Genomic DNA, 68,713 nt, shown 5'->3' on the forward strand with positions numbered 1-68,713 from the left:
ACCAATAACAAAATTTTAACAATGAGATCCTTTAAAATATTTAGCATAGATAATTCGATTTTATCGAAAAATATTAATATATTAAGTTATTAACATACAATGACTACATTAGACAATTATAGTGATAAAAAGAATAAATCAAGTAAACTTTTTGTAACCAATTTAATTTGAAAAAAAAAAAAACAACTATGCTCTTTCTCGGAGATAAAGTACCTAAACTATCTTGAAGATTAGGGGTAAAGTTGAAAAGTTAAAAGTGAGATGTCTTATATTGCAGTTTGTCTTTTCTTGAAGTGAATCTCAAAAGTACCTTTCATTAAGTGACTTTCACTTTAAGTTTAAGGGTTTGAAAGTTTATTAGTTGTTATATAAGTGAAAGTTTAAGTTCTCAGAAACAAATCTGATAAGTTGGTGTGGCATGTGTACTATTTTCGTTTGTGATGTCAAAACTGATTATACAATTATTATCTTGTAGTAGGAAACACGGAAATGGATAAGAGTTGGATACAATTGCCAAATAGGTTTTGGCCAGCGTATAAAAAAGGAATTCGGGATTTTATTGATATTGCTCGTGGTCATGTAGACAGTGCGGGCAGGACTAGGTGTCCATGCAAAGAGTGCAAAAATAGGAATTACAAGCACATCAATGAGGTAAATGATGATCTAGAGAGGTTAGGCATGGACAAAGAAGTACACTCGTTGGGTGTTTCATGGAGAAGAATATGAGGAATTAAGTGATGATGATGATGGCGATGATGATGGCAATGGTGTTCAAATGGTAAATTTTGATGGGTTAGATGACATGATTGAAGATTTACAAGCTTCAACACATGTTGATAATTTGGAGCCTCACGTGGAACATGGGGAATCGAGGAGATGATGATGCATTGAATGCAAATGTAAGGTGAAGGTGGCTTTAACAACAATGGAGGAAATGTAGATCCATATGATGACCTTTTGAGGGAAGCACGCCAACCTTTGTATCCAGGTTGTAAGATTTCTAAGTTAGATTATCTTGTGAAATTGCTTCACTTAAAGATAATCAATCGCTGGAGTAACAAATCGTTTACTATGATTCTCCAGTTGATTAAAATTGGATTGCCTGAAGGTGAGACACTGCCAAAGTCTCATTACGAGGCGAAGACATTAATGCGTAACTTGGGACTTGGTTATATCTCAATTCATGCATGCAAGAATGATTGCATGTTGTTTTGGAAAAAAAAATGACAGTCTTCAAAATTGTCTCGAATGTGGGGAGCCAAGGTATAAAGTTTGTGAAGGCAAGACTAAAAAAATACCACAAAAAGTGTTGCGTTACTTTCCACTTAAACCAAGGCTCAAGAGGTTGTTTATGTCGAGGGTTACTGCTGCAGATATGAGATGGCACAAAGAAAAATGATGATCGGAGGAGAATGTACTTTGCACCCACCAGAAATTCTCAAGCTTGGGGGCTTATTTTGATAAGGAACATGAGTGGTTTTGCCAATGATCCTCGCAATGTTAAACTTGGTCTTGCAATTGATGGATTTAACCCATTTGGCAATATGAGTAGCCAATACAAGATGTGGCCCTGTAATGGTGATACCATATAATTTACCACCGTGGAAGTGTATGAAAGAACCGTTCACCTTCATGGCGTTACTTATTCCGGGACCTTCATCACCCCTGAAATGATATCGATGTTTATTTGCGACCTTTGATTGATGAACTTAAAGAGTTGTGGAAAGATGGGGTAGAGACTTATGATGCAAAGCTGGCAAAGAAAACATTTCGGTTGCATCTTTTTGTTGTTATGGACTATAAATGATTTTCCCAAGATAACGGTAATTTATCCGGTTTGAGTACCAAGGGCAAACTAGCTTGCCCTAATTGTAACAAGGATACAGTTTCCATGTATTTGAAGAATGGACGAAAGTTATGTTATATGGCAAATCGTTAAACTTCTACCGTTAAGGCATGCTTGGAGAACTCGTGGCAAACAATTATTTGATGGAAATAGGGAGAGCAGGTTGCCACCTAAAGAGTTGTCTAGGGATGAATTGTTATCACAAGTGAACTATGTAGAACCCCTTCAGAAATTTGGAAAGCCTAAAAAAAAAAAAGCGTACCGAGATGGAGTTGAACTGGACAAAGAAGAGCATATTTTTTGAGTTACCGTATTGGGACACTCTTAAGCTGCGACACAACCTTGATGTTATGCATGTTGAGAAGAACATTTGTGACAATGTTGTGGGGACATTGCTTGACCTAGATAGCAAAACAAAAGATTCAGTAAAAGCTCGATTAGATTTGGCCGCATTGGGTATAAGAAAAGAGTTGCATTTAATCCCAAGAGGTGATAAGTTTGTAATGCCCCCGGCATGTTACACATTGTCATCTTCAGAGAAAAAATCTTTTTGCGAGTGGCTGAAGTTGGTGAAGTTTCCTGATGGCTATGCGTCTAACATTTCTCGATGTGCAAATGCTAAAGATGGTAAGATAACAGGAATGAAAAGTCATGACTGTCATGTGCTCTTGCAACAACTTCTCCCAATTGCAATACGTGGTTTCTTGTCGAAGGATGTAGCCATTGCATTGGTTGAGTTGGGCCTGTTCTTCAAAGAGTTATGTTGCAAGACGCTAAAATTGGAAGTGCTTGAGAAGATGGAAAAAGACATTGCAGTTATACTTTGTAAGCTCGAGCAAATATTTCCTCCTGCATTTTTCGATGTAATGGTTCATTTGGCTGTCCACTTGCCGCGTGAGGCGATACTTGGAGGACCGGTCGCGATATAGGTGGATGTATCCTATTGAAAGGTAAGGCATATGACTTGCAATTCATTTAATGTGAAATTAGCATTTTAAAGTTAAAAGTTTTATTATACATTAATCATACATGTGTGATTTGTAAACAGGTATCTACACACGCTAAAACAATACGCTCAAATAAGGCTCACCCGAAGGTTCAATTCTTTGAAGCATATGTTGACAATGAATGTCTCACGTTTTGCTCCATGTATCTTCAAGGAATTGAAACTTCGGTTCAATCGTGAAGAAAGAAATTATGATGGTGGTAATGAGAATCAAAAGACAGATTTGATGTTTTCACACAAAATGTTCGACCATTTGGAGCTTATACAAATATCATTCTCGAACCAAAGGATCGAGACAAGGCTCATTACTATGTGTTGAATAATACAGAGGAGTTATCAACTTATTTAGAGTAAGTTCTACTGCATTTAACTTATCAATTATGTTTTATACATTTTAAGCCACTTTAAGTTGTTAAGTTTATGTGTTTGATAATGCATGTAGTCAACACATACGACAGAGCTTCAAATGGAAAGCTCCATAACTTGCCCGAGAGACAAGAAATGTTGTTTCCTAGTTGGTTTGAAAACGTGTAAGTGTTTGTATTGTTTATTTTAATGTTATTGTTATGAACCGAATAATATGCTAATTATGCTTTACTCGATTTGGTGTACATTTTTATGAATAGATGCAAATATTACGCGAATGAGAACTCTCCCCGAAGCTACCGATGAATTGTATTCATTGGCATGTGGACTGATACACGTGTGAAACGTTATAGTGGTTGCATTGTTAATGGGATTAGGTTTCACACCAAAGATCGAGAGAAAAATCTTGAACCCAAAATAGTGGTGTTTCTTGTAAAAGGAGAACACCAAGGAAAAGAGGATCCGACTTTTACGGTATTTTGACCGATGTTTTGAAGTCGTTATCTATTCGGAAGAGTTTATCTTTTCAGATGTGATTGGTATGATGTTGGTAATAGAAGGACAGGGGATACAAACGGATGGTTTTTCACTAGTATTAATACCTCTAAGACGTGGTATAAAGATGACCGGTTTGTCTTAGCCACACAAGCATGTCAAGTTTTTCGTCGATGATGCCAAATTGGGTAGTAGTTGGCAAGTTGTGCAAAAGACAAAGCCTAGAAATGTGTTTGATGTTCCGTAGAGGGAAGAAGAGATTGAAGCAGAGGCAATCGATGAGGCATATCAACGGGAGGAGCATCTGAGGGATGGATTTGGATAATGTCCAATATGATGAAACACATGAAGCTAGTAGCAAATGAATCCAAAATGAACCTATAACACCCATACAACTAAATAGAGACGATATGGACCCAAATGAAGTTGATGCCAATGAGGTCGCGGATCGCTATGGAAAGTTGCCTTCATGACAATACCATTGTTGATGAGGAAACCGATGAAGAGGATGATGATACATTAATGGATTATTGTTCAGAGGAAGAAGTCATCATATCGAAAGTGATGATGACACGGACGTAGATTGAATATTTTTTAGTAACTTCATTATCCATTTTGTTATTGAATGGAGAGCTTTATCTTAGATTTTATCTTGTTTTTCCATTGAGTAGAATTACTATATCAAACCTGATTTTTCTAGCATGTGTTTCATTTTTGATATGTTGCATACTATATTAAACCTGATTTTTATCATTCATGAATTCTTTTCTTTCATATTCATGCTATATCTGTTTTCTATAGTTATGGTACTGGTCTAAATCTACCCTCGAGGGCACAATCTATTTCACAACCTCACCGTGGTTAACGAGGTGAATGGTTCGAGTGTCGGTAAGATTATAATTAATGGTTTTGTGTAATTCGTTGGTTAGTTCAAATAAAATGTCGTGGAAGCTCATACTTTTTTTATTTAATGTACTCCATTTAAGAAGAAAAGAGGCAAGGCTGTGAATCGAGAAAGTCATAGACTACAAAGACGCGTTCGGGTCGAAAACCGAGGATAGAAATTCAACCCAGGGTAATACTAGACCTGTGGGGAAGTGGAGTGCTCAATTTGTCGGGGAGATTGGCCTAGTTACACGTCGACCGCGGTCCTCTTAATCGGCCATGATTGGAGTAAAGTGGGAGAGGAAGTGAGAAAACCATTACGTGACCGTATTCTGGTAATGGAGTTTTATGTTTTAGCTATATGATATACCATAATTATTTTATGTAACTTTAAACTACATTTCTTGTTAGGAAAAATTGGATGTGGATATGCACCTTCCACATGTGAAGTAATACCAGGGCCTTAATATTAGGGGCACGCTTTAAGAGGATTTAGGTGTAATCTTCACAAGCATTATAGGAGTTTCAGAAATGATGGAGTCGCATACGATCACACCCTTATAGTGGCTTGGCACAAGAAAAATGGAATGCATGTTGTGATTGGTTTAGAAGAGAAGATTTCAAGGTAATATACTTTATTGTGCTAATTATAGGAAACTGCTATGTATTGAATTATACTTAAGGGTTGTGTTGACTTCTTAAAGAAAAACTACATACTCGTTGTAATTTTATGTTTTAGCTTGGTCTATTTTTCTATTTGGATGATGTAGAGAGTACTTAATTTATTGGATTTTGAATGAGTTCAATTTAATGTTTTTGTTGGCATTGTTTTTTATATTGTATTCATTTTATTGCAGAAAATTAGCGAGCAAAATTCAAATAATCGGCAAAAGCTCAAACAAACCATTGTGGTGGTTCAAAGTCATTCCTAGGATACTTGGAGGAATCAGAACTTTCTTTATTTACATACATTGGGTTGCTTTTTCGCAGTTTGATATTATTTGAAGTAAATTATAAAGGGATATGTTTTCAAATCTTTACAGCGTGACTCTGAGACTCAGGAACCTATTGGAAAGATCGAATTCTATCGTCGAACCCACTTTAGCAGTAGTAAGGGATGGACTAGTCTCATTGCTTGAAACAAAACTACGTAAAGTAAATTTATTTGTACCTAGCTTTACCATGGTGTAGTTATAGTTCGATATATTTATGGCCAATTTAAACTTATAGGACCGAATCGACAACTTAAAGCCGAAGTCCGTAGAAGGCGCCGAGCCAAAGACCGAGGATGAAATTTTTATTATAGTATTGGGTGTAAGGTCCGGATACTCCCATGGCCTTGGGCATGGGGGTCCCCCCAAAGTCATCTAGAAGGCTGGCATCCCTTCATTTAGAGGAGGAAGTGCAAAGGAGGAGGGGCGAGGAGGAAGTGCAAAGGAGGAGGACTGAGGAAGCTGAAAAGCTTAACGAGGAGCTCACTGCTGAAATGATATCTCAAAGAAGTAAAATAGAGGAGATGGCGGTTCGTCAAGCTAGGTTTGAGGCTTGGATGTTGCAAGTCAATGCTGGTTCTTCATGGTACGTATGAACTGTTTGTATTAAATTGATTGGTTGCATGCCTGATAGAGTAACTCCTTTTGAGATGTTTTGTGTTAGTTGTCACAACTTTGGTAAGTTATTACAGTTTCAAGTGCCTGGGTTATATTGTTGGATTTGCTGGTTACATGATTGCTTTGTTTCTATGAGTATTTCCAGACCCAAATAATGTCCTTTATAGATTTATGGGGAAGAGGGGAAGTTGGACATATCTTGAGTGTGATTTATACTTGTTTGCGAGAACTGTATGTGTATCCTTTTTCCTCGAACTTTTTCTATATTACCTCATAATCTGTCTTCTATTCACCAGAAATAACTTGACACCACCTACTTACTAACAAGCCTTGGTTAGTGGGAGAGATAGGGACTACCAGGCAGTGAAGAGAGGGTGAGGAGGATACTGACGAGAAAATGAAAAATAAACAAGAAAATGAGATAAGGGGGGATGTCTTGGTATTGTAAGTTCATTCTAGACAATGTCAGTCCATCAATCTAGCTCTTAGTACTTGGTAAGTTGTTTTAATAATGTACTTATCCCGGTAGGATAAGGGGCAAATTACATGCTCATTTGTTTTAGTTGATCTGCTTTTACTAGTTAAATTTATCTCACTCGTGCCAATCAAACTTAAGTAGCAACTCTATTGTCAATGCTATTAAGAGTGTCTGCTGTCATTGGTTCCCTTGCATAAAAGAATACTTCTTCATACATGATACATGTGAGCATCCTCCGCATAGGCGTGTCGAGAGATGGTGACTCTTTATGAAAGTGCTTATAGGTCTAGCTCTCAAAAGAGAGTAAAGCCTAGTTTCGCACGGTGATGATGGTTATGAGACTCTTTACTCCCTACAAAATATCTTGAGTCCACTAAAAGTCGAGAGGCATGGCTCGAGTAGAGTTCTCAAACTAATAACAAATATTAGCTAGTTTTCAGAATTCATAGGCCTACCCAATGAAAAGGCCCATAAGGTAGTTCACAATGCCTAATTTTGATGAAACTTTTAGGCTGACTTGAGGTACGTAACTTCGCTTCCAAAGAGGCTTTACTTTATGATTAGATTAGGATTCGATCCCACCGCCGCTTCTCCCGTACATCTCCTTTGGCAAAGACTTGATTATATGAATCATACTATTCGACTCTCAGTAGTTAAAGGGGTGGACAAAGGAGGAATGTACATATGTATGCGTTAGGGAATAGTAAGAGTGAGATACCTCTTCTTGTTCTAGTTTGGGTACATATGTACAATGTGTTTTACGTGTTCACTAAGTTTGAGGAATGGGAGGTTGAAGGATTAGAGAAAATAGATTTCTTTGTAGCTAGTAAGGACAGGGCATATCGCCTATTGGTTGGAAGTGGGATAAGCGATGCAAGAGATTTTTATCTTGAGGATAAGAAGTTTGCTACCGTAGGGTTCTATCCCTAAATATGGAATTAGAACCTATTACTTCTATATATCACTTCCTTCTTTGAGTATGTTATCTTCACTTGCTTAATTACCTGTTATTTCTCTAAGGGCAGTGTCCTCTCTGCCCTATAGTTGATGTGTTGTCGGTTAGCTACGGATCTTTGGCTCACTCCCACGGGTCAAGACTCACTCTACTCATCGGTGAGTCATCACTCTACGCTAATTCCTATTTTCCTCTATAGGAGCAGTAGAAGACATGATCTAGTATAGTATATGGTTTGTATGTCTAAGATTGTCTTTGTTTTAGTATTCTAATTAGTTCAGATAGGTCCCTTGTGTTGCTATGTCTTAATGAAGAAAATATTGCTATCTCAATATCTACGATTGTCTGCGTCAAAAGAAGGAGATTTATTTAAACCTCTTCTTTTTTAACAAGCTAGAGCCAATTAGACTGCCTTAGAAGTCGCCCTCTTTCTATTGCCGAGGGGACTTGCCCGTGTTAAGCATTTCAAGGAAGTCCTATACTATCTCTATTGTATTCTTATAACAAGATAGATTTCATTATATCTTGTTTGTTGGTCCCCGTAAGGTAAGAATAGATTATACCGGTATGAATGTATTAGATTGGGTACCTAGGGGCAGAGCTTAGTAGAGAAAGAGAGGCTTATTGTTAGAGTACTTACTTAACTATCCTCTTAGTCCTATTAAGGATGCTTTATGCACCCTATAGATGGGCATAACTACCGATTGAAGAAGTTCCTCCCGAAAAGGGAGGAGCGTAACATCTAAGATGCATAACTATTGCAATTCACCACATTATCTTCAGTTGAATCCATAAGTAATAGTTGATGTTCATCTTGTACTAGTGATACCACACCAAGGCTGGTTGACCATCTCCATTTCAAAGAATTGTATCAACCGGGTTCTAATGTATTATTAACATCACCATCGGCTTGATCTAGTGTTTTTTCATGTAAGTTATCTTCCTCATTCCGTGCTTCATTGGCCCGATATCTCGGTTATTCTCCTCTTGTATTTCCTTATTGTTGCATTTTCAGCTTGTTCATCATGTGTTTGTCTCCTTATCCTTATCGATTACCGCTTCGATTCCTGTTTGTTCTTTGTCAACTCGGTGCAACCACATCAATGTGTATTACACCATTTGCAACCAGGGCTAGTGCTAGCTTCTAGTGTATCTAGTTGGTTCTCATTGTGTTGCTTTCTCTTCCATTTCCTTCTTTGATTTTTTGTCATTTCGTTACGTCTTCTCCACCGGACTTGTTCTTCTCAAGGTGAGTTTCCTCGATTGTGGCTTTTGCTTTGGCCTTAGCCATCTCTGCCTTCAAGTGCCTACATTCCACAACATCATGACCAATTCCTTTGCAGTGTGTACAATACTTTGGTGTCTTTCCCAGGTCTATGTTCTGCCAGAATTTCACTTCAGTATTTTCCACTTCAACCCAAACTTTATCCGCAATCTTCTCTGATAAATCAATATCCACTAATACAGATGCATAGTATCCCATATCTCGGTTTGCAGTGTTGTTATCCAAGTATAATGGTCTACCAACAGATCTAGCTAGTGACAGAAGAGTTTTGACCTCCCAATACTCAAGATTTAAGCCTGGAAATCTAACCCATACAAGTGCATGAGATTGAGTTTGTTTGTCGATATTGAAGTTTGGAAACCACAAGCTTAATCTCAATGGTTGGCCATTAAGAATCCACGTACCTTGTCTCCACAACATTTTATAGTCTTCCTCGCAGTCCAATCGAATGAGTATGAAGCCTCTACCCAGCGGGGTGATTTTCCAGTCTCCTTTCAGGTTCCATGATTGTTTCGCAAGTGTTCTGACCAGTTCTATCTTTGTTTTCTGCAAGTCGAGTTGACCTACAAGCGACCACTTCATATAGTCCAAACCTTTGTCCACTTCTGATTTTAACAGAGTGATCTTGGGGTAAGCACCTTGCATACCTGGACTAGGAAGAGATGATAAATCTACATCTCTACCAACTTTGGTGAGAGTTGAAGTTACCTCTGCAAATGTTTTACCTTTATTGTTGTGTCCTGCTGCTAAGATTGTAGCTTTCTTAGCTCTGTCATCATCTGCTTTTCCAGCCTACTTGTACATTTTGTACTCGATATTGGATAAAAGTTTGGTTCCTTCCACCACCAATGCCAAAAGGGATATTTGACCTTGTGGATAGCGGTAGTGATCTTGAGTTACAAATCACTACAGGGAGCATCAATAGATGTGTCATGAACATTATCAATTCTTTGGCTCTAGCATCTTCTTCCTCTTCTTTGGACTAGTAAATCGTTATGGATTTTCATCATTCTTCTTTGTAATAGTTTCTCAAGAGATCCCTTTCCATAAAGCTTTTCAAACTCATTCTCTAATCTTGCAAGTATATCATTCTCGTGTTCAACCCAAGAAGAGGTTCTAGGGTTTGAACTCCCAATTTCCCTCGTTTTTTCGATTTCCATGAGTTTTAAACTAACCGATCATGTAAAGATCCCAATCGTACTAGCGAGGAGAACAACACTTTGTACCCGAACTCACACCTAAGAAGATGTGAAATTGTGCACAAATGTGGGATTCTCTCTGCTAGGGAAAAGGTATTACTTCACAAAGATGGCAGGGATTCTCACTCCCACGTTGTTAGCTTTCACTAACAGTTGGTAGAAGGTAGAATCGAAGCTGTCTTTAATGGAGTAACGGGAAAAAAATGCTTTAAAAGGCAAAGAAATAGATGCGGTGAAATAGATCTGTAATTCCTAGAAAAAAACTTGCCATAAAAGGGAGGGAAATTTAAGTGATAGAATCGCCCTCTAAATCGCCCTTTTTATCGCCCATGACGTCACCTTGCAAGCTATGGCTAATTCATTTAAGAAAAAAAACAAGAAATCTCCCGCCAAGCTCAGATTCAATCCCTATGGAATTCCATAATGCAATGCCTTGCCATCTGTTTCCATTGCAGTAGGTGTATTGGATATTTTTACTAGATTCTGTGGGACTTATTCTTTTTAGGTTATGAGGATGTTGGGTTAACTTTTTTTAAGTGTAATGCACTGTTTTGTGGACCATATTATATTCAACTTGGGTTTCGCGCCAGAGAGATATTACAAAGTGGGTAGCTCCATTATGTAATCTTTGGTTTTTTGTTTCTCTCTAGCGTATATATATATCTAAAAGTAGTACTTGCAGCTGCTTTGGAAGGAAGCAACAACAAAGTACAACTGATAATGTATGTCTCACAAGCATGTCCTATATCCAATGGGACCCCAGTTTGACCACATAAAAATATTTTCCATGCATTGATTACTTGCATTTTTGCTTCAATCTTCTTTTAATTTGGATAATTATATATACTTACTAATGTCTCTTTTCTTTTCCAATTTGTTGTTTTTATCAGATTGGCAGATTGGTTGGCGGTATATTGATAAAGAAAACTTGGGTGGATGTTGTTCGAATCGGCAGATTATGGGAATTTGGCCAAAATCTTATTTTTTGAAGAACTAATATTATTTAGTTGATGGCTTTGAAGATTTTGTAATTCAGTATATTGGAAGAGACTAATTGTATGGATGCTCAAATAATGATTTTGGATGATCTTAATTAATAAAATATATTTTGCTATAATTTATTGTGAATGAATACATCTGATCGGTGTTTTTAGTTTAATCATAAATTGTATTGGGCAGGTTTATATAAATTGAAATGATTCAAAATAATACGTAATACCTATTATATATATGAGTAAACCCATTTGCAACGCCGAGCTCGTTGTAAAAGAATTAGGGTGTTGCAAATGTGTTTAAACAATTACCAACACATACATTTGGTGCGGCTAAAACCACTAGCAGGGTAGCTAAAAACACACTTTTGGCAACGCCTTTGGCGCAGCTAATGGTTTAAACCTTTTGCGACAAAGACCTAGGGGCAGCTAAAAACACACTTTTGGCAACGCCCTTGGCGCAGCTAATGGTTTAAACCTTTTGTGACAAAAACACGTAGCTAATGCTTTGCTTCTTTTGTGGCCTTGGTGCAACTAAAAGTAACCCTTTTGCAACGCTAGCGGTGCGACTAAAAGAACATTTTGCAACGCCAATCGCTGCAAATAGTTTAAATATTTTAAAAATCATTTTAGTTTGGCAAAATACTTTAGCAACGCTAATAAAGTAATAGCAATGGGACAAGGCGTTGCAATAACCTTCAAGCTTTTCGCGGCGCCAATTGTTCGCGCGTCTTCATTTAGCTTTTGTGACCCAATTTTTTGCGGCGCTTTGTGGCCCCACATTGGCGTTGCCATTGATCATTGGCAGCGCTTTTTTGTACTTGTAGCGACACCAGATGGCGTTGCAATTGAGCCTTTCTGTTGTAGTGGTACATGTAAATTCATATTTACATAACCTGTGTCACCTGTCAAATGTCAGAAAAAACGTCTATGAAATTTCATATTTGCATATGTAAATTTGTATTCACATATGTAACTTCATATTTGCATATGTAAATTCATATTTCCATAACCCGTGTCACCTGGTTAGAACTCAAATGTCAAAAAAACGTCTATAAAAATTCAGTGACTGTAAATATAGTTTTACAAAATGTGTCTATATAACATCAAAATGAGCAATTAAATATATTATGCATTGCTTCTTGAACGAGCCCAGCAACCAAGGCTAGCCGGACAACGAGAAAGAGGGCATCTTCAGAAAGGATTTGTCCACCAGCATAACCTCCAATCATAATACTCCAAGAAACAACATTCCTCTTAGACATCTCATCAAAAATAGTTCTAGCCACATTCATATCCCCCCATTTCGCATACAAATCCAATCGCGCATTATTAATAAACATATTGCTCCTAAACTCCCCTTCCACAATAAATTTATCGATTTCATTTCCAATTTGTAAACACCCTAACCGAAACTGAAGCCGATAAAGCACTAACAAGAGTCATACAATCAGGCTTAACTCCATTTACTTCCATTTGCCTAAACACTTTTATCGCCTTATCAGCATACCCATATTGAGCATAAGTAGACATTAAAGCACTCCAACAAACCAAATCTCTGTTAACTATACTCTCAAACAAATACTCAGCAGAAGCCACTTCACCAAACTTTGCATAAAAGCAAGGGTTTAGAGTAGGCTTTACCAAGAACACTCGACACCGTACCAACAGAAGCAGATTGCTTTTTAGGTTTCAATGATTTGGAATTCCTATCTGCATTAATCGAATTCTCCGATGGAATAATCTCATCACCCTTCGATGGAACGCCTCCGTCGACCCCTCATTGGATGTTTGACTAGTAGAAGCGTAAGAAGTACATCCATTTGATTCACCAAAATTCTGCGGCGATTTCAGCATTACGACCCGCTTTGCAAAATGCGAAGCAATCTCCTTAGAGAAAATGCAGAAAAAATATATCAAGTAACCCCGCCAAGGCCCTTGTTTCATCATCATGCTCTAAACTGCCCAGTTTATGTACTTCCATTTCCACTATTCTTCAAAATTCAGAATAAGACAAAGCATCAGACACACTTCATTATTAACTATATTCAACAGTCAAAGCAAGGGAGAAATCTATCTAATTCACCAATAATACAATTATAAAAAGATGATACCTAACAAGTAAACCGATTTCAGTTTCATCAATATCTTCTGTCATTTTGGTCCTTGACACCAATCATAATGAGAGATAACACTCCAAAAAACAAGAAATTTGCCAAGCTCCTCTATCAAAAATTCAAATCATTCAATCAACAGTTAGGTATCTTCTTCAATTTTTTTATACTGGTCATTGAATCATAAGTTTAGAATATATTATTTATAAAAGATTATCTCAAACAAAGACACGCACATGAAAGGAGGAGTGAAGTCAATTTCAATCGGATCTTTCTCGTATCCATTTGCATGGTACTTGATTTTATATCCCTTTCCCTTTGTTATCCAGATGAATCAGTGTTCTTCTTGGATGAATATGGAAAAAGGGTAAAACGGGTAATAAAATAAAATAGGAAATAGAAATCGGACTGGAATTTCGCTGATATTGGAAAGCAGGGAGTTTATGTGATATGGGTCGATAAATAGGGAGGTTATGTGATATGGACCGATAGGAAGGGGTTTACACTCATCCGGATTAAAACCAAGGGGCTGACCCCCATTTCTTGGATAAAGATAATAATAATATTAATATTAAGAAAATTAAAAAAAAATAAAAACATAAAAAACAAAACAAACAAACAAAAAATGAATATATGTACAAATATGCAAAATGAAAATGCATGACACATAATGATTCATAATAAGGGAGTGGACTACGCTTAGAAAGTTCTTGAGGAAATTTGTACGTAGCACAAATCAAATATTTGCAGTTAATGGTGCTGAATGACTATAAATATTTTATGAATACCATTTCGCACAATTTAGCAATTTAACCAAACACCTTTTAATCAGCAACCAATACCACTACATGTACGTTCCTAACTTTTCCACTGATATATTTATCTGACCCACAACAACCCTCACTATCAGTGGTAGTAGAAACCAGTGTTTGAAAACTCATCGAGTTGATCCGGAACTCGGCTGAGTCAACTCGACTCAATTGGATTTCGATAAAACTCGTCTATACAAATCGTTTTACATGACTTGCCGGTTGACTTACTGAGTTGGTCAAATAACCCAGCGGACTAACTCGCAAGTCTAACGAGTCAACACATAATAAAATTTATTTTTTTGCAAAATTATATGTACAGATTCTAATACTTGACCCAAAATGTCTATAACTCTCAACAAGGCCAACTAACCACTCAAACCACGTTTCTATTCTTTGAATTTGTTTTCTATTTACTTGACACACATAGTTTGAATACAAAAAAGGGTGTAACTAGTATTACACCCCCCACTAGATGAGCCAATTAGGATTTCCCCCCCACTAGATGGGGAAATTAGGGTTTTTCCCTTCTACCCAAATACAAAAAAAAACACGGTCAATCCAAGTTGACTTTTGTTTTGTGTGTATGGGGGAGGAGAAAGATCTTAATTTCCCATACAAAAAAAAAACGGTCAACCCAAGTTGACTTTTGTTTTGTGTATAGGGGGGGGGGGAGAGAGATCTTAATTTCCCATACAAAAAAAAACACGGTCAACCCAAGTTGACTTTTGTTTTGTGTATATTTGGGGGGGAGAGAAAGACCCTAATTTCCCATCTAGGGGGGGGGGTGGTGGTAATATTCGTTAACCCTACGAAAAATTAAATATGATATTATTAGGTACATGTAAATTGGTATAAAATAGGAATATGTAACTCGCCAATAAGTCGACTCCTGATCAGTTTCCTATCCAACTCAATTCAATTTTGACTTTTGTAATAGATATCGAGAGGGTTCCCTATGCTGGCACAAGTTGACTCAATACAAGAGTTGCTGAAACTATGGCCGAGAAGAAATATGAGTAACTTTGGTAAGCAGAGTGTGGCACATACTCCCTTATGCAGTGATATGGAATGAGAAACAACCATGCATTATGTCTTCAAGAACAAGGGGCTTTCTATGCAGGGAACTATCTTGGAAGTGAAAGTAATCTTATGGTATTGGATGTCTACTCCGCGGTAGAGAAGGAATTATGTCTTCAAGGATATGGTGCTGGGCTAGTCTAGTATAGTATTGGGGTGCTAACTTGTTATGTATTAAGGTTCAGTAGGGGTACTTATGTTTAGCTCACTTCTTACGGTGTGAGGTTCTCACTCACCCTTTTGTATATTTGTTTTGCACTGGACCCATCAATAAAATTAAACTTCAAAAAAAAAAAAAAAAAAAAAAAAAAAAAGCAATTTCGACTTTGGCCGAGTTTCAGGCTTTTGAACAATGAGTAGAACCTACATACATTATGTGTAATGCCCCCAAACCCACTATATCCTAGCTTAACCAGCCGATGATATAATGAGTTGGAGAGCCTAGCTACTTGATCGTCTCGACAAATGCTAGAGTAGTCAAGTAACCGGTTTACAAAATGAAACAATTACAATAAGTCAAATACGGGTGATAACTAACAAATTAAATAAATAAAAACAAGAGTTCAAGCTCTAACCAAATAATGTCTCAACTTGTCTCTCCGCATGATCAAAGTATCAAACATCTGCAAAATCTATAAGGGTGTAAAAACCACGTGCCCAGCAAGCATCATCTACTAACAAATCTTTTCACTTAAATAAGGGGAGAAAACATCTAACAAGTGACTAGCATGTAACTTAAACATTTAAAATCTCTAAATCACTAAACAATCAAATTTTCCATTTAATAATAATAGTCAATCCGCATGTGAAAACAATGCAATTAAATTGAAACGATTACGTTAATATATTTCATATTTCCTTGAAAGTAATTATACTTTATTATAATCTTAAAACTGGATCACTTATTTTAAATACAGCCAGGAATACATGCCAACTAATACACTTCTAAATAGTTAGCACATAACACCGCAAGGTAAATCAATTAATTGAGTCATAGTTGAACACACAAAACCCAAATGAGACTGTAAACTCAACAACAAATACCAATTCAACCAATCACAATTTCAGTTCAAACATGATTTGTTCAAGAAATCATTAACAAGACCAAACACACAGTTAATGCACCAATTCACATAACTTAGGTAGTCAAGACTAACACAAACTTTGCACAAAATAATCGGCAATTACGTTGAACCCAAAACCTTACTAAACATACATATCGAACATCAATAGAAATAAAGACATCACTTATTTAAGATCAAAAGATGAGGCAGTAGAGATACTTGCCTGATCTATAGGAGATAAACGATAAGAAACAAGTGATATCAACACTCCAAAAACCTGATAGAAAACCCCCAAATTCCAGCTCTTCCTTTTCCCATGGTGGCGACAAATTTTTACCTAAAAAAGAACCAAAATTCTGAAGCAACCCTAGTAGAATCACTCGCGATCGGTGACCCATAAACCTTTAGAAAGCTCTTTGAATCTAGGTTCTAAGAAACCAAACAGAATTAAAAACCGATCACTAGGGAGAAAGATATAGCTGTTTTTGTGGCAGGTACCAAATATAATTTAAAACTGATTTCTCACTCATTTCTTCTTCTTTTGTGTTGAATTCATAAGTGATATAGTTTAAACAGCCAAAGACTGAGCCTCCTCTCATTTGTTCTCTCTTGTAGAAATTATAGTGAATGAGAATAAGAAGAGATCGGTATTTGGTTATGGTTTCCTCGAGTTTTCTCTCGAACCTTAAAATGAGTTCTCCTCTTTTTGTTTGTTCTCATCCGAAAAAGACATGTGAGAACCGACTAAATTAGTGTTGGATTTTCAACAATGGGATATGGTTCACCAACCAAAAAGCCCGCCCCAAAATAAAACCCAATAAATATGATCACCCACTGTAAGCCCAAACTAATTATTTTTCTAGAAATATTGGGTTTCACATTCTTCCAACCTTAAAAAATGAATTTTGTCCTTGAAATTCCATTGCATAATCCTCGACAAAACAAATATCTCGTTATTCAACAAATATCACCTAGTTCTACAGATCTTAAAGTTGTTACCCAAAACCGAATAAACCATCGTGGTGTGAGGAGTCACGCTACTCAATTAGATAAGTTAACATACTTTCAAAGATTATAAAACCACAAATTCCTATAGATAGTCAATACATAATCAAATCCTTAGACCGGCTGCAATTAATAAGATCTCTTAAAACTTTGAACTAAGAAAATCATATCATATCTCAATATACAAAAGATGCCTTATATTATCGACAAGCATTTCCGAAAGCTCAAAAGTTACTGAGAAAATAATCAACAAGGCAATCACAATCGTAAAAGGATCAGGGGACAATAAGAACAGTTGAAGTCCAACTTTCAACTTCACATTTGATATCCAAATCCAAATATGTAAACTACAATATTAACCTATATTTGCCCAATCAAAGCAACTCCACGATTCTCCACTAAATTACCCAATAGTCACTTTTACCACCAATGGATCTCATAATATAATCATCAATAATCACAAATTATATTAACTTGAATTCAAAAGTGAAAATTCACCGCGAAATTGAATGAAACAAAATTCCTTGGGTCAATCCTTTAAGTAAAGTTTAATTCCAACCACAATCTAACATTCACAAATTCTTTAGTAATCTCATTTTCACGGCCAAAGTGTTTAATCTCAAATTTCTCATTCTCTCATTTAATCACGTGTAAGAATAAAAAATATATGGGGTTCCATCATAACATGTTGTTCAAGTTTTATGTAGAAGATAACCAACAATATCACAAACATTATATATACATAGTTCGTAACACTATATGATTAGAACCCCATAAGCATTATTTATATATAATTCGTAACACACCCGATAAGCAAACATGCAAATCGGGCCAGCATTATAAAAATGTTGGTGTGAGTAGCCCTAAAATACAACATATATTTATACATATATTTACGCAATAAATAAGGCAATTAGTTCCTCCACCGAGGCGTTTTAACCTCCAACGAATGAAACAATATCCTTAAGTACCATAATTAAGGCAGATAGTTCCTCCACTGAGGCGCCTTAGCTTCCAATAATAAAAACAATCATATCAATATGTACATACCCCATGTAAGGCAGTTAGTTCCTCCACTGAGGCGCCTTAGGTTCTAACTAAACTAATAACCAGAAAGTATATCCTATACTTACTGCATTTCATGCTCAATTACAGTGTGGTTCGTCTCTACACAAGTAATTAGTTTGATCCACCCTTCTGCAAAACTATATACAATCATATATTTAAAGATATATCATTAACCAACCTATTACCATAATTATATTATTTAAGGCTTTCTTTGCGTGTTCCAAAAATCACGTCGTATCTATGTCTTACCTAGTTTTCTCGGCTACCATAATCGCTACCCAACGCCGAACATGTACACCCACATGCCTCCCCTCACATAATGAACCACTCCGTGCGTAGCTACCCTAAGCGGGATATCGCATACCAGGTAACCCTCACACGGAAGCCATTATGTGAGTACTGCCACTATTCGGCATAAAATATCGTGCATCTCGTTCTAATTTTGCGAACGGAATAATCAAGCCACTATTCGGCTACGCCAGAAGGGCCATTCAGATTTACTGAAATGCCAAAAGGGCCAATCAAATTCTTTAAAAAGGGCCATTCAATTCACCAAACACCGAAGGGCCAATCATATCACATACGCCCATCACTAGGGCCAAAACACATGAGTTGTGGTAGCTAGGTTCTAGGATTTTCGTTACGTAATTTATTCAAGTGTCATACATTTATATCTCCGAATAATTCTTGTTCTATCTCATGCTAGTATGCTTAATTGTACTGAAGCTCAATGTTTCTCGTTATAATAAAATCCATATTATCACGTGCCAATACTATTCATTGCTGATTTCCAAGTATCTCTATATCAAATCTCAAAACTTATTATTTCACGTGCCAATCATATATTGCACCACACCATATGGAATATCTCAAGCCTTCATAAATACTACCATTCATTTAAGTAGCAACTCATAACAGTAATCAATCATGTAACGTATTCATTCAATATATTTATGTGAACTCAATTCACCATTAAAGCCCAATACTAAAGTCCATGAATCTAAATCCGTATATAATGTAATTCTCATAAAAACGTATATATATAAGTCTTATAAGAATTCCCCTCTTGTTACATGCCAATATTTATATGTTTTACACACTACTCACGTCAAATCTTAATTAGATAATGACAAACAAATTTATATAAGCTTCCATAGCATTTTAGCATTTGATTTGTTCATACAATTTACAACATAAAACGTAACACAATTATATAGTCAAAAGTCCACAATCAAAGCCCAAAACTCAAAACCCAAAAGTCTAAATATTTAAAGCCCCCATTGGATCTATTTTAAGTTATATGGACCGGCCCAAACCAAACAAAACTAAAAATGAAACTGAAACTGGCCCAAAACACAAATGGGTTCGGCCCAAAAATTGAACTAAAACCGCCCCAAAACTTTAAACTAAACTGGCCCAAACAAAACAAATAGAACTAGCCCAAAATAACTAATGTGGTCCGGCCCAAAACAATAGAATGAAACTGGCCCAAAACAAAATAACTTAGTTCCGGCCCAACCAACAAAACTAAAGAATTTGGCCCAAATCCCAAGCCCAACCGATCATCTTCCTCAGCTCCAACAGCTCCACCCCACCAAATCGGCCACCACAACCTCCACTCGTCCTCCCCTTTCAACCCAGCGGTTTCCCTCCTCATCAAAAACCAAACAACATTAATTAACACACAACACACTTTTATCTACTGTCGAGATCACTCAAACTTAGATCTCGACCGCCATTAACGTCCCCCCCGGAGCTTAACAGCCCACATCTCACTACACAACCCAATCATAAACCAACCAACCCATAATACAAAATAATAGCTTCAACATAATGTATCGACACCTCGACAGTATCACAGTATTACAATTCAAACCTTTACAGGACAGAGGAGGAGGTTTGGGATCACGCCTCCATTGACGCTCCTTCAAGCTTTAACAGCCCCCTCCAATCGACTAACCACCAACAAATCCAAGTCACAACCGCAAGAATTCAATTAACAAGAAAGATAATCCTAACGATTTCTTTGTTTTGGCTTTAGCCGCCATGAACAGTGTATAATCTTCCACCAAATCACGACCACCAATAATCTATACGTCGACCTACCAATCTATTTACAGTAGGCCTGAAATCGATTGACTACCCGCTTGTTATCAAGGGGTCGGGACAAATTTTCCGGAGACAGAGTTTTCTTCAATCCATAAACACCGTTAACACTAAATAGAATACAGTACTAAAACTAAATCAAGACTGAATCAAAACACAGCACAGACCATTTTCTAGCATCGTGAAATCGACAACTAACAAGAATTTTATATATAAGAAATTCAATAAAATATCTACTCACATTAATCCAAAATTCAACGAATCCATCATAGTCCGAATCATTTCGCTCCAATTCTCTAGCAATCGAGCTTTTATCTCCGCCTCCATTTTTATTTTATTTTTATCTAAAAAAACCCTATTCTCTAGAAAAATATGAATATATACTTGGGTTTGAAACCTAAGCCCAACACAGACTCGGGCCAAGAAATCAGGCCCACGTATCCCAAATCCAATCCAACCAATTTTAAATAAATAAATAAATACGTATTTTAAATACGGGCGTTACAATAAAACTAATACCAAATATCCAGTACTATCCAATTTAGCACAATAACAAAAAGTATAAAATGATGACCCAAAATAAATATATTCTTCAATCAAGTTCTAATTTCACAAATGACTAACACGAAAATCAATATCTCAAAAACAATCGTTATGAACCGCCTAGGATTCAATGCGCAACAAATACACAAACACAGTACAAACACTGCAGTCAGTCATTCACATTACAATACATACTACCAAATTCTTTTTCAAAACACCAATTCACTAGACAAGACAATAAAGCATTTTAATCACTCGGCAGAAAACACAAGCCATTTCATTTTGACAAATCAACAATGCATGAATTAATCATAATCTACAGACAATAACAATTCAAAAAGACAAACTCATTTCACCAAGCTTAAGTTAGTAACTACACCTATCAAAAGAATTGTCATTTTAAACCAATTTCACACCAAAAAAAAAAAAAAAAAACTTCATAATTCTGCAAGTAATATCTTTCCAATTGATAACATAGAGAAAAAAAAAATGGAATCAATCAATGGAAAATAAACAAAAATGAAAAACTAGAACTTGAACCCAAAACTATATTTGAAAATTTTAAACTTCTTTCTCATGATTTACCATTTGTAAATTGATTATCTTCCATAGCATGATAAAATGAAAATGGGAGGATCTATGATACAAAACAATAAAATATAAACTAAAATAATTCGAAATTAATATAAGAATGGATGATTCATCTTTTCTAAAATTCAAAAGTTGAATTTGAACTCTTGATATTTGCTCAATGTTTAAACTTGAACATTTGAAATTGATGCTGAACTTATAAGTTTGTGTTCATATCTCTCAAATTCCTACAAACGTTAAAAGAAAATATAAACAAACTACAAAAATATTGGAGTTAGAGTCTTGAAACGGTGCGGGTCAATTGGGTTGGGTCAACGGCTTTTGGCATGGTACGGGTGAGGTTTGAGCATAAAACCTACACCCATAGCCTGACTGTGTAGAAACGGTGGCGGCGCGGGGTGGGGCGAGTCTATTTTCGGGTCGGTTCGAGTTTGATGGTGGGTGAAGACCGGGTGATGGGTCGATGATTTTTTTTTACACTCCTAACTAGGGTACAAGGGAAGAATGAGGCTCTTGTCAATTTTCTCACTGATCCGAATGAGGGTAGATCGACTTTTCGGCTTGCGGATGTATTGATCTACAATTGGTCTGAGGAAAAACATGCGTGTGTTGATGTAATTGGAGCGTTTCCATTGGTAGGGATTGGGAATATATGGAGTCTTTGAGGTGGGAGAAGCAGCTAATAGAGTAGCGGTATGGAAGATTGAGTAACACGAGGATGCTTGTAGGGCTAACTAATATTGTTTCATTTCGTTTTGTTTTGACACTTTTGGTTTTTTGGCATAATAGTCTGTTAAGCTCCTTAAGAGGTTGTAGAAAATTATGACAGTAACGTAATGATGTATAGTTGGTTCTAACAAGTTTGTATTTAAGAGGATATGATTTGTCATTCAGAAAGGACTTGCGGTATAACTTGTTGCACGCTTGTCTTAATTATTTGTAAAATTCGTTATCATTATTAATAAAAATTTCTCTTAAAAAAAACAATAATAATTGTGCTCTTGAAAATAGGCAATGTTAGGGATTAAGTAATGAAGGCTGAAGTTCGTAACTAAGATTTAGGAAAGGAAATCAGATTTATGAAGTTCCATTTCATTTTCTTTCAAGCATGTGTTGCGTGTCTATTGCTTTTGATATAAAGGATCTTATTTCTAACAAGTGAGAAACACACACAAGGAGATTAAGAGGTTCTTTACTTGTGTTGCAATATGATTGGGTAATATTTACCAAAAATTTCAGGCCACTAAAAGTTTAGGGCCCTCCGCCCGAGTGCTAATATAAATAAGGGAACCCCGTTGGAGAACGGGCACACAAGCTAGCCGAATTCGCATTATTCTAAAGTCGGACTAAACTCTAAAATCTTTGGAAAAAATATATTTTATTAAACTTCTAAAATAAATAATGCAAAAGATTATTTGGAGGTCAAGCGCCCGCAACAAATTAAGATTACAATATCTTCCTGGCACCAAATAATGACTAAAATTTTCCTATGAAGGTAGTCAAAGTATTTACACCCTGTTGAATTCTGTGTTAGTGGTGATGCTAGGAGAGTTGTGATATTGATATATTAGAGACACCAAGAAAAAACCAAAGAAGACTAGAGATTGATTAGGGTTAAAGAGTTCTTAGGTTCTGAGAGACTGGGAGAGATTGTTCTCTACCCAGAGTTACATACTTATACTAACCTAAAACATGAGAATAGAAACTACTAGATATGGATGTCCACACATATAGAAACATGGGACTTTCCATATTGGACATATTCTAATACTGACATATTCTAATACTCCCCCTCAAGCTGTAATTACACAAACTATGCAAATTACAACTTGGATTACAAAAACAAAAGATAAAAATACTGCTCCCCCTTTCTCATAGAACTGTCTTTAGTTTAAGACCTCGAACAACTGTTGAGTCGTTCTGGAGGTGAAATCGGTGTAGGCAATGGCCTAACCTGAATCTTGAAGGTGTACCATAGTCACAAACCCAAATCATAACACCGATTTAGTGGCCACCTTGGCTACTACTACTACTCTATTCAATGTTATGGTTTGTCATAATATAAATTGAAAACAATAACACCGATTTGATGTGCTTTTTTGGTCGCTACTATCAATATCACCGTTAATGTCAACAAAATACTATTATGGGTACTCTCAAACATACGTCTGCGGTTGAGGCTTGATCGCTACCGAAAACATAGGCTTGATCAGATTGAAACATACTTGAAATGGCTTGATCGATCCGAATCTCAAGACCTAATAGTGGAGGTGTCATCTTGAAAGACCGAATAGTGGAGATGTTATATCTTGAAGGCTGAATAGTGGATATGCCTTGTCATGAAGAGTTCGTCAAGGCTTGCTGGAATATGGAGACATGAGTACTCTTTCTCATACGTCTCCATATTCTCCTTCCCTTATATACTACTGAATGTCTTCATATCTCCATACTCCCCCCTCTCAAGTTGGAATATACAAGGCTATTAAAAAAATACAAAGACTTGTCTATTCCGACTTGAACTTGAAACTGAGAAAACTAAATACCAACTTATACAGCCAACCAATGCCCACTTCAAAAAAAAACAATACTTCATACTCCAACTATACTTCATACTTCAAAAATAATACTTCATACTTCAAAAATTCTAATTAAACATGCATCAAACAATACTCACTATAGAGGGTGGAGGGTGGGTCGCGCATTTTTATGACTGCGAACTTTTAGAACAGTGGAAGATGGAAAGAATAATTCTTTGTGAGATAGAGGTCATGTGCCCCTATAATACTTCAAACAAACAACTTGATCATGTTCTAGAAACTAAGATAGAATACATCATCAATACCAACTGCGCGGAAGCTAAAACCCAAACATCCATAACGACATACAAACAATACCACCCCTCCAATCCTGGACGAGAGTGTAAACTACCTTCCAAAGGCTTGATACTTCAAAAATCTCGAAACCTGATGAGTGGAAGCTAGAGCACGTGCGCGCCTTCGTCAAGGCATATTGGAGCGCAAATACTAACTTCAAAGACTCCGGGATACAGAGAGGTTGTGCTCTTTATCAATACTAAGACAGAGAGATTGCGAAAGACGTAGATTGCGGAAGCGAAACAATATTAAGAAACCAATACTAAGAAACTTCGGATCTCTCTCTTATCATTCTTCAAACAAACTTTAAACACTAGCGGAATCTTGAAAACTTACTTTAACATGACAATGAACAGTATCGTGAACAGTGTTGGTGAATAGTAATGTGAACAAACAGGTAAATAGTAACTGTGAACAGTAAACCCGCCAGAGAAAAAATTGAAACTTGAATTGAGATATAAGAACTTCTTCTTGTGAGAAATCTTTCTTCTTCTTGAAACTTGACTTGAATACTATGCTGAAAATTAAAACAAACTTAGATTTTCTTGGTGAGGGATTCCTCTCCTAGCATACCATTCAACCTCGCTCCGATACCATGTTGAATTCTATGTTAGTGGTGATGCTAGGAGAGTTGTGACATTGATATATTAGAGACACCAAGAAAAAAACCAAAGAAGACTAGAGATTGATTAGGGTTAAAGAGTTCTTAGGTTCTGAGAGACTGGGAGAGATTGTTCTCTACCCAGAGTTACATACTTATACTAACCTAAAACATGAGAATAGAAACTACTAGATATGGATGTCCACACATATAGAAACATGGGACTTTCCATATTGGACATATTCTAATACTGACATATTCTAATACACCCCACTTTATGGGATTGACACTCTTTTGACCAATTTCAAGATATTGGCACTTTTCCATTAATCATATAAAAAATCACTCACGGCAAGAAATTGCTGCGAAAAGGTAATGCCCACAACAAGGACTCAAGGAGTTTCCGTGAGTGTTTTTTGTTTTAAACTTTTTTTTTTAGCCACCGTAAAAAAAAGTCAGTTGTCGTGCGATAGTTGTGTTCATCAAAATAGAGTTTTTGTTTGTATTAATTACCAAAACTCTTTTTCATTAATTTGATCACAAGTTTTTCGATTTTAGAATGTATGAAAAAATTTGCTACGAGATAACAAAACTATGTCTCGATTATATTTTTTTTTATGGATTTGGTATTGTTCTTGGAGCGTATGAAGAAGTTCTAAAGAAGAAAATGAGGTATGTGTTCAAAATTTGAAGTGAAAAAAAAAAACCAACAACAACAACAACATTCGCGGCAACTCGCTACCGTGTAATATGTGATTTCGCGGCAACCCGATGCTGTGAAACGTGAGTTCTTATAGCAACTCACTACCGTTGAACTATCGGACATGGTGTAAAAGGACATATAGAATAACCATTATTTGTGTACCCTTTTGTCAAAGAGGTGCCAATCCCATAAAAGTGGAATGTAAATATCGAGGGGGACGACTTTTCAAAACTCCAAAAGTTATGTGGTTGTCCACGACCTTCGTGTCGTGAATTATGGGCCAAGTACTCCACTAGATTCAGTGGCATGGATCAAAACTCGATTTCTTCTTTTTTCACCACAAAAACTCGTAGAAACACGTCAGTAACCAAAGAGTAAAAACCTTAACAGTTAATCGTAATACCAATATTTCAAGTGAAGGTCAGTATACAGGGGTGATAAATTAAGTCAGTAGGGGCAGCTCTACTATGAGTCTAAATAGATGGTATAGACTTAAGATTTAAGATATCCGCACCTTGAAGTCCTGGAGAGAGAGAGGTGCGGTTTTCCAGCTTCAGTTGTGTTCAAGGTTAGCTTCATTATTTGAGTCTGTAAGTTAAGTTCTAATTTCTTTATATGCAACTTTTTCATAGAATAGTTTAATAACTTGCCTGATAAAATATCTCTTGATATACAAAATAATCTGCCCCCTCTACAAGTTTGGGCGATTTGAGATAGCATAAGAAAAGGTTTTATGAAAATTTGCAGACATTGACTGTTGAATATGGAACGTTATGTTGACGTACGTATGTCTTTGCAGGTTGGTTCGATCTATTGAGTGAATTCCGTCACCTGAATAGCCAATATAGTTTAAAGGGAGAGTTTGTACATTAAGAATTGTAATGGGAGAAATGACAGAGCATACTTCAATTAATATTATCGAAGATGAATTGGTTTCTTCTATCTTAAGAGACATTGCCACGGTCTCTGGATTAGCCGCCAAATGTTGTATCTATAGAGTCCATGATAATCTTCGTGCATTGAAAGAAAGGACGTATTCTCCTCATTTAGTGTCAATTGGTCCGCTCCACCATGGAAATCTGAAATCTATGGAGGAGCATAAATGGCTTTACTTGAAGTCTTTTCTTGGTCCAAACCCACTGATGTTAGTAGAGAATTATGTACAAGTCTTTAGGGGCTTTGAAGTAGATGCGCGTAGATGTTATGCAGAAACTTTTAGCAGTTTAAGCAGCAATGAATTTGTTAAAATGATGCTACTCGATGGCTGTTTCATTATTGAGCTCTTTCTGAGGTATAGGTTCAATGATCGGAGACAAGATGACGACCCTATTTTCAATACATCTTGGATGCTCTCTTCCTTGAATCGCGATCTAATGTTGCTTGAAAACCAAATCCCTTTCTTTATTCTTGAATATTTGATTACCTCTAACCAAGTGGATCTTCATCCAAATCCTTCCAAGTACCTCACTGAGAGTGCACTTTGTTTTTTTTCTGGGATGATGCCAATACGGCTACAGATGAGACCTAGGTCCCTAAGCAATAATCATCTGCTTGATTTAGTAAGAAATGCGCTTCTTCCCCCTCATGTAGAAAGGAACATGTCACAGGACATTCGGAATATTAAGCTTATACCTTGCGCGATGAAGCTACAACAATTCGGGATCAAGTTCAAGAAGAGTGACGATTTGAACCTCCTAAGCTTAAAGTTTAAGAATGGAGTGCTGGAAATTCCACCTTTGAAGATTCAAGATGTGACAGAACCTTTATTGCGAAACCTTATCGCCTTTGAACAATGTCATATAGGATGTACCAACGAATTTACGTCTTATGCTTTTCTTATGGATAGCCTCATTAGCAACAAAAACGATGTTGAAATTCTACAAAACCATGGCATTATTGATCACTGGTTGGGCAGTGATGAAGATGTAATGGGTATCCTTAACAAACTCTGCATCGAGGTTAATCTTGATTATGAGTTCTACTTTTCTGAGCTGTGTGAGCAAGTAAATAACTACTGCAAAATGAAGTGGCACAGGTGGCGCGCAGATCTGAGACGTGACTATTTCCACAACCCGTGGGCTTGGCTTTCGGTTATTGCTGCACTTCTTATTATAATCTTTACCTTCTTGCAGACTGTTTTTTCCATCGTTACATATGTCAAAACTTATTAATTGTGCAGTGAGTATGTGCCTGCTCTGTAATCTTTCATATCATATCTGATAAGTTGTTTATTAAATGTCTGGGAATGTTCTGCTTTCATTTTTGACATAAATCAATGACGGTAAGGGTTGTTTCCTTTCTTAAGCACAGACAATGAGGCTTAAGGTTAAGGACCTGGTTCCTGTTTCGATAGAGGTTCACTACAGATGTTTTTTTTTTACTTATGCGCTCAAGTTTCAAGTTCAACCTGCTCTAAAGCACAAATATCTTGCAAATTAAAACAGACTCTGCATTCATACTTGTAATCCCAATATAGCTCTGCTTTGGACATCCAATGCATAGGAGACTATCCAGGTGGCAATTTGATGTTGTATCACAGAGTAACTCTCAAGGACTAACCAGAAGGAAAAGTCACTCTCAGAACGAGCGTTTTGTTTTAATCACTACAGCTAGTGAAAGTTCAAGTTCAAGTTTACCCCTGTAAACAAGAACCCGCCCACCATTTCGTTCTTCAGAAAACACTCAAAACACACAACCCAAAAAACCCGAGATCACAACCCAAAAAAAATGAACGCACAACACAAAAAAAGAACGGCTATCAAAAACTTGAACTTGCTGGTTCAAAATATGAGTTTTCAGGATGTGGCTTGTTCTTAATGGGTCATCTTTTGCTTCCACAATAACGATTGACCTTTAAAATGTTTTGACACTTTATCACTGGGTTTAATACATATATCAGAGCTCCATCATTTCAAACTGATTTAATCTTCTTTTTCTGTTATACCCTTTCAGGCATAGAACGTCCATAGGAGAGCTAAACACGCACGCTTTTGCCGCCCAAACTCCTTTGTGTGTTGATATACTGCACACTCAGCCCCTAAGATTATGTAATTCGTTGATAGTTCCTTCTCCAGACGTTTGTATCTCTAAAACCAGTGGTTGCGTTCAAGTTAACCGAGTAATATTTCGATATAGCTGGTAATCGTCATTGTAATTTCCCAAAATCCACTTCAAGAGTCCACGTTGTTAGAACCTTACACAGTTACACCCATCTCATACAGAACCTGCTTGCACTCAGAGCTATTTGCTGTTGCTTCCTTTTCTGATTGGATGTGACAATAGCCATCAATAGTTCCCTACGATGGCTGCAAGCTACAATATGCCACTTTTCTTCTTGAACATATTCCCCTGATTGGTATAAAGAAAAAGGTTGCAACTGAAAACTTCAGTCTTCAGGTCAAGTTATATTATGCACAACAGCACAAGTGTTCTTAGCAATTAATAAGGTAGCTTCTAGCTGGTACTGTGAACTTCGATGGTATTTTCATTCCTTGAATTGAAACATTTTCTGAAGACAACTTAACCGCAAAATACAACAGCATTCACTCAAGTGTTCATAGTTACCAAACTATGAACAATAACTGTTCATAGTCCAATTGTGATATGAATAAAGAATGTTCATAGTTCATGACTATGAACAATCATTGTTCATAGTCCAATTGTAGTATGAACAAAGAATATTCATAGTCCAATATCTCATTGTTCATAGCTCAATTGAAAACTCCCAAATATTCATAGCTCTTAAGAAGTTTTAGTAGAGAAAGTTGAAACTTGCTTTGCTTGGATTTCAGAGCTGATGTTGCTTGGACTTATATCTTTAATGTTGGGACAACGGGCAAAATCGATTTATGAGATTTGCATTGATTCTTCTCTTTTCAATAGTCGATTCTATCTATGTTCAGAGGAGGATTTTGGCCTTACTGCATGAACATTTCTTTATTACTAATTCAAAGTTATCTAGTTTAAATCGTACGTCTACAACCTTTGCTCCCAAGAATTTGTCATTCCATCTCTACAGAGGTAACTATTAGCTTCCTTCTCCTGTAGTTGGTTGTTGATTCAATTAAGCAAGTTTCGTTTGGTTTACTAGTTTCTTCTTCCAGGGTCGCGAACCATTTGTTTCCCAAGAAGCTCTGGAACAGCTTCATCGTTTTCTGTTTTGTTCTTGGGATTACTCATGTATTGTATAGTTGTGTAGCTGTTGGTCTGGCTATGATTAAGGTACAACTTACATTTCCACATGCAAGAAAGGGGTTTTGGGTTTTCTCACCAGTAATATTGTTTATTAACAAGGTAAAAGTGGGATTTAAAAACAATAAAAAGGCCAGGCTAATTTATTCTGTCCTTAAGGGTTATTAAAATTTAAAAATTGGGTTCATAGGCTATTTAAACGGGGAATTGGGTTTGTGAGTGATTATAAAAAAATCATGTCCTCTAGAGTTGTTTTGAAACGAAATTGGGCCTTGGGGTTAATTTCTTGATGTTGTATTCGATGGGCTTGAGTGGCTGGACAGTAGACACTAACTCTAAAAATGAAAATCATGATTTATGCACGTGAATTCATTATAGGTGTGGACTTAAAAATGTGAACCAATGGGCCTAGCTTTCAGCTGCTTCTCCTCTACCTCACTCAGTAGTACTGTTCTAAAAATCGATCTAGGCAGCCCCCTAGGCGGTGTCCAACCAACTCGCCTAGGCCCAAGTCATTTAGAAAATCGGTGGACTGATTAGGCGGGTCTAGGCGACCTCTAGGCGGTCCAGTCAATTTTTTTTTTGAATTGATTAAATGTTGAAAATTAAAGACCCATATAGGCTTTAGATTTGAATGAGTTTAAAAAAGACTAAAGTTCAATGTAAATTATATGTCACTATAAGAAAGAATATATTTTTATATGAAGTCGATTTTCTTAAACTATTTAGTATTTTTGTAATAAATATCTTTGTTTGAATTTATTTTTTGAGTTATGGTAAATGATTTTATCAATTTATTGTAGTATAGGTCTGTATTACTATATATATTTGAAAAAAACCCAATTTTAAAATTGCCTAGCGCCGCCTAAAAGCCTGCCTAAAAAGCCTAAAGCACTCTCCCCGCCCCCGACTACGGCCTAGGGTTTTTTAGAACATTGCTCAGTAGAGAGCTCACAAGGAAATGTCAACAAAATTTCATCTGTAATCAATGTTCTTGTGAAATTTCACGGCTTCTGGCCAGTCCACCACGTACACACTTCTCAGGAGCATATCGCTCTGCCCTCTTAATTTGCCACTTTGAGGACACTGATTGGTCTGATCTCCTTGACACCGAGGTGGTCCGTGCAAAAATGACGACCAATCCATATCGCGTGCATCGCTGACGTTCACAGATTTGGACTGGTTAAATCATTTGCATAAAGTCCACACATGCACGACTATGAACTTGTGAAGTACTTTTTGGAGAATGATTCAAGCGGACTAGGTCTCTCTCTCTTAGATGTTGTGATAACAGCTGACTAACCGCGGATGATAATTGATTAATTGTAGATTATGAAACTATTTAAAGAGCCAAATATCTGTCTTTAATATCAGTAGCCTGTGTTTTTCTTTACCCAGCATAATTGGCTGCTAATTATAATGATCTTTTTGGTGACTCTGATAGGGCCAGGATAGACACCGTCCCCACCGCTTTCAACAATCGCAATGCGCACCGTAACAATGTTCAGAATTATGATTGCAGAGTGGGACAAGTAGTTTGGCCGGAGACCTGTGGTATATGTTCCACTAATTGAGTGAACATAAAATATAGCGAGAAGTGCTCCCGATGTCTGTTTGGATGTACTTTTGGAGTGAGGGTAGGGTATACCGTTAAGAATAATACGTGTCAGAGGTGTAACACACGTCAGTTCTATTGAAGAACACTACAGTACAAATGCGTCAATAGCAGGGAAAGATACAATGTGCACCTTCGAGGGGACCGGATAAATAATAGTTGTTTAAGTTTCGGATTCTTTTTTTTTGATAATTGCCTGATTGTATTCATTCAAAGATAAGAACATTACATTCAGGACAATAAGCTGCAAGCAAGAAAAACAAGGATGTAATCAGTACAATTGTAGCAAACAAGAACACTAAACATCTTGTCTTCTCAACATAAACTCCACCAAATCCAAGCACCCAACAGCAGCAACAAAACCACATTGGAAACCCCATCTTCTTTTCCGGACCAGCTTCAAACTTGCTCGTACATCCACCGTGTTGGATCTCCCAGAGTAAAGACTCGAAAGTCTCCACAAACAAATCGCACAGTATAAAACTCCACGACAAAGGCAGCAGATTAGCAATTCCAAAAAAGAACACCCCACCATAAGCCCAATAAATGAGCGGTGGCCTAACCAAGGTACCCAATCCAGCAATCCGGAGAGGGGATAGATAAAGGGAGAGAGCCATGGCTTTGGACAAACAAAATCTAAAGCCAAACCAGAAAATCGACGGACTCAAAGGGGTCGTCTTAGACTTAGAGGAACCAAATTTGAACCAAACATCCCCAAATGAACACCCACAAAACCTAGATCCGCTTTATTCATGGTCTTCATACAAGATAAGATCTTCAAAAATCGGAGAACCCGGATCTCAAGAAATCATAACAAGACCAATGTCGATCTTCCAAAGGGTTAGAGAAACCCCTATATACAAACATAGAAGACCTAAAAAGAGAAGCTTTTTCTTTTTCTTCTTCTTCATCACTTCCAATACGAGGTTTGGGTTGTAGGAGAGGTAAGATTTGAGTGTGAGAGACTAGGGTTTGAGAAAGAGATAGATCTAGGTTGGTAAGAGGAGGAGAAACACTGCTTTCGCCCACAGGAGAGGCTCTCGCTTCGGATTCTGATACACTCGTTGTGGGTTGTGACCATGGTGCAGTTGTGTTGTCTTTTATTTGGTTAATTGAAATCTCGTTGTTGCTGTATTCTTAGTATTTCTTACTGTCAGACATGTGTCAAGATTAGAGGTGTGCATGGTACCCAATTACCCAAATCCGAACCCGAACCGTTTATAGCGGTTCTGGGTCTTAAAATGTTTTTTTTTTTTTAATAGGTTCTAAAATGTTAAATCCATTTAAAGTGGGTCTTCAAGAACCGACCCGATAAAGAACCAAAACCGTTAAAACTGAATAAAACTGAATAGTAAAAAACCGATAGGTACCCAAACCGAAATCGAACCGATTAGTTTGATTTTGATATATAGAATTTAGTATTATATTACACTAAATAAAGATAAACCCAAACATTATTATTACTAGCATCTGTACACGTGCCTTGCACGTGGTAAGGACCATCATTCATTGCCCAAAAAGTTCATACCACATTAGCTACCACATTAGCACAGGAAGACCGGCCAGATTATACAAAACAAAAAGTGAAATAATTTTGGTGTCTAAAACTTTTTTATAAAATTATGTTAGCATACTTCTAGTTGACATTAGCCTTGCATGCCAAAACATTATGGAACTGATAGGAACACCACGATAACAAAAGACATGTTTGTTTGCCAAGTGACGAAGGTGAAAAAATAATGTAGTGCTCATTATAAATTTGAGATGAAAACTCTACTTAACATGACAAACATGGAATTGAAGAACAATGTTTCGTCTGGATTTGAATAAAGAAGATTCTTTTATTAGTCTCATCATAATCATGAACAGGAGGAGAAAAATAACAACTCGAAGCCTATCCAAATAACAACTACTTGTGATTCTCTTTACGATGACACATTTTTAAAACAGGTCAAATATACTCATTACAAATACAAGTCCCATTGTTCATATAGTCTAAAAATAATTCCAACAAACTGAATGAGAATGTCCAGGAAAAACATTTGCAATATGATACTTCCATTACAACAATGACATTCAAATTTGTCAAAGTGAGCAATGCCGGTGCTAAAAGACTTGATGTTAATGATCCCGACGTCGTTATATTCTCAAGTTTACTTTGAAATCCCAAAGCTTTTTCATGGTTATCTGAATTTAATCCCAAATAAAAAACTTTGAACTCCTCAAAAGAGAACCCTATCAATAGAATGAACACCCGTATCTCATTGAAATTGACACTATAAACATGAAGAAAAAAAAACAAAGGTTATACATATTGTGATGAATATACTTAAATTGCCATATGCCATACTGCATCTCCCATATCTGGACTTCAATAGTAATTACTAATAGGTTTAGTATAGAGGACACTGTTGGGGCATATGATCTTCTGATTGTCGAACCTCAGAAACACTGTAGTTAAGATGTTCATTTCTTCCACTACCATATGAGACAATATAATCACATATTAGAACAAAAAATATTCCAACACACACACAAAAAACACCCAAGTTCAGGTCTACTTTGTTCTTACCTGAACACCTTCCATTTCACACCGATCACCCATGTCGAAAGGGTGCATGACAAATAAGAAAATGATGGCTTCAAATAGCATCTTGCAGGTGTTTCCAAACATGAAAGCTACCAGAAGGAGCTGTGAGCTTATAACAACCAAAAGATGCATGGTTGCAATTCCAAGTATGAGAAGACAAATAACCAAAATTATGATCCCCATAACAGCGTTCACCATGTGGTGGAGTTGGTTTACAGCTGTTTTTGTATCGTCCAGGGTCAAGGCAAGGGCTTTCCTTTCTCTGAAAGCATTAACCTGAAATCAAAAGGTACAACAAATTAAATTGTATTCCTATTTTGTATTTGCACTGCACAAATTTAAGTTTGAAAACACATATTACAATTGCAACAAAGAATGAAGTCAAGACATTCTTCTTGTTTACAATTCCCAGAACCCAGGGTGATAAATTGATGACATCTATCAAAGGAGGATAACAAATCTAGAACCTGGGCAATTGGCATGATGACTTTTAATTTAAACTATATAATTGAAACGAAGAACAGGGTCAAAGATCATTACCACCCAGTTCTTAAGAGATGCTTTCTTGGCCCGCTTGGTCTCCGCTGCTCCTTCAAACAAACTCATTGTCTTTGAAGCTTCATCCTCTCTTATGAAACGCATCAGATCCTCTAGATAGATATACCTGTCAGCAAGAGACAGAACATGCGAACTTAAGAGAATGGCAATTGATAGGAAGCATATAATAATCCTATTTGCTTCCTCTATAATGTCACATATGGTATACTGCTCTTGCTAAAAGTCTTCTTAATCAAAGGCCAAGATAATGCCAACAAAACTGCTCCACCTAACGTGAAGAAGAACCCAAGCAAGTACTTCTCTATGGCCATCTAACACCTCGATGCTAAAAGTTCAAGCTGTGCATACACTAACTGCACACAATCACTGCCAAATATATTGATCTAAAATCCTCTAATTACGAAGTAAATACAAAATAGACAATTTTCTTTGATGTTTACATGACCTGCACTATTTGGAAGTACCTTATAAGAACTATTAAAATACAAACCCCCTAAGGCCCGATTTGACATATTGACAGGCAGAACTTTGAACTTATATAATATGCTTTGCTCTAGCTTATGGTGCTGGAAAACAATGTGTAAGTGTGGCGCTATTGCTTCTCTTACCCATTGGTCTCTTCAAAGGTGTTCCGTTAGAAAAGAATATATGTAAGATTCACCTGAAGCAATTGTAGTGTAGAAAATGTGGTAGCTTCTATCGGAAATGTCCACACTTTATGTTACAATTCTAATTTAAATCTTAATTGGTGTTCCTTGGAATACTACCATCAAGATGTTTTCTTTGATAAGTAAAAGTAATTTAATATCCTCATACTGATCTGTATGCTCATTTATACTAAGATCTCTAAGTAGATTACATTGTCTAATTGATCTCCCGAGGAACCGAGCCCACCAACATAAGATCACTGAAATCCAACTTCAACAACTGCTACAATCTCTAAATCTCTTTAGGAATCTCCAAAGGCACAAAAGGCAAATACGTATGGCAACTACAAAATTTAACAGCTCTAACATCTTTGGATGTATACTGCCATATTGATGCCTTGACGGAGACATTAAAAAGGAGCAATCACCAGACAAAACACAAAGGCACAAAGGCCTTAAATATGCGTGCCATCCTTTAGGAACTATAGACAATGAATGCACAATACTAAGGAACAAATCATTCTCGTATCATCACAACACTAATAAAACTTACTAACCGTACCATGCATAAAGCTTAACATTGAACAATGACTGTTACTCATAAGCTTAACAATTGTCATAAAGGTTCACATAAAGATTTCTCTATTTTGATTTCGTCAAAACACCATTGTCAGCTTAGGACCAAGGGGTAACACTAAAGCTTGTAACCAAGGTGTTTAACTTTCCACTATATGCTACTATATATACGTCGATCAATTCAGAGTACCACAACGATAAAGAAGTTGTAGATCAGTTTTCTTTTTTTCCAAAAGTGAACCATACCCATAAAAAACTTTATTTTTCCAGCGTAAAGGTGGTACAATCACCATCATTATATCACTGCCTCAAACCTATACTATAAATCTCTAGGGCTATGAGTTGTTACATGAAGTGGTAGAGATAACAAATTAAATCAATTTGAACAAAGTAATCCCAAAGAGTGATAAACCTGAATCTAAGGCACATGAAAGATGATTAACAGTAAACACTACATCTATCCTTTCTTAATAAAAAAATATGGAAATCTTTAATTAGCTTAGGCTGTAGACTTCATGTTTCTAATAGTTTTAAAATCTTCATTTTACCTAAAGAACCAGATGACCCATATATAGAGACGTATCAGAATACCAGTGCTAACACCTATATATTGTAAACACAATCAATGAACATGATATAGATTGTATCCTTGCGTGTCTCTTCTTCTTCAGAACTCAGTAGTGGTTCACAAACTATATCTTCTTTTAAATTATCATGGAAATTTATACACTCAAGCCATTCTGGGTAAATTTTGTGAAATAAATGCATGTTTATATTTACTAATTTACACCAAATAGTTTAGAAAAATTCCTGAAATTTATAGTCGGAGAGAGGGAAAATGTTCTTTTCTTCAAAGAAAAAGTTCCTGACCTCCAACACCTATCCTTAACTAAAGTATTCTTAAATGTATGAGCACTTAAGATCATGTTAAAGTAATTCAATACAAATCTTTTTTCTTAAACAGAAAAGGATATCAAAGTTTAATGTAAGATTAACACCATTTTTTTTTATTAAGCCTACTAATATAAAATAGAGTTTGAATGACATCAGCATGCATACCGTACCTTATAGATCGAGATTAGATGTGCCTGCTTTTAACATGCTTCTGAGAGAGAGAAGATAGTAACGAAGACGGCTGGGAAACTAACCGTAGAGATGGCTTGGAACAATTGCCTTCACCAATTAAAACTTGATGAGCCAAACACTCAAGCTGAAAGGCAATATAGTGATAATTTATTTCATATATTGATAACAACAGAATATTACGTAGGTACAATGTGTTATCAATCGAGGCGAGCGCCATGCCACACGCATGCGTTCTCTTTGAGAAGCAAGTTGTTCATTTTTTTGGTTTTGGACTTGTCGATAATAATTCATTCGGATACGCTCCCTTTCGGTGGGCTATCTGTATTGAAGTCAAATTTCTTTGACTCTCTCTTTCTCTAATTCTCTAAGCCTGTTGTTGTTGTTGGCGCACATTATTATCACTAACAGAAAGCAAATTTGGATGGCCTCCGGTCCTCGCCATTTCCAAACGCTGGCAAATGGAAAATGACTTGGTTATATGTAAAGTGCGCAGTCTATAAAGCAATAATACAGTGAAAAAAGAATGGAAAATGTGCTTTAGGAAAAAAAAGAAATAGAAGAAAAAATTGCAAAAACTACATAAAATAACTCAGAGCATGGCTTACCCAATTATTGAATTAAAGGCAACTCTGATCGAAAATAGTGACAAACAAAGAGATAGGCAAGGTCGGGTGAAGAGGTCAAAACTGAAAGAAGGCAACCTGCAAATAGCAAATAAAGACAGAATACACAAAATCGATTTCTAATAAAAAAGGCAACTAATCTTTGAACTCTATAGAAGATCAAATAGATTTCAATAAAAATTCAGAAAAGTTACTACAGAGAGTTCCATATATATATATATATATAAAACATGCTAAAACAACGTTGTGTGCCTGTGTCAAAACTACGGACAAATGGCATGCATTAACACATGCATAGAGCCAAAGTCAATTTCTTTGAAAACAAAGAAATTCATGTAACTATTTTTCTAAGTATTGAATAAGGATGTCAAGCAAAGTGAAAAAGCATACTAAATAAAAAACATGAGAAAAAAACATACTAACTGGTGTTCAGAAATATAAAAAAAAACACTATATATCTCCCCCAACTAACAATTAACATGTGAATCTAACCTCTAGGCTCCAGACACAAATAGCATTTCATTACAATCATCAATGCTTCTATAAACTGGTAAAAAGGTATTACTGTTTCAAAGCAATGATTCTTTCCAGTAGGGTTATAACTGTAATGGTACTCAAGAATTCGTTGAAGTTCACTTACTGCAACCAAAAGTAATAGTTCTCTTTTCAAGAATATTAAAACAAAATATTACAGTTAGCTAACTTTTCTTATTTTCTTGGGTAGTTCTAAGGGTAAAGAAATAATAGGACTAATATGCCTAATATATATCGATTACCTGTAGTTCCATTCTTTTTTTCCTTGAATTACATGCCGAGATTTTGATATAAATTGCATCTTCAAAATATCAAAGGAGTACATTTGAAATCCCAACCATATAATGACGTAACTAATATATGTCTAAGTATATGTGTCCACACGGGTTTCCTCAACGAATAGTAGACAATACCTAGCTTTAAAGTTCATATGAACCAAATCGATCTCTATGAACCAAATTGATCTCCATAGTCTAGGAATTTATCTCAACCCACCAGCAAGAAAATCTGAGTAATGCACTGTCACCGAGAGCTACAAAACAAAAGACACATTTTTAGAATAAGGTTTATATTTAACACCATATAAAATACTATGTATTATCAAAACAACCATATATAGTGCACCACATATATAATAAAACTTAGTTCAATAAAAAGAAAAACATGAGCACCCCGCCTATTATTTATAAAGGAACTATAGGCATCCGCTTATAAAGAAGCCATAGGCGTCCGCCTGTCAAATGCCAATAAACATAAATGTCCACCTATATTGCATCACTCCCCCACCAAGAGATGATTGATATGAGAATAAAACCTTGAGGTTTTACTGTTGATAAATTAACTAATTGGAGGAGTGTTATCCGCCAACTCAATGAGTTGCATACATTTCACTTGAGTAAAAACAACACTTTTCATCATGAGATTCCAATAAATTACATAGTATTTCGAATTTCAAGACAAAAAAGTGTCCTTTACTTCCAAGTATGTAACTCACAAAGTGGGTTGCCAAGTTTTCTAGGACGCTTGTCGGTAAAAAGTTTAAGCAAGATCAAGATTTTGCACTTGTACTACAGTATCACACGAACATAATTTACAATAAAACAAATAACAAACAATGGAATGCAGAGCAATATCCTTACGCCACAAAATAGGTTGGTGACTCAAGAAACATATATCACTCAACTCCGTAAGATCTAACGCGTAACTTAGTATGTTAAAATATTAAATTATCTAACTTGCTTAGGTCCGCTGAGCTAGATATATGAATACCCACAAATATTGTCAAGTTGTATACTTTAGGATATTTTGGAATAAACTATTTAGCAGCAAGGGCCAAAATTTAGTATCATAGATTCATAAAGCTCCGTTAAGGATATGCATATAGGCAAGCACACATAGGCTAATCTAGATTCCTCCACGACAATCCATACGTGCTAGGACAATTCTAGTGAACTGTACTTCTCCACCTTATACTTGACATGATACCAAAATTGCAACTTCATTACAACAATCCTTTACCTTTTTGCATACAAACAATATAAAGAAATTCTGAATTGTAAAAGCAAATTTGAATTGTAAAAGCGCATATAACCGATAGATACTTACCGTTCACACCTTTGAAATTAATTGGAATGATAAAACAATATGGTTCATTCTATCTTAGAAAGGATTCGCAATCCAAGATGCCTGAAACACCAAAAAAAAATGGTTTATCAAGTATATATGCTACAAAAAACTTTGGATCCTAAACTGAAATAAGTATAGTAGCCTATGTTCAAGTAAGTACCCTGCTGGTACATGAATCCATGTAAAAGAATGTTGAAATGCAAACTAATCCCCTCGTAAAAAATAGAGAAATGCAAGCTAATCTTGAAATGCAAGCCAATTCACTCATACTAATTAACAACTCTTAGTATGACAAGACTGATTGATTGACCACAAAAAAACTTTTATTGTGTTAGTAGGTCACATGCATGTTAGTATGGGAATGGAGAAAAAATGACCTTGCATGACTATTGTGGATCCAATCATTTGCAAAAACGAACTCAGCAACCGGTGTAAAGCGACACCATTTGGTTCTGCTAGTATGCATACCACAAGTTGTTCACTTGTCCATGGTAAATCTCCTACTCATTAGACAATGAAAAAAATTAGTCAAGGTATTGCATGTTTGTCAACACCCTTATGCATACCTTGTGACACATTGATAAGTCAACAATTGTGTATCCAAGGTTGATCATAATTCACAAGCCGTAACCATTGATCCACTTTATCCCACCATTTACTAATTTTGACTTTTATATGTTCATGATAGTTTAAACCTATAAACTGATTTACTAAATAGTATAAAAAAAAATATGTTTCTAGGCACCTCAAGATTGCCGATCTTGTTCTCAACTGATTCATTTGATAGTACCGCATGCTCATCAATCAGAAGATTCTTAGGTAGCACTTGGGGGTTTTTGTCGCTTTTCCCCTCCTGCTCTCCTTCGCCACCCTGAAAGTTAATATCTTTGAGTTCATAGTGCAAAGACTTCCGAGTAGATATTTAATTAATTTGTCAATAAAATGTAGCTTCTTTTTCTTTAAGATAAATTACAAAAGGATCTGTGGTAACCTGGGTATCTAAATGTGTGAAACTTTGTGCAGCAAATGGAGGCTGATGAGAGAAGTCAGACGAATTGATGTCTTTGATATCCTCAAATATTAGATCTGGATGCTTAACGGACTGCCTTTCACCTTTGTGATTTTCTGCTTCAACAACTGCCAATGTGTTCCCTTGTAGGTTTTCCTCAGTGCCAACTGAGGATATAATCTGCACATCAGTTTCACCCTCCATATTTTTCAACATTTTGTCCCCAGCATTGAAGGCCAAAGCTGTGGTTTCTTTAGATCTAATGCATCCACTTTGTAACGCTTGGTGCATCATCAGCTTGATTCAAACATAAATTAGCTGAATCAAGAATCACAGCCAACTTCAAATGTAATTAGCAAGGTATTCGTCCACACATCCCGACGGATCACCGGGTTGAACTTGCAATCAATCCTTGCCGTCACAAGCTTTACGAATACAAGGAACAATACCAACCATCAATTTCTGCTAGATCGTTCGAAATATCCGAACCCGCCAAGAATCAGTATTTCTTCTATGTTCATGCTCGAAATTAGAGTGTTTGCATTTGAAGAGTGTGAATATTTTGACTTGGCACGAAGTGAAACAGATTCATCCAACCAAAAGCAGCTTGTAATCTCAACTATATGAACGACAAAAACATTAATATACCAAATTACAAAGACCCAGTAAACCAAAAGCCTCACCTCTTTAGAAAATTTGTTTCTGGATGTGGATTAAGGCGCAGTGATGTAAACACTAGTGGCGGCATAGGAATACTAAGCTCTGGAAAGCCTTGTGCAACATGTGCAACCTTGACAGGCTTAATGGGAGATAGGTTGCAAAGGTAGTTTTCCTACAATCAATAGAGCAAATGTAAATTACAAAATGCAAGTTCCATATGTTGAACATATATGAAACACCCAATTCCAAAGCTACAAAAGAATGTCCAATTTGCTCTTACTGTCAATCATGAATGAAATGACACCTGAATGGCTAAATGTAATAAATAATATCCTCCACATAAAACCCCCATATTTCGTTTGATGTATCAGTTTAGGCCCAAATGTCTTTCCCACTCAGCAGACCCCAGGCCAAGGTCCTACATGTTTACAGTACATTTCATGTTACCTACGCCATTATCAAAAGAATGCAATTTCAATCGAAGCAAGTGTGTCAATACAATCTAGAATCCATTATGCATTAAGAACTTGACACGGAGCAGCTGAGGAGGAACAACAAAGAGGTCCAATGTCTACCACCTCAGCCTCAACTCCACATGGAGCTTTAGTCCAATGTCATTACGGTTTTCTCCAACACAACTCAACATTCAAAGAGGCACTGACAAGAGTTAATCCCTCGCGAAAATCTTCACTTCTAAGGAATCAATGTTCATTAGCAAATAGAAAATCCTCACTTTTAAGGAATCAATGTTCATGTTACTCAATCAAAATAACATCCCATAACAACCACCAACAAAATTCCATTCGCAAATAGAAAAAAAATCAGTTACTCAACTACTCCAAACATATGGTGTCAACGATATTCTTACAACATGTTGTGAGCAAAACACATGTAAGGACATATTAAGATACTTACAGTATTGAGGGTTGGGATTAAGCACACCTAATTATCAATAAGAAAAGGTTGAAAAATATTAGAAAAGCACTTACTGAGATATCTGCTCAATTTGGTAGAAGACCGGATTGTAAGCCAACCATCAATTGCGAGAGAGAATGATAGGTCGGTTTACTTTTGTTGCAAAACTTATTTTGAGGGGAGACGTAAAGGTAAATTAGTTAAATGGGCATATTTATTGTTTTGAGGGAAGACGTAAAGGTAAATTAATTAAATGGGCATATTTATTGTCTGGGGTGTACAATTCAAAATGGGCGTGGATTTGGTTTTTTAATTAATCACTACATAAAATGACCGATTACTCCTATTAAATAGTGTTAAGCAATATTTTAATTGAAGGACAATATCGGTACTGATAATTTACAAAGACATAAAAAGACTAAGTAGTCCTCATTAATAAATATCTAGGTGTTTGATATAATTATTCATCTAGGGGTATTATGCGTAAGAAAAATAGCCGGATGAATTTAAGAGGCCACGATCATTATAGATATACTAGTAGTAGAGATATATAGTCTATATTTGTTAGGTGTAAAATTATACTAAATATATATAACATTTAGCATAATAGTGAATGTATGTTATTAAATGCATCTTTTATAATATTACATTAAATATGTGTATTATAAATATTAATAATAATGTTTACGTGTCTACATCTACACGTATAGTCGTATACTATGAATTAACTAATGCACTGTCTATATTAACTAATGCATGAACGTGTACGTGCTTGATATATTACATGTATATATATTAGATAACGAATACGTGCAATACTAACTAACAATTGTAGTACATGTGGTATTTATTCTATATATGACGCATTACATATAGTATAATATACATATGTTCGATTTAAAATATACACATACGTATAATGTATGAGAATGTATTTAAAATTTTTAGATAACTTTCAAATATTATTATTGAATTTAGGACCATTACTTCTTATGAGAGGACAAAAATATTGATGACAAGTGTTATAGTCGCCGTAAACCAACTTTTATATCGGTTATATAACTAAAAAAAATAATTTTAGCAATAAAAATATATAACCCGATAAGGAACTGGAATCGGAACCGGAACCGACTTAATTAATGGGTATGGGTCCGGGTTTTCAAAATATAAGAAAAAGGCCGAAAGAACCGAACCCGATAGGAACGGCTAAAAATAGACCCAGAACCGAAACCGATAAGAACCGACCCATGAACACCCCTAGTCAAGATTGTATCTTTTCATTGCGTATTTATGTTTGTGTTTCGTTTATAGCTTGTGAAGTGATTGGTGTTTTTCAACGAAATTTTCATTTTTTTTCTCAGTGGCCAGATTTATCATCAAACTAGCCTAGCCGATTAATTGCCCGAGATAACCGATTTGTGAAATTGATATTTCAATTTTATGCGGAGAATATCGTATATTTGTGGCCAAACCAGTTTCATTGTATTTAGACAACTGTCAAAAGACGTGTTTTCTGAAATATGGCCTGTAACAAGCGAGATACGCACAAATTCACTTGTGTCGAGCAAGTTGCTTGGCATGGTGTACACGGAGCAAGTAAGTAGTTACTTTAATATATTCGTATCCGTGCTTTATTAATTGTAGGCTTGTTAATATGTTGAGTACACTAGTGATGCAGTATGTGACGCTTGCTAAAGTATCTAATGAAATTTGCTTGAAGGATTTCTTAGGAAATTGACACACTAGTGTAAAATACCCATTAATTATTAAATAGAGCTTCTAGAGTACGCATGCCGCACTATAGATGTGGTGTGCAGCCTTCTCAGCCACATGTAGTGCGAGGGTAAAACCAGAACAATTAGTAAACAAGTTGCTCCAAACAAGTTAACGAAAAATTCAAAATCAAAAAATAAAAACCAAATAGAAAGAAAAAACACGAAAATTCTCACTTTAGCGCTAGTTTTGTTTAGTGTTCTTACATTCTCAAATCCCTAATTCCAATCATTGAGTGTTATTGCCACATCAACCCACCGTCTGCTCGCAAAAGGTAATCTCTCTCTCCCTCTATCTCTTTTTAACCCAAATTCTTCATGAATCAGTTGGTTTTTTTTGTCTTGTGGCAATTAGTTAAACTAACTGTTTCAGTCGATTTCTTTTAGAAATTATGAGTTTGATTGGGGATTGTTTGGTTTAAGTTTAAGCATTAGAACACTACAGTACAAATGCGTCAATAGCAGGGAATGATAAAGAAGGGGGCGACTACAACATATGGCCCAGCACAAAAAAAACATCCGAGGTTGTGATTGGCTGGTGGAGAGAGAGAAAAGAGGAGAAGGGAGATAGAGAGAGAGTTTGACTCGTTATTTTATTTCCACCAACCAATTAGAGTCGACTTCGGACGTTTTTTTTTGTGCTGGACCATGTGTGTTAGTTCTATCCATGATAGAAATGTGCACCTTCGAGGTGAACTGATAAATAATAGTTGTTTAAGTTTTGGATTCTGATACACTCGTTGTGGGTTGTGACCAGGTGTAACGGATACAATTGTAATAGTTATGTAATGAGTAGATATATGTCAACTATATGTCAAAACTAGAGTCTGAACCATCCCAAATGATATTAGGCAAATATATGCCATTTTGGACGTTCAAACCTTCTCGTATGCTCCCAATTTCAGTTCCATCTTTAAGTAAGTTTCGAGACACCCCAAATAGTGTGGTCGAACGTACAAATCGGAGCATCGAGCTAGGAGTCATGTATGGTTGAAGTTTCAACTTGGTTCAATGTTCCCTTTTGATTGTATGGGAAAAAAATTATTGACATATATGTAGGGGAATAGCAAGCATCCTCTACAACCAAAATTGTTGACTTCACTTGCCACAATTGTACTATTGATTACTCGAATGAAAGTTATTTGATGCCTTCTTATGAATTGTTGTCTCTTACGAACTGCTTTCACTCTCTTCATACAATTGTGATATGATTACTGTTTACTCAAACACTACTAGTTCGCACTGCTCACTCGAATAACAGGCTTACTTGGGACAAGTTACGCCCAAGTGCTGCACGGCACGCCCTGCATCCAAGCGTGTCCATGACAGTTGGTATCAGAGCCAAATTTGGCTCCCTTGAGATTTGCCAATCATGGCGAAAGGAAAAGAAACTGCTGTCCCTGAGATCAACGAAACTGATGTTGATCCAAACACCACACTGTCGCAACCAATTACTGCGACCTCTAACTCCGCTCATACTCCTGCTTTAATTTGGATCGGCTGCACCAATTAGGTTGCCTACGTACCCATTTCGGGATCAAGCCGCCGTAGTTCACCTCCACTCTCTCCCTCTTTCCTCCTCTCTCTTTCCTCCTCACTCACCTCTTCTCTTCTCTTCCTTCTTATATCCTTCTCCTAGATTTACTTCATGGGCCACAGTGTGGTCTTGGGCCCACTCTCTTGGCCCAATACATACTGTGGTCTGGACCTCTCTCTTGGCCCAATACATGTTATGGTCCATCTATGAAAACAGCTACTACATTTGCCTCCTCTTGGGTTCGGCGGCGATGACGACGGCGGGCCCGAGAAGTCTCTAAACTTCCTTGTCTCTCTCTCTGAACTTTAGATATCCACGGATCCTGAGACTGTATGCAGTCTTCTTCTCCTCGAGACGTTTCATACCCATGTATTCTGATACTGGACGTATGTCTGTGCAGTACTCAGTCCCTATTCTCTTTGTCCGCGTACTCTAGCACTTTGCACTCTCATCTTTCTCGACTCTGTGACTTTGTTGGCCGCGAATTATATTATAGTCCTCCCCTCGTCTCGCCTTTCTTCCCCACTACTTACCCGAGTTCTCCAACCTCCGCCGATAAACTATGTGTATCTCAGATCTCCGTAGGCTTCTGTTATATGTAGGTGCATTACATCTCTTCTAACCCCTTTTCTTGATTACGCTTTCCCTATCTTTCTAGCCTCTTTCCATAGTTCTTTCTGTAAACCTCCATGGTTCTTTCTGTAAACCTCCAATGGGTTAGCCGTAAATAACTCGACTCCACGATCCCTCTTTCGATAGTCCGGGATTGAAAAAGTCTTACTTTTGCGGTGTTTTCTTTGCTAAACGTCCTTAGTCGCGTGACCTGAAATCCTCGTTCTCTTTCTGCCATTAGCTATCCTTATAGAATTCACTACCCTTCCTCGAAAGGTTTCTTTCCCTTAGCACTCACTCTTCCACATTAATCATCATGCCCGCAAAGTGTCTCAATCCATCGGTTCTTGTTCATATAGCTCATTGACGTATCCACGAAGGGTCTCATCCCCTTCACTCTCACTCTTTAAACTCAATCTTCATGCAAGCGAAGTCTCTCAACCCAGCTATCCACTCTCCTCTGCAAAATTCATTACCATGTCCGCGACGTGTCTCCATCTAGACACTAACACTCCTTCATAAAACTCTCTATCATGTCCGTGGAGGGTCTATTCCCCTTCGCTCTCACTCTTCAACTCAATACAATGCCCCCGATGTGTCTCAACCTAGCCAGCACCTCTCACACAGAACTCACTACCATGTCAATGGATTGTCTCACTTCAGTCACCATCCCTCCTTCAGAAAACTCACCACTATGTTTGCGGAGTGTCTCAGCCCAGCCATAAGCTCTCCTTCACAGAACTTACTACTATGTCCGCAGACTCACTACTATGTCCGCGGAGTGTCTCAGCCTAGTCATAAGCTATCCTTCATAGAACTCACTACCGTGTCCGCGGAATGTCTCGTCCCCTTCGTTTATCTTTCGTAGAACTCAGCATTGTGTTCGCGAAGGGTCTCATCCCCTCTGATCATTCGGAAAGCGCGAAGCATATCCAGGGACAGCTCAGCTTGCCCCCACATCCACGGAAGGCTCATCCCCCCTGCTGTCTCTGCTCTGGAGTGGAGTCTGAGAAGGGGCAACTCAGCTTGCCCCCAGGTTTGACTTGGATCTCATGTCCACGGAGGGCTCATCCCCACCCTCGCTATCTCTGCTCTGGAGTGGAGTTTGATGAGGGGCAACTCAGCTTGCCCCCAGGTTTGTCTCGGATCTCATGTCCGCGGAGGGCTCATCCCCCCCGCTATCTCTGCTCTGGAGTGGAGTTTGATGAGGGGCAACTCAGCTTGCCCCCAGGTTTGTCTTGGATCTCATGTCCGCGGAGGGCTCATCCCCCCCTATCTCTCGCTGCGGGTGGAGTCTGATGAGGGGCCACTCAACTTGCCCCAGGTTTGACTCAGATCTCATGTCCGTGGAGGGCTCCCCCCCACCCCCCCACTATCTCTGCTCTGGAATGGAGTTTGATGAGGGGCCACTCAACTTGCCCCCAAGTTTGACTCGGATCTCATGTCCGCGGAGGGCTCATCCCCCCCCGCTGTCTCTGCTCTGGAATGGAGTCTGATGTTGATGAGGGGCAACTCAGCTTGCCCCATGTTTGATTCGGACACGAAAGTTCGCGGAGGTCTCATTCCCCGCACTCATTCGGATAGCTACCTGCCATATCCGCTAAGGGTCTTCTCGAACCCTTCCGTTCTCCTTCATAATGCATATCCGGGGAACAGCTCACCCTGCCCCATGTTTGAATCAGACACGAGGGTCCACGGAGGGCTCATCCCCCGCACTCATTCGGATAGCCCCGCGACATATCTGCGAAGGGGTCTTCTCGAACCCCTCCGCTCTCCTTCGGAATGCACATCTGGGAACAGCTCAACCTGCCCCATGTTTGATTCGAACACGAGGGTCCGCGGAGGGCTCATCCCATCCGCACTCATTCGGATAGCCCCACAACATATCCGCGAAGGGTCTTCTCGAACCCCTCCGCTCTCCTTCGGGATGCGCATCCGGGAACAGCTCAACCTACCCCATGTTTGATTCGGACACGAGGGTCCGTGGAGGGCTCATCCCCCACACTCATTTGGATAGCCCCACGACATATCCGCGAAAGGTCTTCTCGAACCCCTCCGCTCACCTTCGGAATGCATATATGGGAACAGCTCAACCTGCCCCGTGTTTGATTCGGAGACGAGGGTCCGCGGAGGGCTCATCCCCCCCGCACTCATTCGGATAGCCCCATGACATATCCGCGAAGGGTCTTCTCGAACCCCTCCGCTCTCCTTCGAACTGCATATCCGGGAACAGCTCAGCCTGTCCCAAATTCTATATTTACATGTGGGTCTGCGGATGTCTCCTCCCATCCGCCCTCCTGCGTATGTGCAAGCTCAACTAAACTCGAGACACACAACTTACTGCATCATTGTTCCCATCTGTCGACCACCGCCACAACAATGGACCGCATCCAAATTCACAGAGAACCAAGTCATTGTAGTATAGTGGTGAGTATTCCACTTTCATAATGTTCCCAAAAGAAGCCGAAGCATGTAGCGCACAATCATACAATCAGCTGACATAATAGCCCTGATGATCTGTGCAGGCTTAAAGAATTTTACACCATTTTCATCCTTTCCAATTGATTTTGGCTGAACTCCTCCGAATAAAGTAAGCCATTAGGAGAAGTCAATCGCCTTAAAGCGATTGAAAACCGAGCCCACTGAAATCCTGCAAGGGCTCACCAGCAGCCTGGTAGACCATAGCCTCTACTGCTAAGCAGCAGTACAACAAGATAGCCCAAAGAAAAGCATCCGCTCATTGAAAAACTTAGAAACCGAAGATCCTGACCAGCCAGCAATGTTCTTTCAAGGCTATGAGTCGTTGGTGTCACCATTAACGCAATGAAGTATGCAAGCAACACTTTGTGCATCTCTCCAATGACCTTAAGGTCAGAAGTAAAAAGATTGGGGAAGAACCAAGGGACTGCTGTTCCAATGATTCCTAACACAGATCCAGTTATTGCTCCAATGATCACGAGAGACTTGAGAAGCATTCTTGCCTTCTTCAAACCCCTATTAATCCCAAATATTAACTCAGGCATAAATGACTGTGCAGTTTGAGAGAGGGGTTCACCCCATATAGTACACATGCAGAACACTTGAATCATAACCTGATGAGCTGCAGTGGTATTTGTACCCATAGATGTAGCAAAATAAGTAAGCAGGGAGTAGAAGGCCACCTTTGAAATCATTGTTATGAACACTGGAGCAGCAAGCTCAAATATTTTCAGAAGTTCTTTGGGTGACGGAACAGGAATAGAGTAAGCATTGAATCCTTTCTTGTTCAAACTTTTAATCATCATAAAAGCTGCAATAATTTGTGACACCATGGTTGCCCACGCAGCACCCACTATACCATAGCCTAAGAAATAACATAGCACAATATCACCGATGCCCCTTATAATCCCCATGCCTAAACTTGCACTTTGAGCAACCCATCCAACAAGAATAGCGGGCCATGCTAAACCTTAAATCTGGACATATGTGTTCGCAGCTGGTACTATACTCAAGTTCTTTGGTCCAGTAAAAGCAGTTAATATTTGTGCACCCATGACTTTTGTAAGCAGTAGCATTCCCACTCCACAAGTGAAACCAACAAATAGCAAGATAGATATCTTGTGCTTTTCTTCACGAGCAATCGAAGTAGCAACCATATTGGAAGTAGCAATCGATAGAAACATAAACACGTAACTCGTGTAATCACAAACCACAGTCCCAGGACCTAATGCAGCAAGTTCAAGAGAACTCCCTTGACCAATAACAACAGTATCAATTAAACTCATTAAAGGCCCACATATCCATAAACCCACAGCTCGTCCAGCAAATAATCCTATCTCTTTTATCTGCTTCAATATATTACTCTCATTCCCTGCTTCAAACTCTTATATTCTCTTCTTCTTCTTCTTCAGTAGTACTACTCCTACTACTAGTACTAGAAAAAATTTCTTCTTCTTCTTCATGTGGGGTGGTTAAATTACGATTTTGGTTAACAGGACTAATGCATGAAACTGTTATTTGACATTGTAATTGTCGCATCCAGCTAACCCACTCAGCTTCAACGGTATGTGAACACAGAAAGATATCTCCAGTTCGCAGATAACACTCTTGTTTTGACAACATCTCTAATAGTCACCAATGAGAGTATACGAAACAGAATGTCCTGCGGCAATTCACTACAAGCATTCTCCATGACGAGCAATTAACCTCATAGGCACAACAACAATTAATCTCGTCTCGTCTTCATCAATCACCTAATAGCGGTCCACTTTTAAAGCAACATGCACTCCCTTTCTCAACCATCTTCTCAAAAAGCACAAACACCTTACCAGCACAACCCATCTTACCGAAAAAAAAACCAACAACCAAAGTACACTCCCCATTATCCAAAAAATAGCCTTTTGCTTACATCACCTCCAACCATCTTTCCACCTCCGAAATTCCACTTCCGGCTCTACAATGCCCATCGATCATTACGTTAAAACTGCAAGAATTAGAAGAAACACCTCTCTCACCCACTTCGTCAAACACCTTCTCAATAATAGCCACTCCGATTTCAAAATCCAAATGTAATCTAAAGCCTCCGACGACAAATCCCCCAGTCTCTGAGGTATCCTCTCCTCTTCACCCTTTTCCTTCATTCCAAATCCATTTCCCACGATAACCTACATTTGCTTAACCAACACTTCATGAGTAGCCGCTACATGCCCCTCCTTTACCACTTCAACACCACTTTCTCCCTCTTCATCTTCTGAAGGATGACCTTTGGTAACTCCAATCCCTGAGAATGAATTGACATCGCCAACATTTTGTACTTGGCTTGAATCCATCAAATACGATTTCCCCTATTCTTCTTGAGCTGATTAGGTATCGTTTCATATACGCGGACAACTGTATCACGTCCATCTACAGTGCAAGTATCCTCCTCAAGGACAAGCTTCTCTCTTGAAAATGATTCAATGTTTCCATCCAGCACCACCTCCTCCGAGGTATAAACTTCAGATATTAGATCTCTCACTTCAAGATCCGCTCCTTCCTTTACAGCTGCAAGTTCCTCTCCATTGCCAACTCTCATTTCATCAACCAATGATCTACTAATTATATTGGAAAACCCAACACGTGTGCTGCCGCCATTAACTCCCATTTTCCGCTCTTCCTCTCCTGTATAATGACCTTCAGCTAGTTGAACCTCTGAAAAGTAACTATCTTCTCCCTTTATATCTTCTTTGGTACAAATTTCCTCATGTGAAACAGATTCTGTCCTTCCACCAACTCCCTCAGCTCGATCACAATCCACAGTACTAGCACCTTCGCACTGCTCCATACAGATTTCAGTTGTAGGCATCACAGTCTCCACCATTATTACATCATTACGTTGTTCGTCCTCAGAAAGTGCAATTGTTTCTGGTTCAAACCCACTACTCTCTGTAAACACAAAGATAACCTCAGTAGGTGAATTTGGACCCACCATAACATTATACAAAGACTCCTCCTCAGCACGAAAATCCATTCTTACGTCTTCAATTTCAAGATCCCCACCAGTTTGAACATTTACATTCTCTTGTACAAAATCATCAAATACAATCTCATGAATTAAATTCCCTTGCGTCAAATTCAAAATGCGATGACTTGGTCGATGAACCACAACAACCACCAGAGCTGCAACTCTATCGCAGATTGGAGGAGGTAAGAGCGAGGGTAGATCGCGGCAAAATGACTATTACCGAGGCAACCACGCTATTACTTGCACTTCCCAAAGACCCCTCTTATTTCTCTCTCAAACTATGTTGCTCGAACCAACTCCCTCTAACTGACTCGATCTCATTCCATACAATATAAACAACTTTTTTTTAAAAAAAGACAGCACGACCCCGATTATCTTCTCTAGCACAAAAAGATGGGAACTTGAAAACGACAGCTCAATCTCAGAAACCCCTTGTAGAGCAAAGCCGATATTATATAATGAAATATCAAACTTATCTGATTTTGTGTTCATCCCCACAGACGGCGCCATTTGTCGCAACCAATTACTGCGACCTCTAACTCCGCTCATACTCCTGCTTTAATTTGGATCGGCTGCACCAATTAGGTTGCCTATGTACCCATTTCGGGATCAAGCCGCCATAGTTCACCTCCACTCTCTCCCTCTTTCCTCCTCTCTCTTTCCTCCTCACTCACCTCTTCTCTTCTCTTCCTTCTTATATCCTTCTCCTAGATTTACTTCATGGGCCACAGTGTGGTCTTGGGCCCACTCTCTTGGCCCAATACATACTGTGGTCTGGACCTATCTCTTGGCCCAATACATGCTATGGTCCATCTATGAAAACAGCTACTACACACGCGACCAAACAAAGAACGCTTCCTGGTGTTGGAAAGGCAAATGGCTGTCATTGCCAAACTTCCATATGTAATTAGCAGACTGGAAGAACAAGTTTACAGCATGATGGATGATCATGAAGAAGTAAGAGGGACGATTACCTCGCCCAAGCAACAAGTGGAGGATCTCACCTCTAAGTTTAACCCAGTTATGAAAGCTGTTGGTTCACATGACCACACGTCATCATCACTCTTAGGCGATCGCCCTAAGATCAAGATTCTAGAACCTCGAGCATACAAAGGTGCTCGTGATGCCAAAGAACTCGAAAATTTCATCTTTGACATCGAACAATACTTTCGGGTAGTAAAGCCTGAAGCGGAAGCGGACAAAGTCACGATGGCCTCAATGTACTTGTCCGAAGACGCCAAACTGTGGTTGCGTACTAAATATGCGGAGATCGAACAAGGGCAGATTGGGATCTCCTCATGGGAAGACCTCAAGAAAGAACTGAAGAGGCAATTCCTCCCTGAGAATGTGGGCATGATTGCCCGAAGAAAACTATGAAACTTGTCACAGACTGGATCAATACATGAATATGTCAAGCAATTCTCTACTTGTATGCTTGACTTCAATGGCATGAGTGAAGAGGATAAGTTGTTCCATTTCACTGAGGGGCTCAAACACTGGGTTCAGATGGAGCTTCAAAGACAGCAGGTCAAAGACCTGACATATGCTATTGTTGCCGCAGAGCGACTGACAGATTATGCTCCTGTCAGAACAAACCAATCCAAGAAGTATGTTCCACCCAAAGGCAGAGACTCGACAGACTCCAACAAAGCTAAAAGTGGAGGAGAGAGTTCCAATGCAAGTACCAACACCAATCAGAATTCGAATTATGGCAATAACTTCTACTACAGGAAGGACAATGGCAGATTTCCCCCTCGGCGAGACAATGGGAATAACGGTTACAACAACAGCTACAATAACCAGCATGTTCGTTACCTACTATGTAGGGAAGGACATCCCACGTTCAAATGTCCTCAAAGAGTAGCACTGAATGCCTTCTATGCTGCCTCTTAACAACCTGTTGCCCAACCTGAGCAACTGGAAGTGGAAAAAGATGTTCATATAAGAGCAATGCACTTACTGAATGCTATCAAAGGCCAAATTACTTAGCAGGCTACTAAGCCACAAGAACAAAGTGCCTCCTTGAACAAGGGTCTCATGTATGTAGATGTAATTATACAGGGAACTCTTACCAAGGCCATGATTGATATTGGTGCTTCACATAGTTTCATTGCCGAACCATAAGAAAGACGATTTGGTCTCTAGCTACAAGCCAAAGATGTTGGACAGATGAAGACTGTCAATGCGAAAGCCATGCCAGTCCGCGGTACGTCCAAGTCTGTACCTATTCAATTGGTTAATGGGAAGGTACCATTGACCTTCTTGCTATTGCCATAGATGACTTCAAAGTAGTCCTTGGACTAGATTTCCTGAACACGAACCATGCAGTACCCATGCCCTTCATGAACTCTATGGGCATGTTTGGTGACCAACCATGTTTCTTACCTGTTACCACAAAGAAGCCGGAAAGCAACAACAAGCTGTTATCTGCTATGCAGCTAAAGCGAGGACTTCGGAAGAAGTGCCCCACATTTCTAGTCACCATCCGCTCTATGGACGAGGATACTTCTGAGATAAGGGAAGAATCACCTCACATGGTTGAAATCCTCACATAATTTAAAGATGTTATGCCTAAGGAATTGCCAAAGGTGTTACCTTCGAGAAGATCCATCGATCATCAAATTGAACTGGAACCGGGTACCAAACCACCTACGAGAGCACCATATCAAATGAGTCCTCCAGAACTTCGGAAGCAAATCGAGGAACTATTAGACGCAGGATTTATCTGACCATCAAAATCTCCATATGGTGCTCTCGTACTATTTCAGAAGAAACATGATGGTTCCTTACGGTTATGTGTGGCTATAGAGCTCTTAACAAAGTGACGGTCAAGAACAAGTACCCCATACTGTTGATAGCAAACCTGTTTGACCAGTTACAACCAGCTCTGTACTTCACCAAGTTAGATCTCAGATCGGGGTATCACCAAGTTCGCGTTGCTATGGAGGATGTACACAAGACTACATGTTCCACCAGATATAGAGCATATGAGTTCCTAGTCATGCCGTTTGGCCTGACCAATGCTCCTGCCACCTTCTGTGCACTCATGAATGAACTCTTCCGCAAGTACCTAGACAAGTTTGTGTTGATATACTTGGATGACATCGTTATCTACAATTCATCCATGGAGGAGCACGTCCAGCACGTAGGGTTGGTTCTCCAGATCCTTAGAGAGAATCAATTGTATGTACGTTAAGAAGGAGAAATGTTCTTTTGCTCAAAAGGAAATCACGTTCCTCGGCCATGTCATTTATGGAGGAAAGATATGTATGGACAAAGACAAGGTCCGGGCCATCGAAGAATGGTAGCCGCCTACTTCGACATCTCAACTTAGATCCTTCCTTGGTCTTGTGAATTACTACTGCAAGGGTTATTCTAAGCGCGCAGTGCCTCTAACTGATTTAATGAAGAAAGACCGATCATGGTATTGGCTAGAGCCTTGCAAGAAGGCTTTTGAAGATCTTAAACATGCAGTGATGACTGAACCAGTTCTCGCACTGCCAGATTTCAACAAGTCGTTTGAAATTCAGACGGATGCCTCAGATTTTGCTTTTGGAGGAGTGCTACTCCAAGAAGAACATCCGATTGCCTATGAGAGTTGGAAACTTAACGACACAGAACGTCGTTATACTGCACAGGAGAAGGAGCTTCTCGCCATTATACATTGTCTTTGTGTTTGGCAACACTATGTATTCGGATCACCAATCCTGGTCAAGACTGCAAAAAATATTGCGCTACAAAAAATATTGTTTGCATTGCACTTCAGACGTTTTTGCAAAGTCGCTGCAAAAAAGTTGGTCACAAAAGATCAATTGCAATGCAAACAATGGCGTCGCAAAAACGTCCAATCTTTTGCAATGCCTTACTTCGTTGTTAATAGTTTATATGCGTCGCTACTTCATTTTCGGAAATTAAATTGGTTTAAAAATTATTTGAAACTATTTGCAACGGCTAGCGTCGCAAACACAAATTTTTAACAGCCCCATCTGGCATCGCAAATAGTTTACTTTTATCAGCGTTGCTAAAAACAATACAGCTCTACTTCATTGCAAAATCTTCAACTCTATTGCTACATATAAAGCGTTGTGAAAAGGGTGTATTGAAATGTCCTACGTCAACAAATGTATTTGACGCAATATTTTCATTCTTTTGAATATGCAAAATTCTTCACAACTCAATTTATTTAGATAACAATAACAACCCCATTTCATTACACAATGAATCGTAACAAAATATACTTCATTAACTAAAAGCATCCATTACAAAAAGTATTTGAAAAATCTACACAATTACATTCTTTTTTTTTGCTAAAGACAAAATTACATTCTCTATGCCAATACATCGCATCACATATTTTTCAAAACACTACTAAATTAGACAAGTTCTTCAAAACTAGAATTTCCATATCTGTCATTTGAACATCATCCGTCCAAGTTTTCTTCTCTATCGATAACCCATCGGCCAATCTGCCAATACAATGAATAGAAAAATAGAAATAAGTATACCTTTCCGAAATATTAACAAAGTTGAAAATGTACTCTAGTGATAAGTAATGCATGTGAAAATATTTTACCAAGTTAAACCAAATGACCTAGCATGTAAAAATAGCACTACAACCTACCACAATTGGTGAAGTTCCCTAATACAATTACAACAATACATGGGTCTCCTAGTATCCAAAAGATGAATGTTGAGTGTGTCAATATCATACCTAAAGCATAACTTCAATCTATTTGGTTACAATTGTAAACTTGTAATTTCAACAAAAACAGTAAAAAAACGTTACTTACGATTCTTACCCTCTACAAAGAAACCAGGCTTGTTTTTTTAGAATTGGGTCCTCTTTCTACTAAATTTTAAAGATCATCACCACAAAGATATGAGCAATTTAAAAATTGATACAACACACCTTGAATGAGAGGTTGAGATCGCGACAAGGGAAGCCCATAATTTCATTTCCTTGCTAACCAATACTTACTCCATATTGCTACCACATCTTAACCTAAACCACAACTTTCCTACTTTAGAGACTAGACACAATCAATTCATTCACACCATCACCACACAACCATTTCTTTCATACAACTATATGTATATATAATAAAGACTAAAATGCCAAAACAAAATCAAGAAAATAATACCTTAAACAACTTCTAGTCTGCCTAAGCAAATCCAGCATCTTAGTCTGAAAAACAACTTCAACACTAACACTAGTATCACTTTGATAGTGCAAGAATTCAGCACATCAAGCGTATAATTAGAATAATACACTATAAATGGCTCCAGTGCTATTAATAGCTCTCCTCTAGTCTGTGTTTCTAACAAATACTTATCTGCATCACTTGGGTACCTGAAAAATTAAACAAGAAAGACCAGAAAATGACATCAGGTCCTTTACTTACATAAAGAGACCTTAAAGCCTTATGTACCATCTCATTCACCTAAAATTTTTGCAAAACTTCATCCAATTGAAAAGGCAAAAGTATGAAATCAGGATATCCATTGAATGACCTTGTAAGCTAGTGACTATCACAACTTATATATCTTTAAAAGTCTATTAATACATGGAATCAGGATATCCATTGAAATGGGCCAAATGACAAAAACAAAAACTCACTAACTTGTGCAGTCAAAATTGAAACACAATGATCGAACACCTTATTATGTATATCAACAAATATATAGTAAATTCAAACATAGATAAAAAAAAATATTAATCCATGCATACGATTTTTGCTACACTTGTGTATTTGAGCTAGTATTATGGTATCGTTGCTACAAATTTAGGAAAACAAAAAATTGACTACCATGGGAACATTAAATTGAAGAATTTAGTGAGATTGAAAGCTCACAATTTTGACTTCTGGAGATGCAAGTGAATTGAAGTTGATGAAGTAGAAGCCCTCTATTGATAAATTCCTCCAAGCTTCAAACTAAAATTCCAAAAATAAATCAGAGCCCATTAAATCAATTAGAACTCAATAAATAAATAAAACTTAATACCAAATCTTGGTCAAACCCAAACCTTAGCTTTGACGTCATTGCAAATGGTTTCACTGAGAAGTGCATGATGAGAACCAAATATGTTTAGACCAGACCTACGAAGAAAATGCAGCTAAGTAAAACTTAATATAAAGTCATTGAAGATACAAACTTAATTGAATTTGGGTTGGTCTATTACGTATGCCTTATATTACCCATGCTATGTGACAACAGATTATAATAGCATAAATTTTATAACATGGTACTGCCACTTAAAATTTTATTAAATCCAAGTGATTGCATTCATGTATCATATGCCCAAACATAAAAACAAAACCAGTGATAGATTGAACCACCAGAAAAATGATGATTGTAAAAAATACAAATATAGTCAGACAATCCGCATTACCACCCCTAGCATGAAAAATGCCAACGACATCTATTCACCACTCAAAATTTGATAGACAATATGATTTACATCAAACCAACTATTCCAATCATTTCCCAAAATTCAAAACTGGCATAAATTTACTGATCCAATAATTAATTCACACCAAGAAACCTCATAAAGTAAGTTCAAGAGTCTCAAAATGCAATTCAAATCCCACCAACACAATAACCAAAAATCTAAGTATTGTATTAACATAAATATCCACTGTTATAATTTTTTTTTAACAAAACCCATTTATATTTCACTGTACCAGTACGAAGAGAAGACCCTTTGTTTCAACGTTGATTGAGCCACTACCCGTCGATGCCATCACTGTAAACACAGAGAAAATCAGTTAACCATTGAATAGAGGGAAAATTAGTTAGCTTTGGAATGAGAAGATCAATTAAACTTTGAAATGACAGAAAAATGATTAATGGGGCTGATGATGGATTATACAAAAGTTGAAGCTTACATCAGCTTTGGCGGTGGTGGCGAATTATGCAAAAGTCAATTAAGGTTTTAACGTGGTGGAGGATACCCCGAATTCTAATATGAAAATGAAGTGAAAGTGGGAACAAACCAAAAATCTTTTGTTTTTCGATAATAAACAAAAAGTCGAAGCTTTGATATTGTGGAGGATTCACCAAAATTAATTCTCTCAAATTTCAATCAAAAGAGAGAAGAGCAAGAGAGAAGCCTACCTTTTATTTTACCACACTGGAGGAAAGAGAGGAAGAAGATTCGATGATAGGAAAATAGGTTTTTCAATATTTAGGGTTATCCAATTTTTAGTTTGAGTGGAATAGTGGATAATGAATAATGGGCTGGCCAAAATAAATTTGTTTAAAAAGAATATCCCGCCCCCTATAAAAAATACTTCAGCAACCGCAGTGTCGTTGCAGCAGGGGTGGAGCAAATAAAATCTAAATTCACATAAAAACTTCTTACAACAATAGAGGTGTTGCAACTGATTAGGCTATATAGTAGCAACGTTAATGGCGTCCTAAAAAATAAATTTCCTCAAAAAAATTATTTATTATCTTACCAAAATATTTAATTACATATAATTGCTGTGCAAGAGGCGTTGCAATGAGTAACTGGAAGTTAGACGAGACAGAAAGAACAACAAACTATTAGGGACGTGTATTGGCGTGGCAATATATAACTTTTACCAACAATTTTTGGGCGCGGCAAAAGAGTGCGTTGCAAAAGAACCCTTTTGTTGTAGTGTGACTCAAAAAGCCCTATCTCCAAAGCAAGCCTGATGACAAGAATATTTGGGTGAATATCACCTAGTGCTAGAGTACAATCTGGGATGAATCAACAATGTTGCGGATGCTTTTAGCAGCAAAACAGAATTTGCGGCCATACAAGCTGACCACCAAAGTTCAGCCTCTTCTGTCAACAATGATCTCATCTGTCGCATAAAGGAAGGTCTTAGCTCATTAAGGATCCTCAAGTACAAATACTCTTTGATCTAGTAAAGAGTGGCAAGAACAGTCATTTCTGGATGATGGATGACTTATTATACACCACAGGGACTTGCATCTATGTCCCCAACAATGGTGGTCTGCGCAAACACTACTACAGAATGACACTTATACCACTGTTTTTAAGTGTGGTATAAATATATTTACCACTGTTATACAACCGTGACAATAGATAGTGTGGTATATAATAATAGCAAAACTGTGGTATATATGTTTAATGGATACCACGGTTTTTCAAAGAACCGTGGTTTGTATGCCCATTATATACTACGGTTGTCAAATGTAATCGCGGGCATATAAGCTATTTAAACCGTGGTTTATATTAGTGTATGTGTTATAATACCGTGGTATATATATATATATATATATATATATATATATATATATATATATATATATATATATATATATATATATATATATATATACCACGGTATAACGTTAATGGCGCCCTAAAAATAAATTTCCTCAAAAAATTATTTATTATCTTACCAAAATATTTAATTACATATAATTGCTGTGCAAGAGGCGCTGCAATGAGTAACCGGAAGTTAGACGAGACGTAAAGAACAACAAACTATTAGGGGCGGTATTGGTGGCAATATATAACTTTTACCAACAATTTTTGGGCGGCAAAAGTCGCTGGTGCAAAGAACCCTTTTGTTGTAGTGTGACTCAAAAAGCCCTATCTCCAAAGCAAGCCTGATGACAAGAATATTTGGGTGAATATCACCTAGTGCTAGAGTACAATCTGGGATGAATCAACAATGTTGCGGATGCTTTTAGCAGCAAAACAGAATTTGCGGCCATACAAGCTGACCACCAAAGTTCAGCCTCTTCTGTCAACAATGATCTCATCTGTCGCATAAAGGAAGGTCTTAGCTCATTAAGGATCCTCAAGTACAAATACTCTTTGATCTAGTAAAGAGTGGCAAGAACAGTCATTTCTGGATGATGGATGACTTATTATACACCACAGGGACTTGCATCTATGTCCCCAACAATGGTGGTCTGCGCAAACACTACTACAGAATGACACTTATACCACTGTTTTTAAGTGTGGTATAAATATATTTACCACTGTTATACAACCGTGACAATAGATAGTGTGGTATATAATAATAGCAAAACTGTGGTATATATGTTTAATGGATACCACGGTTTTTCAAAGAACCGTGGTTTGTATGCCCATTATATACTACGGTTGTCAACAGAATCGTGGCATATAAGCTATTTAAACCGTGGTTTATATTAGTGTATGTGTTATAATACCGTGGTATATATATATATATATATATATATATATATATATATATATATATATATATATATTTTTTAATAATAATGCTAGTAACAGTCTTCCACTTAAAAACCGAACCTGCATAACAAAATTTACACAACCTCGCCTACATACAACATTTCCATCTTCCCAAAGAAATTCCAAAATGTACAATAAACTATCAAACATTGCAAAAAAAGATAATAATAATAATAAAAAAACTTCCATTAATTTTTTGAGTGCACTAAGAAAACAAACTTCAAATTCTTTTTCATAAATTAAAAAGGTAAGACTCATAAATTAAATTGGAAGGGTCCGAACATAGCTAAAACTCATCCTCATTCGCTTCCGACTGAAACACTCCATTTTCCTAGATGAACTGAATAATATCGAGTCGAACACCGTCAAGTTCATCTTACGTGTATGTCTCCTTCAGTTCTAAATTTGTCATCTGGATAAGTCAAAGCACAACATGTGGAGTTACTATATAAGAATAAGGCAAAGTCGTTGAGCCAAATAAAGTGTTTGTCAAAACTTTCGAATACCTTATTTTCAAATGATCCAGTTGAACAAGCTTCTACTATTTCCCTCATAAACTTCATTGTATAATACCCACACTCTGTGCCACCTGGTTGATATGTGCCCTAACATATACACTCACAACATATGTAAACATATACTTTTCAAAGAAAAAGACAATAATGTGTAGGATTTGTTTACCTTGATCTTGTCCCACTTCAGCAGAACTCGTTTCCCATCAACCCTTTGCAATGTGAGGACCACACTTCACAATAAGATAAATGCAAAACATTTAATTCACAATCGCTAGTGGGAAGTCTAATTCGAGACGTCTTTAGTACTTCATTTAATTTAATCCTTTATGTACCTTCACTATGGTAGTACCTCAAAATGTTAAGATATGTCAAAAAATATAGTTATGCTCACCTCCTAAAATATATTGCTATATCTGAGCTTGGTTCACCATGCTTCAAATCCAACCAAATGAAAGACATACATGATAGATCAATGACAATTAAAATCCAATGGCCGCTATGAAAGAAAAGAAGGGGAAAAAAAGAATGGAAAACAATCAGTATAATTGATAGTTTTATCAATTTAAACAATACACTATGATAGGATCGTTTATGTCCTTACCCTGGATTGTAAGGAATGAGAACAATTTTCTTTCCACTTGCATTCCGCAATGTTTCTACAATAATTTCAGTTTTAGCAGTTCCATCTGCTCTTGTAAAGGATAAAGGATTAACAAATCCAACGATGTCACGGCAGCAATTTCACAAATTCAATCAAAAGGATTCTAAAAGGAAAAAAATCACCGCCATAAATAAATTTAAATAACTAATATTTGATTAAAATCACCAATAATAAAACCTTCAAGATATGCTTACCTCATGTATGCAATTAAACAAACAACTTCGGTTGAATTCCGCCAAATTTTCGAAACCGGGCTTGCGTCAAATTTGATCAAGTGGCACCGCCTCAACAGCCAGGACTCAATCAATATTTGATTTTACGGACCTCACCAGCTTAAGCCACCCACGGACATATGAAGGCCGCATTATAACCCAGCAGAAGGGGTTTTTAGATATAAAATTTGTGGCCTCTAAAACATCTCTTTCTTTTTCGCGGAATGAGACTGATCTTCTAGTCACAGACTGTGGGATGCAAACAACTACTGGTGTCAATCACGATAACAAAATTCCTTTTAAAAAGAAATGTGACTGATGGACCATAAAAGCACAAGATCGGGAAATATAATTACCAAGCTCAGCTCGTTGCTCCAAGCAAACTGTTGAACCCTCTTTAGCATTCTTATCAAACATCAAGTGACTTTTATTCGCTCGTTCATTTCCATTTTTTTCATTACCATCATACACCTTCCTACTTTTCCCAAGTGTGGATTATCGCGGTTCGCCGTTGTGTTTCTCTCAGACTGCTTGGTCTCTTAGATGGAGATAAATTCCTTTTTCTCTCGCTTTGTTATATCCGAAGGCAAAATCAGAAATTTTCTCACCTCTCTTTGTTTGTGGGAGTGAAGTGAACAATGCAGTTTCAATCATTTAGTACAATGCTTGCCCTTCTTCTTTCCGGTCCTCACCGCGATTCTCGTTAGTCATTTCTTGTCATAAAAACATCGATCAACTTCTTATTCCTTGTCGATTCTATTGTCCCTATTCCAAAGATTCCTTATCAACCCATTCGGATGTGAACTTCTCGGGCAAGATGTGTGCAATGACAACTTAATGGGCAAACCAACTTTATCATCAACTTCTCCATTTTCAATCTGTTTGCCATTCTTTTTCTTAGAGTCAAATAGGCTTCTTTTCTTTCCAGCATTATCATTTTGCTTCCCTCTGTTTGTAACAAGAGAGCTAGACTTGCAGCTTTGACTTTTTGAGGCTGCATCATGGTAGTGAGTTCTACAGAAAGGACATGCATAATATACAGAATGGGCATCAAGCTCAAGACCCTTACAGTAGAATTGCTTGAGCAATGGCCACATCATCTTCCCCAGGATAGCACTACATGGTTAAAAAGAATATTAGCCCACATAGTGGTAGCAAAAAAATAGTAACCATCCAATACATAAAAGTAAAAAAGCAAGAGACATCTAGACAGTGTAGCAAGCACATACCAGTCATCACTATTGATGTTGTTGCTGCTGATTAGGTGGTGGAGGTGGCATACCGGGGATCGGAACTCCACTTATCCACTGACATCCCGAGGGAGGCATCCTGTGCCTAGGTGGAGGAGGTGGTCCTCTCATCATTGGGCTAGGTGGAGGCATAGGTCATTGTCCAAACTGCAGTGGCGGCATCTGAAAAGGCCCAGGAGGTCCACCAGTCGAAACATAGGTGGTGGCAGTCCTCTTCCCATCTGCCGTGGGTCATTATCCGGATAGCCGTGCCATTTGTCCGAGGAGATCGAGGATAATTCATCGGGTGGGGCGGTCATATTGGGTATAGGTGGCCTCAATATTTGAGGTCGCATCATACCGGAGCAGGTCCACCTATACCTCTAATGGGACTAGATAAACCAGGTTGAGCTTGAATTAAAGGAGCAATAGGAATACCTCTACCGGCAAAGACAACCCAAACCGGTCCGGTCCATAACACCCCCGCACCAACCGCTTTAAGCCCTAGATTCTTCGTGAGGTGGTGGGCCTTCAACAATCATGGAAACGACTTCTTCCCCATGAAGGCCCATCTTGCATGAGCAAATCATTGTAGAATTTGGCCTTCAAAACAAACAGAAAGTAATTATTGGTAAATCAACTTCAAGTTCGAAAACAAGAAAGTGTGTAACATGTGCACCGGGTGGAACAGAAAACGAAAACTTATAAGTGAACTTACATCACACAGCTTCCCAGCTGAGTTATATCATTCTCGCAGCCACAAGAGCATGTTGGGCAGGGGACAATGTTGTCATTATAAAAGGAAGAAAGCGAGACACAACAGGAGGTTACATTGAAAAAGGAAAAAGAATGAATGAGAGAAAAGCATTTGCAGTATTTGAACAAAAACTGCCTTCAAAAGAAAAGCAAGTCCTCTACTGTGACCAAATAACATAGTCCTCTACTTGGGAGGACGTGCTCAAAGTAATGTTTCAAGGCGTGGTGGTTTCGGTTCTGTAAGCTTGTGGGGATTCCAATGATTCTGTTATATACGTAAACACCATTTCCAAATCAGTTAATTCTAACAATGAGTAAAACTGTTGGAGGTACTTTGACTAGAAAGCTAGAATGAAAATAACTAACCCGGTAAGATGATTCAATTGATGATGTTTTGACGTTCTTGTTTGCCCTCTCCGTTGTTTTCAAATGAAACTCCTGAACAGAATATATTTACTTTATGACCTTAGCCATATATTTTCATTCCTATCCTACAATTGTAAGCATGTATGTTCTAAAGTATAAAGTTTGGTGGAATGTTTAAATAAACAGACAATGAAGAAATCCAACACACCGAGGAGCTATATCCTGATAATAAGAAACCCAACATATTATAGTAGCTAGTACCAGACTTCAAGCCATTTGTCTCAGAAAAAACACACCAAATTTATGATAATTAAGTAAAATGCAAGGTGTATCAAGGAAGTCAGAAATTGGATGTGGTCAAGAACACATTACATACGGTTGAATACCGTGTTGTACAAAACTAAGTAGATGAAGATGATAACTTACTTGCATGCTGAGGAGAAAACCAGCCTAGCTGAATGAGCTAAAACTTCGGCTGCCAGATAGAGCACAAAACCCTGCCAGCAGTGTCTTGACATAATTTAAGCAAAGCAGTGCCAGTTCAGGTCCAATGAAACCAATTGACTGCCAAATATAGAAAGTTTCACTACACCAAAACAGGATATTAGTAACGTTCACTTTTTTTCATTAGTAACATTTTTTAAGCGTAAGAGAGTTCCTCTCACTTTAATACCGTGAGCAATTATAAAAAACTGTTACAATGATTTTCCATTAAAATTGAATTAATTTCTAACGTTTTGTTTTAATTTTCTTACGAAACTTATGCGCTGCCAAACCATGAACATTAAAAAAACACACAAAAAAAAATTTAGAAATTTGGGAAATAGAGGGAAATTGCTAAAAACTTGAGCTCTCTTTGAGTTTCACGTATCACACTCTTTAACTATGGAAACAAACTATCTTTATATCTCTCAAATTTCTTTCAATCTCTCTCAAATCTGTTTCGTTCTTAAGTTGTTTGCTGCCGCCGCTTGTAAGTATGCCTTCCCCTTCCTCTTCCTTTCAATTACGTAGGGTTTGGTAATTAACTTCTCTCTCTCTCTCTCTTTCTTCAGTTGGATTAATTCTTTAGTAAGGGATTTGCTCGGTTTGTGTCCAAGTTCGATTTAGTTGCTGCAAAAGGTACGATTTTTATTTTCATTTGTGCGTGCTGTGCTCTCTATCTTTTAGTCTGATTGTTTTTCTTTGCAAAGGGGATGATTTTTGGGTTACAGTATTGAATTCCTCCAATGGTTTGCTCCTGTGTCAAAACCTTTCCTCTGAATTTAATGTTCACTACAACATCCAATCAATCCGGGTCGCAAAAGACCAAAAACTCCCTCCAATTCTCCCCGTAATAGATGCTCGACCACCTCACTATTTTATTGTTCAAGGCTTCGCATTCGAGCCTTCTTCAAGTCCTCCTTACCTCATTGTGGCTGATCCTCAAGTTTGTTCATGAGATTGGAAAATAAAATTGTCTCTTACCATTTAGAAAGTGCAAAGGTTAAAGAGCTTCAAGAACTCAAGGAAGAATCAGATATTTTTGTTCTTATCAACTGCCAAGATCATCACCACCTTCAATTCCAGTCAAAAGTACTTTAAAAGCAATCTTCGAGATTATTTATAATGGTGATAGATACTTGACATTCAATATTGTTTGATGTTTGTTACTTGGTTTTCAATTCATGCATTCTCTTGGGCAATTTAATTATGGATTGTACTTTCGGGATTTGTCTAACATTATTCATGCATTCTCTTGGCTGATTTTTGTAATATGTTAGTAGAGTCACTAGTTAAACACCTAACAAAGATCCTAGTGAGAGCATTATTACCGCCCGAGTCGGTTATTGTAGACGCCATGTTCTTTTCGATGGTCATGAATTAGTTCATCTTCGACAACCGAAATTGGTTACGAAATAGACACATTTGGTTTAGAAGAATAGCAAAATTGTTTTTTAGTTAGCAAACACTCACGCTTGGCAACTGATTTTGCAAAAGAAAAGCAATTTTTTTTTTATACAGTTAGCTTATTCTAGAATGTGAAGTTCAACCGGATTTACTTTGAACTCCTAATTTCGAAAATGTTTTTTCCCATGGGGACCCCGCCACACATCCAATCTTGTTGTCAATAATTTGGTGAATGGTGAAGGGACATCCACGGCTCAATCTACAGCAATTCATAGTGCTGCAGTGACCAATTTCACGAGCAACTCGTGGAGCTTTAAGGGTAATGAAATTGGTGGCGCTCCCCTCGTGAAATGCCACGTGACTTTGGTCCGGGTCGGTTTCACAATCCATGAACAATCATTTCTCCGGTGAGCTCGAGATAGCTCAAAGGTGATAGGGCGATGTGGAACTTAGAAACTCCGGGGGCTATGGGTCTTCCACTCGTCAAAGACCGGTCTCTTGAAAGGCTATTGGTGCTTTCGGGATATATATCTCCCCGATCCTAAGGGTGTTTCTCCCATGCATGAATTTGAACTCTATCCTAGTTTATTTTCTGCGAACTTGGCATTACCCACTATCTTTTGAACTTAGTGTGAACTCCTAATTTGTGGGTTGTTTCTAGTTGCTTAGATTGATAATTAAGCAGCTAGTCTTGCTTTTTGGACATTATAACTCTCATTTAGGTGTTTAGATAGTTGTTTTCGGTTGAAAAGTAAAGTGCATGTGTAGTTTCAGGACCAAAATCCTTATGCATCTGGTTATTAATCTAAACTTTTAAAATCTATTAATTAGCAAACTAATGTATCTTAGTTGAAAGGCGAAATGATTATGGAGGCATTTGATCCTTTTCTTTTGCCAACTACACAGTGAAATAGCACCATATTTTGGAATGAATCTGTATTTTCTCACCATCTAGAATGATGTATCTGCTTTGGTTCTTGCTTCTGGTGTGGTAGATGGTTTTATGTTGCTATGCATTACGGACTTGCGTTTGGTTGGTATGTATTGATAGATTTATAAAGAAAGGGGAGTGTGAAATAGAACGAATGTTGCTAGATTTATTTCAAGTTGGGGAAGGGTAGTTAGGGTATTAAGTAAAATATTGACGTTGGTGTGATGGGGAGAAAACATAATAGGGGTTTATGTCTAAGGAATCATAAAATGGGGGGTTTAGTCTAAACATGTATATAAAATGGGGGGTTTAGTCTAATTAACCCATGAAAGAATGATTAGATACAATTATACAAAGGAATATTGATCTCTCTTTCAAAATTGGAACCATATCATGATGTGCAATGAAAAGGACACTTATCTGTTTTAACTGTATAAGATTGTTCAAACTTGTTTACGTATAAAAAAAAATAGAACTATCACATTAAAACGTAAGAAATCCCTAACATGCCATGAGCCCAAAGCCCACATCATACTTGCCACAAAAATGCAACCCCTTAAAACACATCCAAAAACGATTGGAAATATACAATATAAAATTCAAAGCCCATTAGAAACTCACGCAAATAATTTTGTAACCAAGAAAAACGTAAATTACATAACAATCAGGCATAAAAAATAATTGTTTTTGGGTGTTGTTAGTTCTCTCTGTTCGGTTTTGTTGGTTTAATCAGGCATGTAATGGGTATGCTCTATTAGTACTATTCAATATATGAATACTATGCTATTTGAACTCTTCTTTTGAGTCTCTGGATTGTTTGTGGAAATGCATCTTTGTGGTTATTATCTGTTTACATGTTATTATCGTTGTTTTATCTCTATGGTTTTTTTTCAAGTAAAATGATTGTGGTAAGTAAACTAATTGATGGTGTTAAAACTGACTTTGAGAGATCTTTTCTTACATGTCATTATTTGGACAAATATCTTGTCGCCATTGTCACCAAAGTGAACTCGAAAGTGTTTGTATTTTTCTTTAGTGTTTCCTTGTCAAATTTGTTATGGTGGACTGGATTGAAATATTGAGTATACTTACCTTAGTGATTTGATACTTTGCCGATATTTCTACCAAAAAAAATGATACTCGCTATTACCTATACTAGACTTGCATATTGAAGGAACTCCCTGATTTGGTATAATGAAGTTAAGTAAATAGTTGTGTCTGTA

At 37.5% G+C, this 68,713-nt stretch overlaps 2 protein-coding genes, 5 long non-coding RNA genes and 1 pseudogene across 8 annotated transcripts; 2 read left to right on the plus strand and 6 right to left on the minus strand.

Moving 5' to 3' along the window:
- Positions 1-8,848: 8,848 nt before the first annotated feature.
- On the minus strand, positions 8,849-9,571 carry LOC147506506 (uncharacterized). The gene has a single exon (XM_086605781.1). The coding sequence runs from the start codon at positions 9,569-9,571 to the stop codon at positions 8,849-8,851; it is 723 nt and encodes a 240-aa protein (XP_086461907.1).
- Positions 9,572-10,792: 1,221 nt separating this feature from the next.
- On the plus strand, positions 10,793-11,242 carry LOC147506507 (uncharacterized). The gene is made up of 2 exons (XR_015220822.1): positions 10,793-10,847; positions 11,016-11,242. It is a non-coding gene; the product is annotated as an uncharacterized LOC147506507 (long non-coding RNA).
- Positions 11,243-13,026: 1,784 nt separating this feature from the next.
- On the minus strand, positions 13,027-14,816 carry LOC147506508 (uncharacterized). The gene is made up of 3 exons (XR_015220823.1): positions 13,468-14,816; positions 13,232-13,342; positions 13,027-13,111 (listed from the first exon to the last, which is right to left on the minus strand). It is a non-coding gene; the product is annotated as an uncharacterized LOC147506508 (long non-coding RNA).
- An 11,082-nt stretch (positions 14,817-25,898) lies between these two features.
- On the plus strand, positions 25,899-27,970 carry LOC147506509 (UPF0481 protein At3g47200-like). Of its 2 annotated transcripts, none has more exons than XM_086558635.1 (2): positions 25,899-26,242; positions 26,474-27,970. In XM_086558635.1, exon 2 carries the CDS (start codon positions 26,556-26,558, stop codon positions 27,843-27,845), a length of 1,290 nt encoding a protein of 429 aa, XP_086414761.1. In that variant the 5' UTR covers positions 25,899-26,242; positions 26,474-26,555; the 3' UTR covers positions 27,846-27,970. The 2 variants fall into 2 exon arrangements, with proteins under 2 accessions (XP_086414761.1, XP_086414762.1); XM_086558636.1 differs by having other exon boundaries at positions 25,960-26,264.
- Positions 27,971-33,625: 5,655 nt separating this feature from the next.
- Positions 33,626-34,658, minus strand: LOC147506510 (uncharacterized). Its single transcript, XR_015220824.1, has 3 exons — positions 34,611-34,658; positions 34,053-34,346; positions 33,626-33,958 (listed from the first exon to the last, which is right to left on the minus strand). It is a non-coding gene; the product is annotated as an uncharacterized LOC147506510 (long non-coding RNA).
- A 3,661-nt stretch (positions 34,659-38,319) lies between these two features.
- Positions 38,320-40,577, minus strand: LOC147506511 (uncharacterized). The gene is made up of 3 exons (XR_015220825.1): positions 40,466-40,577; positions 39,700-39,780; positions 38,320-38,626 (listed from the first exon to the last, which is right to left on the minus strand). It is a non-coding gene; the product is annotated as an uncharacterized LOC147506511 (long non-coding RNA).
- An 8,170-nt stretch (positions 40,578-48,747) lies between these two features.
- On the minus strand, positions 48,748-50,326 carry LOC147506512 (protein DETOXIFICATION 46, chloroplastic pseudogene; annotated as a pseudogene).
- Positions 50,327-61,211: 10,885 nt separating this feature from the next.
- On the minus strand, positions 61,212-61,676 carry LOC147506513 (uncharacterized). Its single transcript, XR_015220826.1, has 3 exons — positions 61,612-61,676; positions 61,437-61,535; positions 61,212-61,342 (listed from the first exon to the last, which is right to left on the minus strand). It is a non-coding gene; the product is annotated as an uncharacterized LOC147506513 (long non-coding RNA).
- Between the last annotated feature and the right edge of the window lie 7,037 nt (positions 61,677-68,713).

This window comes from Coptis chinensis, chromosome 4, assembly GCF_015680905.1.
Source record: "Coptis chinensis isolate HL-2020 chromosome 4, ASM1568090v1, whole genome shotgun sequence".
Lineage (NCBI taxonomy): Eukaryota > Viridiplantae > Streptophyta > Magnoliopsida > Ranunculales > Ranunculaceae > Coptis > Coptis chinensis.

Coding starts and splice junctions, on each gene's coding strand:
- LOC147506509 (XM_086558635.1), top strand. CDS start 26,556: ATGGGAGAAATGACAGAGCATACTTCAATTAATATTATCGAAGATGAA.
- LOC147506506 (XM_086605781.1), bottom strand. CDS start 9,571: ATGCAAGGTGCTTACCCCAAGATCACTCTGTTAAAATCAGAAGTGGAC.